Source organism: Artemia sp. Qi Xiang Cuo, chromosome 1 (genome assembly GCF_049724085.1).
Source record: "Artemia sp. Qi Xiang Cuo chromosome 1, ASM4972408v1, whole genome shotgun sequence".
Taxonomy (NCBI): domain Eukaryota; kingdom Metazoa; phylum Arthropoda; class Branchiopoda; order Anostraca; family Artemiidae; genus Artemia; species Artemia sp. Qi Xiang Cuo.
The window spans coordinates 65,899,126-65,961,123 of NC_142794.1; the positions used below are offsets into that span (position 1 = coordinate 65,899,126).

Genomic DNA, 61,998 nt, shown 5'->3' on the forward strand with positions numbered 1-61,998 from the left:
TTCTAGAATTATGCTAAATTAGTGGCATACAAAAGCTTGCTAGTCGAGATCAAATTTTCCCGTTCAAATGAGTTAAGGGAAAACTCACATACATTCAAGGTGTCAATCAAGTGTGGCTTTACCTAAAAAAAAAATTTTCATAAGACGTATAAGTTTAATTTCCCTTGTATTTCCTAAATGACAATTAAAATATATTTATGTTTTGTAGTGAACTCATTGGTGGGTAGAAACCAATTTAATCTAATTCGGGTGTAATAATTCACCACAAGATACAATTTTTTGTTATAAAGTCGTTGGAAATGTGATTGAAAAACATGGGAATCAAATCGAAACGCGTTGTCTAAAACTTGATTGATTTAAGTTTTCTTGAAAGCCAGATCATTACGTGCAAGGAATTGTCTTAGATGACAGTCTTGTTGTACCATAAAATGGATCATTTTCAAATATAACCCTTATAGGTCATCTTAGGACACATTATTCCTATTCAGGGGACGTCTAATTAGGAATTGGGGGATTTGCCCAGTTATTGCCTCAAAATGCGCGAATAATTACGTTTAGTTAGTTTTCTTTTGTGGCAGAGATTGTGCCACATGGCGCAGGTATGATATTATCTAAAATTTCACAGGGGTATGTTCTATGCGTTAGATGATCCTGAGAAGAATTCGTTGATTCGTCTTTTTTGACCTCGCGGTTCCATACGTTATGCCACGGACGTGCTGCCCGACTAAAAGAGGGAGGCTCATAATTTTGATTTGAAGATTACCTATAACATCTTTTGTTCCTTTTCTTTGGGGTTTTATCATGATATTCTTTACTAGGTCAGTCCTATGGGAGCTTGGTTGAAGGAGAAAGTTTGAAAATTTAGCTTCAATCAATCTTTTGATTTAGGGTCTTTGAAACATGTTTCTGAGCAAAGGGCAAGAATACTTTACAGATGTTAAAATCTATACTTGTTCTCCTTTGTTTCAACTTTCGCTATTACATTAGAAATTACCCTTCAGTTATTCATGCTTTGCATAAATGCCCTTTTTTGTTTTATTAGTTTTAGTTAAACTTATATGCTCGTAGTGAATGCGTACTTTTGAATTCTTGAATACCGTGCCTTTGCAAAGCTTAAATTTTGTGAACAGCATGTGGTTTACTATGCTACACTTCCCATTAGGGACTAAGGACTCTATGGGACCCGATGTCGTGATTGGTTTATAAGGTTAGTAAAAATTATTAAATACTGTTTTGTTATATGAGCATTTATGATTAACGTCAATTTTTTTGGAAGAATTTTCTTCTTTTTATATTAGTTGGTTATTTCTTGCATTACTTGATTTTTGAATTATTTTGGTTATTAGTCTGTGTTTTGACAGGCCTATATTGGTATAATTTTGACCTACTCGTCTTAGCGATATGTTGCGCGGTTTGCGTCTTTTATGACAACCCATAGAAATTGAATTACGGTCTTTTTTGCAGTTTCTTGAGAATTTGCCTCAAGAAACTTGAGAATTTTGACTTGCCTTATTTTGTAGGTAATTACAGCGCAGCTTGTTTTTTTAAAGCTCTCGTTATTCTTTTCTTTAAGGCCTACTTCTGAAACAGAATGTATTTGCTGTCGTCAAATAACCATTAGCCTAATTGTACGTTGCTACTTTTTATAGCGCCACAGTGAATGTATGGGTCACCCAAGCGATACACGCTATGTGAACGTGTTCAAATATTGTGGGTATCACAATACTTTAGGAATTAGCTGATTGGTTTTTTGTTTTACCCTTCTGGTAGGCTATTTTAGCAAATTATTTGTCTTATAATATACGACTGATTTCTGGATCGTAAGCGAATAATTTTATTCGAAAATAGCCTCGCATTTGGTTTTACCGGTTGTGATTATCTTCCAATTACAGTTCAAAACCTCTCTAAAGTTAAGAAATTGTCTGACCTAGGAAAAAGTTTTTTTTTGTTATTCTTTTGTTACAGGTTATTCTTTATACTTTAATAGAGCGTTTCATTTGTATGCTTTGACTCACTTTAAGGTAATCTTGGCTGAATTTTTGGCTGCAATTTTTAGGGTGTTTGACGAATATTTTGTCCGTATTTTTACGTATTTTTTTTGATAGCTTGTTTTCATAACTTATGAGTTACACAGCCCTTGGGGTACACTTTGATATGGCAAGTTAATTATTAGTTTTTAGGTGAAAGAGCTATTAATTATAGGTTTCGATTACGTTTGGAATCATGATTATTAATTGTTCTCGTATCAACGCTTTACAAAGGGTTACACGAATTGCATAAGTAATCCTTAACGTTGACCGAAGTGGTATTTGCTTAGTAAGAATGGCACGAAGGGAATTTATTTTTTTTCTTAGTGATTTGTATGGTTTGTTTAAATAATTGAATTTATTTAAAGGCTTAGATGAACTTTTTTTTCTTCTTTTAGTAGGCTTACATGTACAATTTTTTGAACGACTAGTCAGGCATGCTTCTGTTATTTAGATTGACAGAGACCCTATATCTATAATTCGGTTAATTATTGTATCCCTATAGGCAGGTAAATCATGCCTCGCATCGTTATTATTACATGTATATATATAAATGCTTGATCGTTGCATTACTGCTAATTACTTGTTTTTGTAACTACCTGTTTCTCAGTTAGATAATTAATTTGATAACAGCTCGCCTATATATATATTTATTTTTTTTGCGAATGAATATTTTAGATTGTCTGGTATTTTGTAACTTTTACGGTAGGTTTGGGTGTTTGTATTTCCGGTCATCTTTTCTTGTGATAAAATTTGGTACATTGTGGAATTCCATATTTGACTATGTCGTTGGCATGACGTTTTTCGAATAAAATATCCCATAAAATTGATTTCAGAAAAAGTAGAACTTATCCTGAAGAAACTCTCAGTTTCGAACATCCAAATACATACAATCAAGCCTTTGGAGGCTCGACACACCGAAGGCTCCTCCGGATCGGTAGCCAAGTTGAGTATTCAAGCGCCGTTCCGAGTACTTCATTAAAATTAAAATAATTATTGAATTTGGTTTGAGACTATGGATTGATAGACGACCGAACCCAGGACACAGATTTGATCCTTGTGCTCTGAGGTAAATCGTCTCACCAAGCAATCCCTATGATTCCTGGGTTCTCCCACTTCGGGGGCTACCCGCACTTTCTTCTTTATGACTGAATTTGTAATATATTTTCTTTGTGAAGTTGGGGAAATACTATTTTTGGGCTAGGAGAAATAGTTATTATTAGGTAATTCACTATATTTTATCGCTAAACATTATATTCTCAAAAAAAATTTTTTTCTGTTTTTTAACTGGAAAGGGATTTTTTACCTTTTTTGAGTGGTATAATCACTTTATGCATAAGTGAATAATATGATTTGGTAGATATTTACCAAAATATTTACCAAATCATATTATGGACTTACAAATAAAGTGAATATAACCTACCACTCAATGCCTTTTTTATACTCTTTCCAAATTTAATACTCATTTTTGTTGGAAATAAATTTTACCCCCATATACTAATTCAGGGTATATATTTGCACCTTAGGGGGATGGGGGTAAAGTTTAAACTTACCTCCCATTTACATCAGAAATAAAATTGATATTTGATTAATTCTACTGCTCTGTAGGGGTTTCCTCCAGGCCACTCAGTACATCCCCTAGGGATGTCCCTTGAATGTACTCTCTGTAGAACCCATCAGCATATTGACATATCTCATGAGTTACAAAATTCATCCCAGTAATGGTTTAAATTGCATGGTGTCTCAGAATACCATTATAGAAGATTATTTGTTTAGAGGGAAAAGATTAAAGATTTAAGGGAAATGGAAACTTCTTGGTAGGATGTAAAGATATTTTGTATAAAATGTAAAGGCTATGGATGTAAAGGCTTTGAATAGACTGGGATGGAGGAGGAGTATGCATAGCTTTGTTGGCCTCAGGCTGGATGATGCTGTGGTGAGTTATTAGTAGTAGTAGTATATATGTTTTCACTCCTTACTGCATGTGTGTTTACAGGTTCTTGATTTTGTCAGCATTGATTCAAATTATGGGGATTAAGCTGAATAAATAGCAAAATAGGACACATATTTTATTTGTGCTAATATTGTCTTTTTTTTACATTAGGGGAGGTTGGGGGGGGGGGTTAAAAAATAATGAAATGGTCGTAAAAATTTTTTAATTAAAATCTTTATATACATTGTTAAATAATAATTTTTTTTAACATGTTTTCTGCTCAAGAGCCCCAATACATTATATGAGCCCCAATAATGCACCAATACTTGGTACATTAGTACCAAGTAAAAAAAAATAGTGAAAAACCAATTAGATGTAAAAGTTGGCGTTTAAATGAGCCCTAGAATAACCCTACAATATTTCACTGCCCAGCTAGCAACAAAAAAAAAGAGATCTATGCTACCCATGCAGATGTGATGTTCCTTGTTATTCAATTTGTTGACAATAACTTTCCTGTTACGCGTTTTAATAATGGTGTATTTTTGTTTTGCTATGATGCTGTTTTTGAGTGGTTTTTGGCTGTTCAGCATAAATCTCATGGGATTTTTTGTATCTATGTAAGGAATAAACCTACTAAGTTTCATCAAATCATTGGACTTTGATAAATTACAGGCATAGAGGCATATTTACTTCCAGAAAAAAAGAGGAATCTTGCCAAAATTGGAATGTTGCCAAACTTTGCAATTGTACTTCATTGTAGCATCAGCCAGAACTGGACCTCTAACTTTTTGACACAGTTTCATTTGCCAAAGAGAAGATATGTTTCTCATCTGTAAAATAATTCTACTTAAAAACTTTTGTCTCTAAAAACTAAAAACTGATGCAAACTTAAAAATTTGACAAGAGTTTTGTTTGCTTCTAGGGAAAACTTCTGAAAGTTTTCACTAAATATTCTGAGCAAAAACAAATGACCCATTTCATCTTTAACTGGGCAAGGTTTTTGACAAAGTTATATGTGTTTTTTTAAAAAAATTTTTGGGGGGGGGGGGTTGAAAACACGAACAAAAATAGGTTTGTGCTGAGCACAAAAGAATTGGAAGCACTTAATATTTATCAAATCTAAAAAGTTATTTTTAATATTGCACAGACCCTCTTAACACTATCTTTACTTAATTGATGGTAAATCAGTCTCAAGCATGGAATACATTCACGACCTTAAGGGCTAGGCATACATAGCTGATTTGGGGAACCAATTTCAGCAAGGGTATATTCCATGTTGAGTGATTATAATAAATGATGCTAAGAGGCGGGCTTAGTGACGTTTTTTGGTGATTAATCATAATTAATTACTATTAATTTACAATAATCATTAAATACGTTTAATTACATTCCTAAAGCTTTAAAGCCCTAGTACATTCCTTGTCTAGAACATTATTAATTATGATTAATCACCAAAAACTGTCACAAAGCCACGCCTCTTAGCATCATTAATTAGAATCACTCGACGTGGAATACACCCTTGCTGAAATCAGTTCCCAAAATCAGCTATGTGTGCTTAGCCCTTTAGGGTTTGACTTTGGTTATACCCAAAGTATACCCTTTGACTTGGGGTATGACCTTGGGGTTTCATAAACGTTTTTGAAGTGTTGCCTATCGGGTGAATTACCGATTATTAATCTAAGTGCAAATTCTCTAAGTTTAACCTTTATACATTGATTTCAATGAATGTGTCTACTGTAATTCAAATGCTTCAGTGTTGCTCATCAATATGGTGCCCTCTTTATGAGAGCAATGAAGCAAAAGTCAAGAAAGCACAACAAAGGACTGTGAAACTTGAACCTTATCTCAGATATGTACCATACCTTCAGAGAATGCAGAGACTACAGTTGCCTAGTTTTCAGCTTTGATTTGACAGAGCTGACTTAAGAAATGCATTCCGCGTTGTTGAGAATGTTCTAAAGTCACTTCCCCACTTTTAAAAAATATACCCACCATGTCCACAGAAAAAAGTTAGGTCAAAAATCTTTATCCATGTGTATGTGGAAGTCTTGGAGACACAATACTGCTGGAAACAGTTGTAACTGTCACACTACAGTCTTACAGAAGCTGGTGATCCTCTACAGGGTTCCATACTAGGTTTTATCCATACTATGTTCTGTACCAAACATAGTACCCACACACACTTTGACCATACTATGTCAAGAGTTCCTAACGATATTCTTTTAGAGTAATCTTGGCCACATTGACCATTCTTTTGACATGGTTGTTGTAATAAAGTGTGTTTCATCATTGTCTTCAAATGTTGTAATGTTAATTGTGAAAAGTTCTGTAAAGCTTACCACATTTGGTATTGATAAACAAATAAATAGCATTTTAATATTACAAATAACAAAAACTGTTTTTTAGGCTTTGTTTTTATTGCTTGTATTCATTTATCTTTTTTCTGAGGAAGAAAAACTAAATAATTTGTACTATTTTGACTGTGGGTCTTTGTTGGGGTATTCTAACACCTCAAGTATACCACTTTAGAAACCAAGAAATATAATACAATGTTAAGCCACTCTTTAGTTTCAAAAGTTTTAAAATTTTTGTTTGAAAATGTCAAGCATAATTCTCAGAAATCTATATTCCATTTCAGCACAATATTTTTCAGCTCACCTTGTTGATAAGCTCACACTGCCTGTTTTGGAAACCAAGAAATGAACCAGGAAACCAGGAAACCAAGAAATTGAGAATTACAAATTGAAGTACAGAATAAACATCATGAAAAGAGTACGTTAAGAAGTATTGTATATTGAATGTGTAGTTTAGAGATGGTTTATACAGCAGGTGGCATTACTATTATACAGGTTTATTTTCATCATCATTATCATTTATGTATATCCTGACCAGGCATCTACACATGGCAGCAGAAGGTTCTTTGGGTGCCCCTTGCCCAAGTCACTTGGTCCTTGTGACTCCCCACATACTTTTCTGCATTTTTCATGTATCTAAATTATCTGTTTCAAATCTGTCAATATGCCTGATCACCACCTTGTTTATATTTCTAAAATTTACTCCAAAAGTGTCAAAATTACTTGTGTAATTTTTTTATATTAATTTTTTAATTTAATAATTAATAATATTATGTCTATGATAATATTAATGTTATATATAATATACATAATAATAGATAATATGTATAATAATAATATTATAGTTTTTATAATATTTTATAATAATTTTCTTTTTCATATCCCTTGTTGTAAAACTGTAAACTCATTTCAAAAATTTCTTCCCAGGGTATTCTTTAAGTAAATTGTTTTGAGAGTTTTTCTGGCATTTTATTTTATAAATAAAGAGTAGGGGAAGGGACAAGGAAAAGAGTCCTTGGCTATTTGATAATTTGAGCTGATGGAAAATAAGGAGAAGAAACATTAAATACTTTTAGGAGTTGAGATTTTAATCTTGTTTTATTGCTCTGTAGATAATTACAAAAAAATTGCAGATGCTCTTAAATTGTTAGACTAAACCCATACTATTACAAAACCAAAAAAATTGGAAACAACAGATTTTTTTTAGGTTTATTTTTATTACGTGACTTTCATTCAGCCTGAACCATTTCTGTTTCATTTCATTTTTTTTTTGGTTTTTTAATTTAATGAAAATTCAAGTTTTATCTAATTAAAGTAAATTTATTTTTTAATTTATTTTATTTAGCGTAAACAATAGTGACTTTTTGCTATTCTAAAAAAGTTTTAGTACCATTAAGCCTATTTTTGTTCCTTTTGTGCCCATATGGAGTTGGGGAGGGGGGTCTCCTCCAGATAGGTCTAAATAACCCCTTGGTTAAGTTCTTTGTCAAAATTGAAGTATTCCAGTCTGAATTTTTTTCCTAATTCCTAGATACGCCCCCCCCTGAGGTTTAGGAATCTGAGCAATTATTACCTAATCAAATGCCTTTGATTGATATCTGGCATCTTCAGTTGATCTAGTGGGTACAATTTGGCCAGATTGAATAATAAAAGGTTTTGGGTGTACTTCTATGGTACATTTCTAAATTGTACAAAATATAGGGCATTTTGCAAAGATCCAAACATTTTTATGCTGTTGTTTTTTTTTCGTTTTTTTTTAGGGGGTATGATATATTAAATTATAACTCTGTATCATATATTATAATATATATTAATTTTTTTTAACATAAAAATTTATGCTTTATTTGATTGTCTTGCCATAAGTCTTAAAGCCTGGATAAGAGATCTAAATAAACGACAGAAAACTAAAAGCTGGCACCTACTTTCCCAGAAATTCCAGAAAAACCATTTAACTTCTGCTGTTTTGTGCCAAAGTAAGAGATAGTCGGTTTTAATGAAACCTGTATCATTAGAAAGTATGATCTTTCTTTTTATTAACTAAAGCAGAATTTAGTTTTAAAGTTCAGGAAATGGCAATCTCTAAAACTGTTAGAGCATGGCTGCTAGGAAAATGCAAAAGTTCAGTTCAAGGACAATTTCATTTGAGTAATGAGGTAGCTTGGGGCGCTCCCGGGGCCAGGGGCGTACGTAGAAGGGGGGGGGCTACAGCTACCCCAATAACTTCAAATTGAAAAATAAGTATAAAGAATGTATATGTCTAAAAAAGCAGTTAAAAAAAAGTATACGGTTGAAAAAGCTGGAAATAAACAGCCGGAATGACAGAATAAAAGTCAAAAAAGAATAAATTATCCATAATGTCTTGGAAGGGTTTAGCTCTAATCTAAGAAGATTAATGCTGAAGCTTGTTGATGATTTTTGGTGATTACTTATTAATAAAGGTTTCATAGGTATGATAGAATTTGCTGGTAATGTAAGGTTTTGTGAACTGACTGTAAATTCAGCTTCTTCCCGCCACCCTTCATCACAGAATCGGCTGACCCTCCCCCTAGTCAAGAAGCTACGCACGCCCATGCCCTATGCTGATACCCGCTTTGATTTCAGGCTTGCCAACATAGGGGACGTAAATTTTAATTCTTTTTTCGGTAAAATTCTACTTTAGCTATATTACATTATTAATATAGTATTACATTAGTAATATGTGCATTCCCAAAGATACCTACACCTTCAAAGAAAAATCTTAACCTTCTATAGCTGTTTGTGGTCACTTGTTTTTGCTCACTGTTAAGCTGCAATTCATTTTCCTTTTTTGGGGGGGGGGGGCTGGCCACTACAAACAAAAAATTATAACTGCATAAGGAAGCCTTTTTCTTTAAAAATATCTCCTATTGTTGCTTTTTTTTTATATAAAATTGGGTGCGTAAATTTTAAATGACTAAATTTTAACTGTGAGTTTGGATTTTATCTGTCTTAGTAGTTAAATGTTATAACATGTTAATATTTTATGGTAGTTTAAATGTGTTAAATATGTTCTTACAATGAGAGTGGAAGTTGAAATAGCTGAAATAGCATTATTTATGAAATAAACTACAATAGTTAATTATACTATTAAATGAAGGGTGAAATATTTGAAGTTAAAATAGCATAATTAATTAGCAACATATATAGTTCTTAACTGGAGATATTTTTGAAAAATGGCATGAATATCCTGCGTGAAAGAAGCTGGACATACGTGAATATTATTCTTTAATTCATTCTTATTTTAATTTTTGCCCCATTGCTTATTTAAATACTTTTAAATCCCGAATTAAGCCCCTTCAACGTCTTCAAAATAAGCCCTTCGTACATTATAAGCACTCCTTCCGTGGCACTCCCTGATTAATCCCTTTCTAAGAGTCAAAATACATTTTTGAACATATTGCCATTTGATCTCGTCCTTCCAGTCCATAGTGTCCTTTTTAGACTTGAAGAAATTAAATAATTACTACCATTGGCTCTTGATTCTATTAATTTCACGCTAATTTCTTTTGTTCAGAATAAGTATAGTCTAAGACGACGTTCAGCTAAATTGTCTTGCCCTAGAATTTATACTAAACGATCCAGATTGTCTCCAAAAGATTCAGTAATAAAGTTTTGGAACATTCATGAAAGTTATATGGATGCACATTCCTCTATTTCGCTTTATAAAAATAATTTAAAACTATATCTAATTGATAATTATTAATTAATATGAAGTCATGGTTGCCGGTGCTGATGCTAATTTATATTTTGTTTATTATTTGATTCGGAATATGGGCTGTGAGTTGAATATTGTGTCTAATTTTCTTTTTTATGATGTGTAGTTTTATTGTTTATTATTATTCATTTTTTCATTACTTTTATCATATTTTTTTCTTCTAAGGGTCCCGGTTTTCGAGTATAACTCACTTTTGTAGACATTCTCTTTAATTATTTTTCTTTTTGTTGTATAATGTATTATAGTGTTATAGTGAGTATAATCAGTTTGAAAATTAAAAGAACTTGAACTTAACGTTACTCATTGGAATGCTAGAGAACACAATCAAACAATAGAAAATATTGTTCATATTCTTTAAGCACAAACTGTTAAGCATTATGAAAAAATAATGTGCACTATAGATCATACAACTCAGCCATACAGCTAAGTAATGATTGTTTTTCGCTAAAAAATTTATAAGAACTAGCCCAATTAGATAAAAGAGGTATATTTGACAATATATGGTCTTATGTACTGTATTTATATACACGACCATTTATATAAATACGGTACATATTTATATGCATCCGGCGCGTTCATTCGTCCTACGGGCCTGACACCCTCTCTGGGCAATCTGCCCAGATTCATGAGGACTTTAGACTGGACAAACGACGGTCTTACGAGGCCCCTAAACACCGCATCGGTCGAAATTGCCTCCTTGTCGAATGTGCACTGTAGAACATACAACTCAGCCTCCTAATACCGATAAAAAGATCTAGAGTGATACATTTGCAAGCTTTAAAATATGTGCAAATCTTAACGTAAACATGCTGAGAAGTTAAAAAACTATTGCTGCTTTTAGGTACCACGTGCTTGATACTTATGCTAAATACCAAAGTTGTTTATATTCTCATCAGTTTGAGCTGCGTAGAACTGGTTTGGGTAAGATCGAAACAGTGAATAAAGATAAAAGCAAAGAGTCTTGATAAGAATAATGGTGCATGCTGGATTTGTAGGAATCTTAGCCCCTCTGGTTTCTTATAAATAGTTTGTTTGGATTCCACCAAATTGAATAGATGTGTTTCAGTCAAGGATGTTGCTAGGGGAGTGGGTGCCCTTTGAAAAACTTGTATTCCTAAAAAAACTCAAATGTGAGTGTAGAGCTAAGTTTTGACAAAAGACAGCAGACCCCCCCCTCCTCCCATCTCCTAGCTGGCTAATTAAAAAAGCTATTACTGCAGTTTTTGTTTAGTGAAGGTTGCCTAAAGCTAATGAATAATAATATGAAGCGTTTCATCACTGAATTGGTTTGTCTGATGAATGGATAAACATTCATCTTTGTGACAGGAGGGGAAGTTAGACGTACCCTTGTTTTCAATCGGTGTAGCCCCTCAAAGCGAGCCTTTAAAGTGTGTAAAGTAAAGTCGTAAGAAAAGACAACAAATTTGCTATCCCCACTTGGCTGATCCCCTGTAGAAAATGTTCTTGCTAAGTCCATGAAAGGGTAGGGGAAGATTGCCCCCTCTCTTCCTCGCTTTGTCTGAAAAACAATGTATCTGCACCATGGAGATATCAATTTCCTGTTGAAACAAGCAGTTTTTGCAACACTTTCCTAAATAACCTCCCCCCCACCAGCGTGACCCTCTGCGTAGGACATGCTACTAGTCCTGCTAATTACCTTTTTGGCTTTTAAGAAAGATTTGAAGACCTCTCAAGAGAGCTTAAAGAAGAAAATGTTCACTTGGAATATCTAAAACAAAATCTATATCCTAATTGAAACAACCTTAAAGAACTTCAGCTCTTGTAACTGAGAAAATAAATGACCAGATTTAGATGTTATTTTTAATTGAATTAAAAACTAAATGTAAATTAAAATGTTAAAATAACTATGCAAAGCGTTTTTTTGTTTCATCAAAGATAAGCTGTGTAAAGGCAGGGCTGATGAGACATAGCGTGATGTAGAAAACCAGTCTGTAGACATATTAGAAAATAACTGTATTCCTGAGATGTTTATATTAATAAATATAAACCTCTTCCAGATTCACAAGCAAATCTTATAATTTTGTGTCATAGATATTCTCTCAAAACAAAGCTCAGGTTTTCAAAATGACGAAAACGTATTACCAATTTACTGCTTATTATTTTTTTAATCTAATCTGTTTATCTTGAGGTCCAGGAGGTCAATCTGTCCAGGAGATGGCTCACCGATTAAATTTTACTGTTAATTGCTGGTTTATTCAAGACATCTACTTTTAAGGTCTGCAAAAATAGATGGCGATAGTGTTTAAGTAACTAGCTGTAAATTTTCTTGTTTAAAGACACAACGATAGTCTTAGGCGCAATAGCTGGCAAATTACCTTAAATCATCTTTGCCAAAGATGTGTTTTTAGAATTTATTGTTCCAGAGAAGTTCATTTTTATAAAGTTAAATCGGTTAGACAAACGGACAACTAATATTTATATCGATTTTTTGCTTTTAAGTTAACTGACAGCTGAATTTGTATAATCGAGAAAAAAATTTGAAGCTGTAGTCACTTTCACGTCCTATTTTTATTCGGTTTCATGTCCATTTATTTTTTTTCACGTCCTATATTTTTTCGCGTCCTAACCAATGGTCCGTAAAGCGCAGGTATCGATCTCCTGATTCTGCCTTCGGCCGGGAATGAAATCCATGGTTGGGGGAAGTCATCTGCTGCTTCCTGTTTTTTTTTTCATTTATATCCAGGGAGCCATTTGAAACTGGATTTATACCGTACTCCAGGTAATTTTTATAGTAACTTATTTTGTAATATGTAACTATATTATTTTATAATATAGTAACTTATTTAACTTGTTTTAGACGCTGACAGAAACCAATGATGTAAAATTTTCCATCATTGGAGAGCTGAAGCAAATTTTCATGATAGCTATGAAGAAGTGCTATCCAATATTGAACAATTTTAATGTCGAGGTGGTGGTTTCTTCTAATCCAGAAATGGGGGAATATATATGCAGATCTGCGTTTAGGGTTTCAAAGGTATAGTCTGACTTGATTCGGGGTTTTATTTTCTCTTCTTTTTTATGTATTTGTTTTCTTAGATTAATAGCTCATTTATTTATTAAAACTTGCTTCATTACGAAAAATTCCTTTAAAATTCTCTTATGAAGTCATATACAATACCCAACCATTTTAATACCGATGTGCTGACATATTCAAGTGTATTGTTTAACTTGATTTAGGGTTATATTTACTTTTCGTTTTTTTATTTATTTTTTTCCTTTTATTTAGTTGCTCATTGATTATTAACCCTGTGCCTCATTGCCAAGACATTACTTATCAGAGTTTCAAAAGCTAGAATTATTTCTAAAGTTCAAAGGAATTAAAATCAAACATTTTTCATATAAATTTTAAAATTCAGATAAATTATAATCAAAATTCGCACACAACTTCGACATTCACATATCTGGCCGAATAATCGTGTTCGCATGCGAATAATCGTATATATGAGAACCCAGAGTCAAAATGATAACGTTATTAGGGCAATGCTCCACCCTTTTTTCAGTGTTGCCATTTCGAACCGTCAAAACGAAGGAACAAAATTCACTACTTAAATTTGACCTCGTCCGTTGTCGATTTCGCACGGACTTCGTCCATAAAACTGCTAACAGACGTTATCAGTTTCTTGATTCTCAAAGACAACCGCACATTCAAAGGAAATCTACACCTTTCTAACAGAGTTCGAAACGTCCTACCCACAAGAAACACAAAAAGGTTTCCTTTTTTTCTTTTTAATTTGGTGCCCTCTACTACTAAAAACTGCATAACAGTTTATAGATGTCTTTTTCATTAGAAATTCCAGTTCCGTATTTCCCTTCTAAAAATAAAGATATGTGTTGTTTTTTTAAATTTCCACTTAACTAATTCAAGTCATCAGATTATATTTTTATTGTCCTTGGTACTTGAAGATTTTCAAATATTACTTGGGAACGATATGGATAAGGATCAGGTTTTAATTCCTAAGATAAAATCATATGATATTTTCTTCCACATTAACTTTCAGCACGCCAAAACGCACTTACCCAAAAGGACTGTAGTTCTTGCAAATAAATCTAAAAGATTTGGCAGATTTTGCCTGGATTCGAAAATAATGCGAACTTGTTCCCAAATGAACAGTGTTGTTTCATGGCCAATACTGAAACATTGGCCTTACATAGTATGGCCAATTTCATGGCCATACTATTTTGTGTAATCAAGCTAGTCTTATTTCGCATGACAAAGGTATTGTACAGCACTACAGAGAAGCTGTTGAAATTTATAAATACCAACATTTAGGTCTAGCTTTAAACAGAGATTCCGGTGATTTAAGAATAAACAAGTCATATTTCGGTTTTCTCAAAAGAGAAGCCGATACTTTAGTAATCCCTGAAATAAACCTTGAACCACTTTCCCAGTCATTTAATCAAAAACGTGAACAACCCCTTAGGTCTCAAAGGGTGTCTGCAAGAAATGCATTAATTAAAATCCGAAATCAAATCACACGGTTCTCCAACTTATTTAATTGCTGTTTCGTTTGGTTTTTTCGAGTTAATGAATTGTTTCCTTCTCTTTGTCAGTTGTTTGCTAGTATTCGTCGATGGCAGTTCATATTTTTTTTTTGGATTTGTGCAAATAGCAGATATTGGTGAAGAACTCATTTTTATGGTTTTTAGGTAGGTAGTTTTAATTCTTTTAATTTTTGGCTTTTATTGATACATCGTTTTGTTTCGCGCTGAAAAAGAGAGGCGTTTGTCCTCTCGAAATATTCGCTTTGTTTTTTCAGTATCTTCATTTGGCCTATAAAAACCCCATTTTTGCTCGTTTTTCTTTCGTTATGTGATGTCAGGCCAATGTGGTTTAAGAAATTATCTTTGCCATAATAAACCCTCGGACGGCAAGTATTTTCCCCAAACGTCACTCCCCATCCAGATTACGGCCGCCTCGAGCTGTTTCTGAGCACATCCCTGCTTTGTCCCCCATTCGCTGCGTTACTTCCAGATACGAAAGAACTACAGAAAAAATAAATAAACTGTCTCAATAGTTTCTCCCCCCCCCCCCCTCTTTTTTGTTTATTAGCTGATAATACTGCCCAGGTTCTTGCACTCATTTGCTTCCCCCCCCCCTTTGACCAGTTTTTATTGCTTTTAACTCTTTTATTGATTTACTGCAGTTGAATTATTGACATTTTCTTAGTATCCTTTTTAATTTAAATGCATTTATTTCTCGCTCTAAGTTTAGTTTGACCGGTTTTGAAGGCGTTCGGCCTATAACTCTTACTCCTATTTTCTCGAAACTTTACGAAGGATTACTTGCAGATTGGCCAAAGGAAAAAATCCTACCTCTTACTGACTTGAAACAATTTGGGAACCTAAAATCCACCTCTACTTCCCATTACCTCGTTTCTCTTTTTGATCACATCGAGAAAACCCTTGAAAAGCCTAATTCCTGGCTAAATTTAATTTCCATTGACCTTCAGAAAGCATTCGACCTTGTTAACCACAATATTTTCAATGAGAAACTTGTCAACGAGTTCAATATTGAAACTTTACTGGTGAAAATAGTTGCCTCCTTCTTAACAAATAGATCGCAAGTTGTCAAATACCAAAACCATTATTCAAATCCTCTACCTGTCCACAACGGCATACCCCAAGGTACTCTCCTAGGTCCCCTCCTTTTTTCAGTAATGATCAACAGCCTCGCAAAGGAATTTCCTGACCGATGGGAATTTGTTGATGACCTAACGGTTGTTGAAACTTGCTTCAGAAGTTTGATAAGTGACCCTATGAGTATCCTCAATTAAATTGGAGACAAGGCCTTGGACTTATACATGACAGTAAACGCCTCTAAGTCCATGATAATGCCCATTTGTTTCCTCAAATCCTTGCCCTATTTTCTTAATCCTATCCCTCCTGAGATTTCTGTGTCCTCATTTAAACTACTTGGGGTCACAATTTCTTCCAATTTAAAGTGGGATATCCATGTTAATGACATCATCCATAGAGCTAGTGTGTCTATCGCCCTCTTTAAGCTCCCAAATAAATTCAGCGTCCCCCCTTCCCACTCCTTACGAATTTACACGTCTTTTGTCCGCCCGCATCTAGAATATGCTTGTCCAGTTTGGCACCCAGGTATCTCTCGCGAAGAATCGGAAAAAATCGAATCAATTCAAAAAAGGGCCTTGCGAATAATTTTCAAAGAAGTCAAGGTGCCATAATCTCTGCTCCTGAAAAAAGCTAGTCTGAAAACCCTGGAGCAAAGGAGGGTTTCGTTGTGCCTCCGTTTTGCAAAAAATGCCATAATAAACCATCGGACGGCAAGTATTTTCCCCAAACGTCACTCCCCATCCAGATTACGGCCGCCTCGAGCTGTTTCTGAGCCCATCCCTGCTTTGTCCCCCATTCGCTGCGTTACTTCCAGATACGAAATAACTACATAAAAAATAAATAAAATGTCTCAATAGTTTCTTCCCCCCCCCCTCTTTTTTGTTTATTAGCTGATGGTACTGCCCAGGTTCTTGCACTTATTTGCTTGCCCCCCTCCCCTTCTTGTTTTGACCAGTTTTTATTGTTTTTAACTCTTTTATTGATTTACTGCAGTTGAATTATTGACATTTTCTTAGTATCCTTTTTAATTTAAATGCATTTATTTCTTGCTCTAAGTTTAGTTTGACCAGTTTTTAATGCATTTCTGTCTCGCTTTAAGTTTAGTTTGACCAGTTTTTATCTTTTTATTTTTTTAATTGACTTTTTACAGTTTTAATTATTGACTTTTAAATGATTGTTCATTATGGTTTTCTCTATTTTGTTGTTGTTCTTTGCATTTTTAGTGTAACCATTTATATTGTCGACTCCAAAGTCCGAATTCGGCCCTTTATGGGCTTGTGATAGTGATTTTTTTGAAAAAAATATCTTATCGTGACCCTGGTCAATCATTTATTTAGGTTTCCTTCAGTGGTATCTGTTGAATCTACTTTTTATAGGAACCATCAGACTTGTTTTTAGGGATAATATCATTTGGAGAACCATTCGAAATAAAGGTGGAGCGTATTACAGAGCTGTTCTTCAAGTGCTTAGTTCAGAATGTCTCCTCTAGGTAAATTGTAGGTAACCGTACAATAAGTTGAATAAAATAAGCAACTAAATGTTTAAATTAAAATGGGGAAAGCTTTGGTAAGATCAAGATAGTGTAAAAGGGAACTTTTTTTTAGTATTTCGTTTAATTATTTTGAAATATTTTGATTTTTGCTGAATCGTAATTTAGTTTTGCAGCTGGTGTTCAATGGAAACAATATGCCGTCACCATATTTCTTCAATTTGGCCATTTGTGTGAATGATCCTCAGTCTCTTCCCTCTTATTTAGTCACTTAATACTCATGACAAGGTGGTGATAGTGTCATCAGCCTTCTCCATGTAGGATGATCCGCAGGAAGGGCCACTGCGTATGATAGCGGAATTTCAGCCTGGTCCTGGAATTCCTGGAATTTCCCGAGTCCTGTTATTCCACTGAGGCTCCTTTCTTCCTCTTGAACGTTTCCAGTTGCTATTGATTGCGTCAAAGTCATAGAATCAAAGCCGGAGTGTCAGTAGGCAGCTGATGAAGATGTCCGAATCAGCCAAGTGCCCGCTGGGCAGCCTGGTGTGAAGAGAGCAACCTGGAAGTCGTACCTTGCAAGTGGTCATTTCTAACAAAATCTGTCCATTGGATTTCCTCAATTCTTCAGAGCCTCATCCCTCCTCCCTCCCAAAATATGAAAAAATATCCCTCCCGCATGCTTTTCGCCTATGTAATGGATCAAGCGACCTAAAAATTAAATTTTGACATTTTGAATAGTTGAAATCGCACCGCTAGTGTAATGTCTGCAGCTCTTGAAAGTCGTAAGATATCCTTAACATGTATGTTATTGAAGATACGAGTTTTAAAACGCAAGTCTTTAGGGAGCAGGTATGGTGAGGATCAGTGCAATACTGCGACTAGAATTTCATAGGTATTGCTCAACTTGATTCATATTGATTTTTACCATCTAGTTTATTTTTAACTTTTATTATCCTGTTGTATTTATTTTTATCTTTTTGTTTAATCGCTCATTGATTATTAAGGCCGTGATTCATTGCTTTTCGGATATGCGAGATCAAAAGGCGTTTCGAAAGGGCAGAGTATCAGTATGGGCAGAGTATGATACTGATATATGAGAATATAAGTATATGTTCAATCTGACAGTGATAACGACGATGATGAGGACGAATATTTACTTCACTAAAGAGGTCGTTAACTATCTTTGTAATAGTTACAAGACAAAAATGAATTCATAGTTATTTTTCAGTCGTTCCAGCTTTATCTGACTTGATTGATAAAATAAAAAGAGTCCCATATTAAATTTAAAATAATCCCTTTTATATACATCTGTTGTTTATTTGCAGACACTCACAAATTCCACCACCAAGGTATCCCCGCTTGAAGTGGCTAAATCACTAACAGAAAATATCCCGCCCAATGAAATTATTGGGTCACTGTCTACTGCTGGCCTTGGTCTCATCAACATCACCCTTTCTCAAAAGTTTGTGGTCTGTCAAATTACGAGTTTGTTTGTGGAGGGGGTCATTCCGCCGAAAGTTGACAAGAAAAAGGTCGTTATTGACTTTTCCTCTCCCAATATCGCAAAGGAGTTGCACGTAGGCCACTTGAGGTAAGTTTGAACATTGGTAAGTCCATCAAACTTTGGTAAGAAAAAGATTACTATTGAGATATTCTCTCCCAACATCGAAAAGAAGATGCATGCAGGCCCATTTGAGGCAAGTTCGAAAGAGATACCTGGTAACGGTTCAAAGACATACAGATAGTGTATTTAAGAGCCTTAATTCTTCAATTTGTCTTGGACAGAAAATCTTTGAACTAGTCTTGTAAGAAGGGGGGAGAAACTCGCCTTAAGGCTTGGTTGCCCAGAGAAGCGCAGAAGGAAACAGTATGACCATAGATGTACACAGATGTGACCTTTAGAGAAGGGAGCCAAATGCCTGAAAATGGTTCATTTTTGTGCCACAATTTTTCGAACTTACTTGGACTGAAAGTCCCTCGGACTAGTCTTTGGAGGAGGGTAGAAATTCTCTCACTATGTGTGCAGATATGATTATGCCATTCTCACAAAAATAGGATGCTTTGATTAAATTATCAAACTTATATAGCAATCTCGAAACTTGTTTTAATGTACTTAAGGTCTATGCCTCGATATCAAAAACAAAACAAAAATTTCAGTTACGACGACTTTACTGTAAGAGATATAATATAGAAGGTTTAGCTATTAACTCAATAAGTTTGCATAAGTAATGTAGGATGTGAAACTGAATTTCCTTTCCTCAGAGTGTTTTTCAGTTCTGAGCGTCTCCAAAGTTGATCTCAAATTTTTGGAGCTGGTGTCTGGAAACAGGCACCAATCACGTTCTTGAGTTTAAAATTTGTGCTATTCCTAATAGAAAAAAGGTGTTACCCCAGTATCTACCGATTTATTGAATATATCCCCTAAACACCATCCACACTATTTCGCAGTCTTAAAAAGTCTTCCTAAGTTTGTATGTTGGTCCTCGTATTATCCCTTTCGTATATATGATTATTTCTTTTCCTTTTCAGTTTTAACGTTGTTTTTAATTAAATAAAACTTTTTTAAAAATTGAATTTCATGTTTGTTTTTTATTTAATGCTTGATCGTTATTAAAACTATGAACTAAGTTTGTTCACCTTAAAAGTGCGTTATCTGAAATCGTGTTAGGCCAATGTTTATCGATATTCTACTGATTCATGAAATGTACCCCTCAACATCCTCTACATTGCTTCGTAGTCTTGTTCAGTCTGTTCAACCTTCCAAAGTTTGTATGTTAGTCCTCATTATCTCATATACATGATTCTTTTCCTTTTCAAATTTACTGTTGTTTTTTGATTTGAAAAACCCTTCTTTAAATTTGAGAATAGCGACGTTACTAAGAAGTAATTTGATAATCTTTTTTATTGGATGTTATTAAGAAAACAATTGATTGATTGAAATAGTTCATTGCCAGAAATAGTTCATTCATAGTTCATGGACTAATAGAAATCTATCAGACTGATTTCTACCAGTCTCTCTTTTCCTTACTCACTTTAGTCATCACGCCAATCTCATTAAGTCTTCCAAAAGTTGTATGTTGGTCCATCCTTTTCGTATTTATGTTTATTTATTTTTATTTTCAGTTGTAACGCTCTTTATAATTAATAAAATTTGTTTTAATTTTAATTTTAAAATTTATATTAAACCACTGATTATCGAAATTTTATATTCATAAAATCCACCTCCTCATACGCCCCTGAACTACTTTGCAATATTTCACAGTCTCTTCAGTTTCCAAAGATTGTCTGTATCTTGATCCTCTTTTTACCTCTTTCGTATTTATAAGTGTTTCTGATTGTTTTCGGTATTAACTGCTTTTATAATTCAATATAAATTGTTTTTCAATTTAATTTATCCCTTTTTTTATTTAATGTCTGTTTGTTATTAGTAAAAACATTTCTTTCTGTTTAATCTCAAATTCTCCCTATATTTTTTACCAGAAGTAGTTTGGAGATTTGGATCCTCATAGAAGCAAGGAGACCAACGTTTACCAATATTTACCAATTTACCAAAATTTATCGAACATTTACTGATGAGAGGAATATATTCCCTCGTGCACTCTATATCACTTAACAATCTTGTACAGTGTTGGTTTGTTGACAACACTTTGCTCACCCCTCGCACTGATTTTGCAGTACAATCATACTAAAGACCAAACCGTGGGTGTTTTTTGCGCCTTTGTTGAAAGCGACGTATTATGCTTCAAACAAGGCCGTATCCGGGGGGTTAACCGGTTTCAACCCCCCCCCCCCCAAAAAAAAAAAAATTGACCGAGTCGAAAATTATTCTAAAAAATACTGTAAAGACAAATCCTTACCAGAAAAAAATATTCTCCCACACTAAATCCTATTGCATTTTGTGGGTAAGCGGTTCTGATCAGCTTACGCAGGATGTTAGACAAAGTCCACGGGAAAAAATTGGGTAAGCCGAGCAAAAATTCTGGATCCGCTCTTGGCTTCAAGAGCGGATTTATTGGTGCTTTCACAAAATGCCATAAAACCTTTCACATTAGCGTTACGTAAGACTTTGCGTTGCGTTATATAATCTTGTTGAGTAATTTTTTTCAGTAGTGTTGGCAGTTCCAATTAGAATTGATTTGACGTTATATAATTTGACGTTACGTAAGTTTATGTCATATTACGGAATAGTCAACATAGTAGCAGTAAAATGGAACTTCTGGATAAGTAATCAACAAAGTTTGAAGTAAGAAGTACTAAACTTCTCATAGAAAGCCTCTCACGCTTAATTTGAGCTCGAAATTCCAACTCTTTTGCACATTTTTAATTTTGAATAGTTTGCTAATGATGATTGTGATGATTTAGATGATGAATGTGATGGTTTCATAGATTTTGTGCTAGTCTGGTGCGAAAAGGCTTGTTTAAGCTTTAAAGGTTATGCTTAATGTAACATAACTTAATCACGTAGCGTAAAAATACATCCGTATTTTTACCTTATGTCTTATGTCTTAAGCGAAAGGGAAACTTGCGCTAATTGGGAAGAAATTTTTGTATCTCAAAAATTGAACTTAATTGTATTTTTTCTGTTAACTGTTTTGCTAACCCCTTACTCTTTAAAGCAATAAAATAAAAATTTGAGCGATTCAGCAGCCAAATGGATTAAATATACCTCTTTTTTCGTGACATTTATTTTAAAATAACCGAGATAAAAATGTTTCGCTACTATTTTCCAGATTACTGGACTCACCATGTGGCCAGAACGAAATTTGCACTTTACTGAAAAAATACAAATGAATGTGCATGGTCAGTTTAATATACATATACTGATATTTAGTAATCAAAATGTTAATATTATTTAATTTATTAAAGTTATAAAAGTAAAAAAAAATTATATTTTTTTCAGTACAGTGCAAATTTTGTTCTGGCCTTGGGAAGGCATAGGAATTTTGCGCCCAACTCATGTTAATTTCTGCTCGTTTTGTGTTTGACTCGGTTATTTTTTTGCAATTTCTGTACGTTTTGAGTTTAATTTATTTGTCAATGCTGATTTGTGGTAGCTTCACGCTAGGTAGATTATTTGATTTTATTTTTGCTCATTTTTTGTTTAATGGAGTTCTTTACTTTTCTTTGAAAAACTTATCTTGTGGGAAAAGTTTTTTTCGATTAATATCTGTTCGTTTTATATTGACATAGTTTTTTCAGGGAAAAAGAAAATAACACTTTAAATCTTTTCGTTTTTTAAGACTTTATAGTTGGATGTGTTTGGAGAATAGATGGGCGTGAGAGGTGGGTTAGTTGCCTTCAAATCACTTTCGACTATTAAAAAGTGCACTATCCCTTTGAATTTCCAATCGAATGAGCCTGTTTTGAAGTTTCTACGACAACACCTTTTATAAAAAACATTATATGCCCCCAGGGCATAACTTAAGACCCTTGCCCTGAGGGTTCTGGGGGATTGTCCTCAAAAACATATTTTTTGATCTGGAAATCAACTACGCTGAACAAAATGGCTATCTAAAATATTGATTGGATGTGTTTGGAGAAAATATGGGCGTGAGAGGGGGGTTAGTTGCCTTCAAATCACTTTCGACTATTGAAAAGGGCACTAGCCCTTTGAATTTCCAATCGAATGAGCCCTTTTTCAAGTTTCTACGACAAAGATTTCAATACAACCTTATATAACCCCACGGCATAACCTGTAATCCTTGCCCTGAAGACTGTGAGGGGAGTCTCCTGCTCAAAGGTATAATTTCCTGAACTTGAACTGCGTGGAACAAAATGGCTATCTCAAAATCTCTATTGGATGTGTTTGGAGAAATGGTGGGCGTAGAATGGGTGTTGGTTGCCTTCCAATCACTTTAGACTATTAAAAAGGGTACTAGCCAATTCAATTTCCAATTGAATGAGCCCTTTTTGAAGTTTCTACAACAGCGCGTTATATGAAAACCTTATGTGCCCCCTGGGCATAATTTACAACCCTTGCCCTGAGTGCTGGGGGGGGTTGGCATCCTCACAGACCAGAGGTCTATAAACTGTAGTTACGTTTAATAAAATATCTATCACACAGTTATTAATCCATATGTTAGGGGGAAAGATGGTGACGAGAGGCATTTGGATTGACATTATAACACTTTTAACAATTAAAAGGTACACAGGCCCATTAAATGTTCAATTGATAAAGCCGTTCTAAAAGTTTTCGTAGCAACACCTTCTATAAAAAAAAACCTTATATGCCCCCAGGGCATAACTTACAACCCTTGCCCTAAGGGCTATTGGGGACTGTCCTCAAAAACATAATTTCTATCTGGAAATTAACTACGCTGAACAAAATGGCTATCTCAAAATTTTGAATGAATTGTTTCGGGAAATGGTGGGCTTGGAAGGGGTGTTAGTTAACGTCGAATCGCTTTCGACTATTAAAAAGGGCATAAGCCACTCCAATTTCCAATTGAATGAGTGCTTTTCGAAGTTTCTACAACAACTTCCTTGATACGAAGTGCCTTGCTCTAAAGGAAAAAAAATAAATAAATAATACGTTGTGCCAACATCGTTTTTATATGCCCCCTGGGCATAACTTAAAACCCTTGCCCTGAGGACTGTGGGGGAGTGTCCTTCTTTTTACTTAGTCCCCGTTTCTTGTCTCGTTCTCGAGTGTCCCCGTTCTTTACTTAGGCAGTGCGATCGCGCTGCCTATTAAAGGGGTCTAAGGGGCTCAAAGGGGTTATCATCCTAAAAGACCTAATTTCCAGAACGTTCAACTACGTTGAACAAAATGGATATCTCAAGATTTTGATTGGATGTGTATTGGAAAATGGTGGGCGTGAGAGGGGCGTTAGTCGCTATCCAATCGCTTTCAACTATTAAAAAAGGCACTAGCCCTTTCAATTTCCAATTGAATGAGCTCTTTTGAAGTTTCTACGACAGCACTTTCAATAAAAACTGTATATGCCCCAGGGCATAACTTACAACCCTTGCACTGAGGGCTCTGAGGGTGTTATCATCCTAAAAGACCTAATTTCCAGAACTTTCAACTATGTTGAAAAAAACAGATATTTCAAAATTTTAATTCGATGTGTTTGCGAAAATGGTGGGCGTGAGAGGGGAGCTAGTTGCTATCCAATCACTTTCAACTATTAAAAAAGGCTAGCCCTTTCAATTTCCAATTAAAAGGGCTGTGGGGGGAGGGGTTGTCATCCTTAAAGACCTAATTTCCAAAACTTTCAACTACGTTGAATAAAATGCCTATCTAAAAATGTTGATTGGATGTGTTTAGGGAAAGATGGGCGGGAGAGGGGGGTTAGTTGCCCTCAAATCTCTTTTGACTATTAAAATGGGTACTAGCCCTTTGAATTTCAAATCGAATGAGCCCTTTTTCATGTTTCTACGACAAAGATTTCAATAAGAACCTTATAAGCCCCAGGGCATAACTTACAACCTTTGCCCTAAGGGGGTTGTCCTCAAAATCATAATTTCTATCTGGAAATCAACTGCGCTGAACAAAATGGCTATCTCAAAGTTTTGATTGGATGTGTTTTGGGAAATGGTGGGCATGGAAGGGGTGTTAGTCAACTTCCAATCACTTTCGACTAATAAAAAGGCACAAGCCACTCCAATTTGCAATTGAATGACCGTTTTACGAAGTTTCTACAACAACTTCTTTGATACGAATTGCCCTGCTCTAAAGGAAAAAATTAATAAATAATACATTGTGCCAACATCGTTCTTATGTGCCTCCAGGGCATAACTTGAAACCCTTGCCCTGAAGACTGTGGGGAAGTGTCCTCCTCTTTACTTAGTCCCCGTTTCTTATCTCGTTCTCGAGTGTCCCCTTTCTTTACTTAAACTTTCTATATAAACCTTATATGCCCCAAGGGCATAACTTACAACCCTTACACTGAAGGCTCTGAGGGGGTTATAATCCTAAAAGACCTAATTTCCAGAACGTTGAACAAAATGGATATCTCAAAATTTTGATTGGATGTGTTTTGGAAAATGGTTGGCGTGAGAGGGGCGTTAGTCGCTATTCAATCACTTTCAACTATTAAAAAAGGCACTAACCCTTTCAATTTCCAATTGAATGAGCCCTTGTGAAGTTTCTACAACAGTACTTTCAATAAAAACTTTATATACCCCAGGGCATAACTTACAACCCTTACACTGAGGGCTCTGAGGGGGCTATCATCCTAAAAGACCTAATTTCCAGAACTTTCAACTACGTTGAACATAATGTATATCTCAAAATTTGAATTCGATTTGTTTGCGAAAATAGTGGGCGTGAGAGGGGCGTCAGTCGCTATCCAATCACTTTCAATTATTAAAAAAGGCACTAGCCCTTTCAATTTCCAATTGAAGGAGCCCTTTTGAAGTTCTACAACAACGCTTTCAATAAAAACTTTATATGCCCCCAGGGCATAACTTACAACAAGGGTGGTAGTATATTCTGAGTAAACATCCCTAGACAAAGAGGAGGATTTTGTTTACGAAATCCTGGATAGGCCCTTGATGGTCACCCTATCTCGTCAATTATAAGCTTTTTAGTTTACGTGGCCAAACTATTCAGAATTGAAGGGGGGTCTTGCCATAACTTGTAGAGCTTGACTTGTAGAGAGGTCAGGAAAGGGCAGTCCCTAAAAGTCTCTAGCATACCTGCTCGGAAACGTTAAAATTCAGCTCAAAGGAGTATTATCTGAGCCCTTTGGCAGCTTCAGGAGTCTCCTGTAGTGCTACCCCCTTTTATTTAAAACCTTGCCGTCACAGGAGACGTAAGATTCCTTTGTCTTTTCAATCAAATATCAACGTCAAATTACAGATTAAAAATAGCTCACTATGGTTGAAAACCAATTATGGTTGAAAACCTATGGTTGAAAACGCCTTTATTGAAAACCTTGCCGACACAGGAGACGTAAGATTTCTTTGTCTTTTCAATCAAATATCAACGTCAAATTACAGATTAACAATAGCTCGCTATGGTTGAAAACCTATTATGGTTGAAAACCTATGGTTGAAAACGCATTTATTGAAAACCTTGCCGACACAGGAGACGTAAGATTTCTTTTTCTTTTCAATCAAATATCAACGTCAAATCACAGATTAACAATAGATCGCTATGGTGCTTAGTCCCCAGGGAGATTCTCAAATGGACCCTTTGTCTTTGAGACGATCAGCCGAAACCTGAGGCTCGCTAAATGGTTTTAAGGTATCGAATCCCTTTAAGCTATTAGATTAATCTAGAAACTGTTTAAAAATAAATTATTGTCTTCTTTTTCGTTCAGTGTTTATTGAGACTAGCTGTAACTGGAGTAAACTTATTCCATTAATGAGTTTTAAAATCTAATCCCCGTAACATGCCCATCCGTTAAATTCATTTTTTTATATATTATTTTCAAATAGTTTATTATTTTCTTTTTTCAGTCCATATCAAAAGAGTGTAGCCGAACTAAGCTTATTGTATTAATTACTTTTAAGTTTAATGTATTGTCTGTTACGAGTACAACCATTGTAAGAAATATGTTCAACTGTTAAATTTATTTTTAAAGTTATTAAAAAATAAATTTAAATTAAACGATTAAAACTGATCTAAGCTCATTGTATTAATGACTTAAAATCTAATATGTTTAAAATTGATATTCAGGATAAAGCTGCTGTTTTGCGGCACTTTTTTGTGGAGCAGACTATTATTACTAATAGTGTAGTTGAGCAGTTGTCCAAGATTACTTATTCGACAAGCCCGTTTACTTATCCTTAGCGTTTCACGTGACCCAAATGACGTCAGAGGTTAGTAAAATTACTACTTGAAACGGTCTGAGTGGTAGTGGTTACACCTGCTAAATTTTGCTACAAATTTTTGTTCCAATTGCCAGGTAATATTTGTCGTACTTTGATAGCCAAAACTTCATCGGTCAATATTATCTAAATTAATTGTTTAAATAATTGAAAAAATAATAAATTGTTTGTTTAATTAATTAAACAATTAATTTGTCTATAAAAAAAACTGCGGATAAAATTTAATGAAAAGATCCATTGCTAGTTTTAATGTAGCATTTGGTTTTATACACCAATCATCTGGTCAGAAGTTTTTGTAATTTTTGCAATATGAAGTTTGAATTTTCGATTTTTTTTATTTGTTAATATACTCTGGAGTTAAATGTATCATTATCTGGTGTTTGAAACATTGAAAAAAAACAATGGTTTTTGGTATATTGAGTATGTTGCTTGGTGTTTAATTATGAAGAACAATATTTAGTGGTGTTTTCAATGTTGGTGTTGGAGTTTTCAACGATTTTTGGCATTTTCAATGTTGGTGTTTTCAATTTGCTTGTGGTTGGTGTAGAAGTTAGTACGATTACTACTTGAAACGGTCTGGGTTAATGGTATTGGCTACGCCTTCTAAATTTTGCTACAGATGTTATAATTGCCAGGTAATATATTTCGTACTTTGATAGCCCAAACTTCATTCATCAATATCATTTGAATTAATCTTAGTTGTTCAATTAATTGAATAATTAATTTTTCTATTAAACAAACTGCGGAGAAAATTCGATGAAAAGATCCATTGCTAGTTTTAATGTAGCATTTGATTTAATACAACAATCATCTGGTCAGAAATTTTTACAATATGAAGTTTGAATTTTCGAATGAAAATTCTGTTTTTTTCAGAATTTGTTTTTCCGAAAAAACGGAATGAATTTCCGTTTTTTTTTCATTCTCTTGAGTAAAGCCTATCATTTTCTGGTGTTTGAAACCAGTGTTATCAGTGTGTTGTTAGTTGGTGTTTAAGCATGAAGAATAATCTTCAGTTGTGTTTTCAATGTTGGTAGTTGGTGTTTATGCATAAAGAATTATGTTCAGTGGTGTTTTCGGTGTTGGAGTTTTCAACGATTTTTGGTGTTTTCAATGTTGAGGTCTTCAATGTGCCGGTAGTTGGTGTTTAAGCATGAAGAATAAACTTCAGTGGTGTTTTCAATGTTGGTAGTTGGTGTTTATGCATAAAGAATAATGTTCAGTGGTGTTTTCGGTGTTGGAGTTTTCAACGATTTTTGGTGTTTTCAATGTTGAGGTCTTCAATGTGCCGGTAGTTGATGTTTAAGCATGAAGAATAATCTTCAGTGCATTTTATTATGGACTTGGTCATATTGGCTTTTATGAAAGATTAATTGGGGGTCAATGTTGCAAGTTTGTGTGTCATTCTCTGGTGGGAATATTCATTTTTAGGAATTTTTTTTTTGTGATGAACTTGCTTGATAAGAAAAATTATAAAGTCGATTAAAATTGAACTTACTTACTAAAGGTCAAAATTATGAAATAAACTTTTGAATAAATGCCAATGTGAGAAGTCAACGCTCTTCCATCACATTAATAAACGAAAAAATTTATTCATTTTTTTCAAATGTAGTCCTAGTTGTATTAAAAAAGCTTAAATCTAGTGTTGTTGTTTTCTCTCTCTCTCTCTTTCTCTCTCCCCTTCTCTCTCTCCTTCTCTCTCCTTCTCTCTCTCTCTCTATCTCTCTCTCTCTCTCTCTCTCTCTCTCTCTCTCTCTCTCTCTCTCTCTCTCTCTCTCTTCTGTTCCCAATGTGCAGGTGAAGTACTTGGACTTTATTAATACATATACATTTTCTTTTAGATTTTTAGCTGTTTTAATTAAAATTTTATCCGTTATTATATTTGAGCTTTATTTTAATTATAATTTCAATTGGAACTTCATTTAATTGTTAACCGAAGGCAGTATTGTCTAAAAATTATTGTCTTTGGCTTTTTTTTTTGTATTCTGTTCTTTTCTTCTTTTTGTTTCCTTATTTTTTAGTTTAGTTTTTTTTTTTAATAATGAGAAATTGCTTCTAAAACAGTCATAAAATTAATTTATTCCAACAATCTTTCATCCTGTAACTTGTGTATATAATTTGCCTTCATTTAGGCATAGAACGCTCTGCTAAGCTGTTTACTAAGAAGTGTAACAGGACTTTGTCTCCTGAAGAATTTGAGCAAGCCAAGACGTCATTTGCCTATGGTTGCATTAAGTACACGGAGTTGTCAAGAGATAGGAAGGCAGATTATATGTATTCAGTTGACAAGGTAATATTGTTGATATTCGTCATCAAGTGCTTCCTAAAGCTATTGACATTTTTCAGCAAAAATCTCGACCGTTTAGCTCAAGTAAACTAATAAACTTTAAATGCAGCTGTTGGCCAGTCGGCAATTCTCTCACCACTCATCCCAGAAGATTAGGAATGTATATATCGTGCTCAATTTGGGTACAATATGGACATTTTTGGAGAAACAAGCTTCAAAGCCCCTTGCCACTTCCCTCTCACAGATAACTCCGCACGCTTCCCTTCTTAGAAGAATTGTGTCTGGCAGCATTAGTGCTTTTGCTTCCGATTCTGGAAAACTTTTCACATGATTCGTGCAGTAATGATTCGGATTACGCTTAAAGATTCTTTGAAAATAAGGGCTCATTTAGATGTATTTTCTTCACACGAGAAAATAGATTTTTTTTAAGTATCTATTAGGCTACTGCCCCCTCACACCCCGATTAAAGGTTACATAATTTTCCTTCGGTAGCATTTTGGGTCTATTTAGGTCAAAATTGTCACAAATGGCACACCAGGTTAAAATCGGTATTTTTTTATGGCGCGATTTTGTTTGTAACTTTTAACTCCATGGTTTTCTGACATATTAAATTCGTTGGTCTGATTTTTATCAAGTTCGCATATATGTTTGAGATGTGATTAGCTTGGAAGTGGTTTCTTTTAGTGTTTATGCTGTGTAATCAATTTAGAGTTTCAATTTCTATTTACAAAAAAGGCTTACCATAGGCAGCGCAGAAGCGCTGCCTTAGTAAAGAACTATGTTGGCACAATGGGTTTTTTTTTTTTGGTTTGTTTGTCTTAGACCAGGGTACTTCGTATCGAAGGAGTTGTCGTAGAAACTTCATACAGGGCTCGTTTGTTTGGAAATTGGAATGGCTATTGCCTTTTTTAATAGTCGAAAGCGATTGGAAGGCAACTAGCCTCCCTCCCCGCCCCCCATTTCCCTAAACATATCCGATCAAAATTTTTAAGATTTCCAACGTAGTTGAAAGGTCAGGATACTATGTCTTTGAGGATGACAACTCCCCCACAGCCCTCAAAGTAAAGGTTGTAAGTTATGCCCTGGGGTATATTAGGTTTTTTATTGAAAGTGTTGTCGTAGAAACTTCAAAAGGGGCTCATTCGATTATAAATTCAGTGGGCTAGTGCCATTTTTAATAGTCGAAAGTGAACAGAGAACAAATGCTCCCCCCCACACCCTTCATTTCCCCAAACACTTCTGATCAAAATTTTAACATAGCTATTTCGTTCGACGTAGTTGAAAGGTCTGGAAATTATGTATATGAGGATGACACCCCCCCCCCACAGCCCTCAGAACAAGGGATGTAAGCTTTGCCCTTAGGGGATATAAGTGTTTTTTTTTTAATGTTGTCGTAGAAACTTCAAAAAGGGTTTATTCGATTGGCAATTGAGAGGACTAGAACCATTTTATTAGTTGAAAGTGATTGGAGGGCAAATGCCCCCCACGCCCATCTTTTCCCCAAACACTTCCCATCAAAATTTGAGATAACCATTTTGTTCAACGTAGTTGAAAGGTCCGGAAATTATGTCTGAGTATGACAAAGTCCATCCAGCCCTCAGGGTAAAGGTTTTAATTATGCCCCAGGGCATATATTGTTTTAATAGAAAGCGTAGCCAGATAAACTTCGAAGGGGGCTCATTGTATTAGTAATCAAAAGCTCTAGTTCCCTCTTTAAGAGTCAAAGTGATCAGAGGGCAGCTACCCCTCCCCCCCCCCACACTCACACACACACGTCATATTTTACCAAAATGTATCTATTAAAAATGATAAGATAGTCATTTTATTCAGAATAGTCTAATTATCATATAACAAGGCTTTTGGAGTTGAAATTAACCCAAAGAGCCTGGTGGTAAGGGTTGTAAGTTATGCCCCGGGGCCATATAAGGTTTTTATGGAAGGGGTGGTTGTATAAACTTTAGAGGTGGCTCATTTGGTGGAAATCGGAATTTCAAGGAATTTCTTTCCTGGTGAAAGGGCTTTAAGTTATTTCCTGGGGGTATATAAGGTTTTTATGGTATGTGTGGTCGTATTGAATTCAGATGGGTCTCATTTGATTTTAAACTGGAAGATATAGTACCCTTTTTAAGAGTCAAAATGATTTGAGAGAAACACGTTACTTCTACTACAACTACTGCTGCTTCTACTGCTACCACAAGTAATATTGCTACTACAACTACTATCAGTAAAATTACTACTTCTGTAGCGAGTACTACTAAGGCTGATGATTTTGAAGAAAAAAAAATTCTGACGAAACGTTGAGGAGAAATACTAACTAAATCTAAAACATACTATGTGTATATAGATTGCTGATAAGGGCGTATCAGCAATAGTTTTGGGACGGCTTATCATATCAAGAGGAAGCTTGTAGGGGCATCATGAGTGGGATGTTCAGTTGAACAAAAGGCAAAATGTACCTGTTACTACTGCTATTAATACTGCTGCTACTTCTGTTGCTACTAATAATTATACACCATTATTGCTACTACTACTACCAGTACTACTATGATACTAGTGCAATTAAGGCTACACGTATGAAAGTGAAAATTTGACAGAATATCGAGAGGGAATTCGAACTAAATCAAAACACACTATGCACATGCAGATTATCAAAAATTCGTTTGTCAAGAATTGATTTGGCCATTAAGTTGAAACTTTTGACGGATGCTCAAAGGGAAAGATCAATTGACCAAAAGGCAATATGTGCACTACTACTAATAATAATGCTTCTGCAACATGTACTAGTTCTACTAGTAAAGTGCAAATTATGTTCTGGGCTTGGGAAGGCATAGGGTTTTGAGCCCTATTCCTGTTAATTTCTGCTTGTTTTGTGTTTGACTCGGTTTTTTATTGTAACTTCTGTTTTTTGGAAGAAACAGAAAAAAATAAACAGGGCTTGAATGAAACAGAACAGAAAAAGAACAGGTCAATCAAAAACAGAAGACTTGTGTCTGTTTCTATTCTGTTTTTCGATAAAAATAGCTGTTTTCGTTCAAAAATCAGCTGTTTTTTTGTGTTTTTTTTAACACTTAAAGCTTAAAGAAAGAAAAGTTTAGGGGATAAGTTGTCTCAAAGATAATATTAGTATCATTGGTTCAAGTTTTAAAGCTTATCATAGAAAGTGCAATAGCGCTGCCTAAGTAAAGAGCCATATGGGCACAATATATTATTTATTTTTTTATTTTTTTCCTTTGGTTTTAGACCAGAGCACTTCACATAGAAGGAGTTGTCATAGAAACTTTTAAAAGGGCTCATTCAGTTGGAAATTAAAAGGTTTAATGTCGTTTTTAATTGTTCGAAGCAATTGGAGGGGAACCAGCCCCCCCCCTCCTCAACAACCATCATTTCTCTAAACACATCCAATCAAGATTTTGAGATACCTGTTTTGTTCGGCGTAGTTGAAAGGTCAGGGGGTTTTGTTTTGGGGATGACAGCACCGCCCTTGTAGCACGGGTTGTAAGTTATGCTCTGGGGGCATATAAGGTTTTTAAAGAAAGGATGGTCATATAAACTTTGAAGGGGGCTTATTGGATTTGGAATCAGAAGTTCTAGTGCCATTTTTAAGAGTCAAAGTGATAAAAGAGTAGCTATCCCCCCTCCCACACACACATACGTCGTATTTTTCCCAAACGTATCTGATAGAAATTTTGAGGTAGCCATTTGTTCAAAATATAGTCAAAAGATGATATAACAAGGCCTTTGGGCTCAACACCCCCTTCCAGAGTCTGGGGGCAAGGATTGTAAGTTATGCCCAGGGGTATGTAAGGTTTTTAAGGACCGGGTGGTAATGAAAACTTCGGATCGGAGGGGGCTTATTTGATAAGAAGTCGGAAGTTCTAGTGTTCTTTTTAAGAGTCAAAAGTAAATGGAGGGTAACTATCCCCCACAAGCCTACCATTCCCCAAGACACGTCCGATGAAAAATTTTAAGAGAGCTATTTTGTTCAGAATTATTGAAAGATCCAGTGCTTATGTTTTTGGGGATGTTTTTGGGGAAGTCCTCAAATCTAGGTAATTTGTTCATTGTTTACATATAGTATATATTATTGAGAAAGGTATGTTTTTTGTACTTTACTTTCTAAAAAGACGAAAAGAATTCAGGTGAACTTTCAGAGAATATTAAGGAGAGTGTTAAACTAAATCAAAACACGTTATGTGTATACACATTGTCAAAAGGGCGTAATTCAGGAATGACTGAGCAAATTAATTTGGAACTTCCAGGAAATGATAAGGGAGATGATCAAAAAGGCAATATTTGGATGCTACCACGACTACTACAACTACCATAACTACTACTGCTAGCACTACTACTGCCACACTAATCTTTTTACAATATTGAGGGGAAACTTGAACTAAATCAAAAGACGCTATGTGCTTGTATATTGTCAAAAGAGCGTATCTCAAGAATTGATTTGGGTATTAAGTTGGAACTTTCAGAGAATGCTTAAAGGGAAGATCATCTGACCAAAAGGCAATATGTGAACGCTACTACTAACACTACTATCACTGCTATTATTATTATTAATTTTACTGCTACTGCTACTACTTCAACTACTACTTCTATTGGAACTATTTGTAAAGTTAAGAGCATTGAGGGGAAAATTTGAAGAAGCATACGAACATACAAGTTATCAAAAGGACATATCTGAAATGCCATATCAATTGCTAATTGTATTAAGTTGAAACTTTTAGGACTTGATGAGAGCGATGTTCAATTGACCAAAAATGCAATATGTTAATACTACTGCTGCTAGTACTACTACCGCTATTCAATACTATTATTATTATTAATACTACTACTCGTAAAGCCAATGCTACTTCTGTGACTACTATTACAACTAAGCCTAATGGTATGAAAGTAGAAGTTTCAAGGACTTTTAGGGGGGGAGATGAAATAAATCAAAACACAAAATCTGTTTGCAGGTTGTCAAAATGGTGTGTAGCAGCAATATCTTAGCAACAATTTGGTGTGTGAAGTTGAAACTAACAGGGCTTGTTGTGGGGGGATGTTGAACTAACCACGAGGAAATATTTGCATCCTAATGCTACTCCTTCTACTCATACTACTACTACTGAAGCTATTATTAATATTTCTACTACTACTACATCCACTGAAGTTAAGACTACTAGCTACTACTATTAACTCTACTGCTCCTACTAAAAATCTGCTGATATTAAAACTAAGGGCACTTAGTTGAAATACTTTGAATGTAATCAAACTGTATTGACCTAAATCAAAGCAAACTTTGGCCTCACAGGGTGCCTAAAAAAAAAAATTACCAAACAGTGTCAGTTTAATACGCATATAGATTACTGATATTTATTACTTAAAGTTTAATAATTTTTTATTTATAAAAGTAAACAGTGGAAACAATTGGAACGTATTCTGTTATCAGTAAAATGCAAAGTGCATTCTGGTCTTGAGGAGGCATTGGGACTGTCGGCCCCATTCAGGTTAATTTTTGCTCGTGTTGAGTTTGAATCGGATATTTATTGTAATTTTTTTTCGCTCCGGGTTCCATTTATTTATTGACTGTGATAAATGGTAGGTTTACGCTTGGAAAATTATTTATATTTATTACTGCGCATTTTGAGTTTAATGGAGCTCTTTACTTTTCTTTGAAAAACTTGTTTTGTGGAAAAAGTATCTAAAATTAATAACTTAAAAACATGCACGTTTCTAGTGTTTTGGAAGAGCAAGGTATTGAGGAGATGGAAACTCCTTCATATACGGAATAATTTCTGTTCGTTTTGAGTGTAAATGTTGTTCCATACTTTCAGTTGAAAAAAACTTACGGTTTTTTTTTTAATTTCTGATCCTTTTTTTAAAAATGCCGCTATGTCTGGCTTACCTTTCACAAAGTCTCTCCCCTCCCGGAAAACTCCTCCGTGGACAGTTCCACCGACGTTAAATACACCATGCCCCGTTAAAATTCCTTTTGGGTGACTTTATCTTCCATGATACCTCTTTGAGTTTTCCAAGTTATCGATGGGTGATTAGCCCCCCCCCCGCGCACGTGGGGGGGGGGCTGATCACTCATCATTTCTGAAAACACAACCAATCAAAATTTTGAGATAGCCATTTTGTTCAACGTAGTTTAAAGGTCCAGCAAATATGTCTTTGAGGATGACAACTCCCCACATCCGTCAGGGCAAGGGATGTAAACTATGCCCTGGGGACCTACAAGGTTTTTATAGAAAGGGTGGTAGTATAAACTTTGGAGGGGACTCATCGGTTGGGAAATTCGGAGTTTTGGTTGCGTTTTTAAGAGTCAACGTGATCGTGAATCAACTAGCCCCCCCCCCCTCACTTTCTATTTTCCCAAAATGCATCCGATGAAAATTTTGATAAAGCCATTTTATTCAAAATAGTCTAAAGATCGTATTATAATGCCTTTGGGGTTTAAACAACCCCTAAGAACTGAGGACCCCGGAGGAACATAATGTATTTATTAAAGTTTGTTTGTACATTAAAAGTCGAAAGTGATGGCGGGCAATCAACTCCCCCCCCTGTCACGCTCTTTTTTCAAACGCATTTGATCAAAATTATGAGATGACCATCTTGTTCAAAATACTCCAAATGACATATAAAAATGTTTCCAGGGTCAACGCAACCTGCTAGATCCCTGAGGCAAAGGTTGTAAATGATGGCGAGGAGCCAAATAAGTTTCTTGTGAAATGGTTGTTCATATAAACTTCGAATGGGAAATAGGATTAGAAATTAGAAGCTATAGTGCCTTTTTCAAGAGCCACAAGTGATATAATGGCACTAAGGCTCCCCCCCCTCCCCCTGCATTCATAATTTACTGGGAAATACATCCAATCAAAATTTTTAAACACCTATTTTCTGCGGCATTTTCAAAAGGTCCTGAAGTTATGCTTTTGGAGTTGTCGACCCCCATAACCCTCAGGACAAGGGCTCTAAGTTGGGCAATTCGTTCACTGTTTACACTTCGCATATGTTTCTAACTTTCCATAAATATTATTGTTACTATCCAAAAATACAGGGGACATTCAGGTGAGCCTTTCAGAGAATGTTGAATGGAGTGTTGAACTAAATCATGGAACGTCATGTGTATACGGGTTGTCAAAAGGGCTTAACTCCGGACTGACTGAGTGTATTAATTTGGAACTGTCAGGGACTGACACGAAGGATGACCAAATGACCAAAAAGATCATATATTCATGCTACTACTACTACTGCTACAACTACCACCCCTTCTACTGTTACCACTGTTACTACCACACCACTATATTTAAAGATTTAAGGTAAATTTGAACTAAATAAAAAGACACTACGTGCAGACACATTATCAAAAAAGTGAATCTCAAGCATGGATTTCGGTAATAAGTTGGAACTTTCAGAGAATGCTTAAAAGGGAGGACCAATTGACCAAAAGGCAATATGCAAACGCTACTACTAATATTGCTACCGCTACCACTCCTACATTTATTGCTACTACTACTTCTATAACAACTATTTGTATGGTTAAGAGGATTAAGATGAAAATATCAAAAATATATGAACATACAGGTTATCAAAAGGACACATCAGTAATGTCATAGCAACAGCTAATTGTATTAAGTTGGAACTTGCAGAACTTGATGAGAGGGATGTTCAACGGACTGAAAGACAATAATTTAATACTACTCCTGCTACCCGCACTAGTGCTCTTACTATTAATACTGATACAGTTTTTGTCATTTGGCAAACCGTAAGTCTATTCATTCCTGAAATCTCTAATTTTTAAAGATTATACTTTTGTTTGTTTCTAAATTATGGCATCTTTTGATCACTACCATATTTTACTCAGTGTTGCCACGTTAAACCATGAAGTAAGTAAGCGAACCTAATTAGTTATATTTGGCAATGCTTTTCGTTCGTAAAAATTCAAACGTTGACAATATGTGAATTCCCACAGATAACTCCACCTTCAAAGCAAAGTTACACCTTCTTAACCTATTGGGTACCATATTTTTCAGCTTTTTGATGATTTATCACCCGCGTTTCTTTTGTTTCCGCGTTGCGTTTCTATTCCAGAAAAATGTATAATAGCATATAGAAGTCTTTAACTAATAGATTTCATTTTTACTGTCCTTGGTACTTTGTGGTATATGGTGTTAACCATATGGTTAATCTTTTGTTGGTCGTTATGGCTCATGGCTACTATCCAAAACTGTATAACTGCATATAGAAGTCTTTTTAACCAACAGATTTCATTTTTACTGTCCTTGGTACTGGTGTACGGCGTAAACCATACGGTTTACATGGTTTATACGGTTACAGATGTATATAGTTGTGTAAGTTTCCACTTAACCAATTAAAACAATCAGGTTTCATTTTTGCTACCCCTTGTATTCTAAGGAAGTTCGAAATGACAAAATTTTGTCTAATACACTTTTGATTATTTCAGATGCTTGGTGACACCAAGCAATCAACAACAACTGAAAGAGAAAAGGTTTTTTACATGTTGAAACTCTACACTCGAATTAAAAGTTTTGCTACACATGCCATTGTTGAGAAAAATCAATTGCTCAACTATGCTAAAGAAGGAAGATTGAAAATTGAGCCAAAAGAAATCGGCTAAGGTATGTAGTCTTTTTTTCTTCTTTTTTTTGTTTGTCAGTGTGTGTGAATTCTAATTTTTTACATTAGATACCAGGATATCGTTTCAATAAATAAATCATCGTTAACTCTAGTGTTTATGTTGAACTAATATCAAACAATGTTAAATTAATGTTTAAAAATGCTTATTGTTAATACTAAATTAAAGTTCATGGCAATTTCTTTCTAAATACTATTAATTATCTTTTTCTTAAAAAAAAACGGATATCTGACAATAAAATGGGAAATTTTTTTAGAATATCGATTTTTTTCTATGTGTTTGTTTCATATGATAATATGTGTCTTTTGTGTTCGTTGAATTTTCTAAACGATTTGGAGAATGCAAGGCGGTAAGTGTGACCATGAAGTCGAACGTTCACGGTTCAGGTTCCAAATATCATTAAGGAACCGATCGTAAACACTTGGCTGTACTGTCAAGGAAATGATCAAGTGAATTCCGTTGCTTATCACTTCTGAGGATGCCCGTGGAAACGTGCGAAAACATCATAAGTAACCTGTCCCTATCTCATAGGAGTGATAAAACCACAGTATCGCTATCTACGTAGTTTAAGTTTCTATTAATGTTGTCAATTAGCCTTTTCTTCTTTTTTTTTGAACAAAACCCCTCGGGTGAAAGTTACAATATAGTCTGCTTTTTTTATAAAATAGCAATTATGCGCAACCACCGCGCCAACAATCTATCCGGTGCGTAATTGGATGAATTTTATTTAAAGTTGCAAAGAAGTAAGGGAATAAAGTTGTATTTAATAGTTTCTTACATGCTTGTAATAATAGTTAATAACGTTAATTAAATGCATATTTTGTATTAAGTTACATTTTACTTATCGTCAGAACAATGGCGGTTTACTCCTTATTCTCATTATACGGATTTGATGGAAAATTTTATGTTAAAAATACCCTTTTTATATCTAGACGACCGTGCAGGTTTGGACTGGCTGGGTTTCAAGAAAAAAAATAAATGAAGTTTTGTTAAAAGAAATAAACAAATAACAGCAAACCTAAAGTTTATAAACTTGTGTGGGTAAATATCACCCTTTACAAAGCCCTATATACACACTCAATACCAGCCATCTATATGCCCCATTTTCATTGTTCTATTAGGTAGAGGCTTAATTAAATCTATCTATTTACGCCCTTACGCCCAGCTTATTTACGCCTAACCGCCCAGTTTATTTATATCCAGACGCCCAGGCTACATTATAGCCACACTAGTAGAAAAAATCTGAATTAAGCTTGACTACAGTGCCAATTTTGTATTTCCCAGTTCGTAATTTGTCCTGTTTAACAATGCTCAAATTTCTAGCGTAATTTTTGTAATTTTAAGTCTCTACTACTTTTAACTACTCACGGCAGCATCAAGCCTTCTGAGGCCAACACAGCTATGTGCGCTCTTTCTCCTTCCTAATCTATTTAAGATTGTCTCTAAATTTATTTTAGCTCCCAAGAAGTTCCAATTTCCTTTAAATGCTATCTTACGACCTCCTCCCATCCCATTCGGAGACGACTTGTTTTCCGTTTAGTCCTAGGGGGTGGCCGTAAAGGACCACATTTACAATCTGGCATCGTTCATCCACAAAACGTATCCTAGCCATCTCAACCTTTGTCTCATTATAATCCTAGAAAGTGGGACAGAACCACATTTTTCGTTAAACTTATCGTTGATAGACTGTCAGTCAGACTTGTACTATCCATTGTCAATTCTTCTGGAAAATATTTAGCAAATCTTTCTGTCTTCCAAAGCGCCTGCGTTTTTAGAACCATACTTAACCACTATCATCAGTGTAGTTTCCAATATTGTAATCTTCGTTCGTACCTTCTCCTTCCAAATTTGTTTGCTTGTTGTTTGGCATGAAACTTGTTGATGCTTGAGAAGATGTTAAAGCTGATATAAGCTTTATGAACCAACTTCTAGCCATTGCAATTTTCCAATTCTGTATCACTAGTACGACGTTAAAATCTGTAGTCAATTCCTCTGGAAAACATCTAAAAAACTATCCTGCCTTCCAAAGTGTCCGTGTTATAAGGACCATACTTGACCGCTGTCATCAGTGTAGCTTCCAATATTATAATGTTGGTTCACAGACTTATGTTCCTCTTAGAGAATTTTTCAAATTGGAAAAGTGGCTTTTGCAGATGGTGAAGAGGCTGAACCAACACAAACTTCAAAACTTCGCACCTCTATGAAAAATGTTATGAGGAATGCAAGCTTGGGGGGTGCTCCAAGGGATCCAAGTTTGTTTAGAAGGGTTTAGTGGTCCCCATTGTCGTGCGCCCCTTCAGAATCATGGAGAGATGCACCTAGGACATTATTTTTTTGAGAATGATTCATTTATTGCATTTGTTAGCAAAATGAAATCATCTGTTGAGGAATGGTGTTTCCTGAATCAAGTTTGAGTGTGAGGGATCATATTGTTGTTTTCAACAAACCAGAGGAGTCTGTGATACATCATTTTCTCCGTTATTTTCCCCATCACAGGAGTAATCATTATGGGCCTATAGGACTCAGGGTTCTCTTTGGGTTTATTTTTCTTTAGGATTGGTAGGAGGGATTAACATTTCTATATATTGGTGAACAGAGAAGATGCCCAAGCGTGATTATAACAATTTAGCAGTTCTTGTTTGCATGAAGGGGTGATATTCTTTATCCATGTAGAGTGTATATTGTAATAGCTGCCGCTAGTTTTGGTCCTAATATGATGTATTGCATTATTCATTTCTTGGATTGAAAATGGACTACTTATATACTCGGATCCTTGGTGTGGTTGGTAACTTGAGTTCATAGGAATTGGGGACATTTTGCTTCGATTATTTGATGTTAGCTTATTAACAAAAAGAGTTGCAAATAGCTTAGCTTTTTCATTATCATTGTCATAATGGGTATTATTATGTATAAGCTCATACAGGAGTGGTTGGGGGAAGTCTTTTCCCCACAGATGTGGCTTATGACTTTATGTATAATTGGCTCATGTGTTTCTCTGGAGAGATTATTTGCAAAATTATTCCAGTAATTATATTTATCATCTATTATAGTCCTTTTTAGGTTAGATTCTGCTTGTAATTTTTTTAAATATGCAGTAGGTGATGGTTTTTTTATGAATTCTGTCCTAGCTGCCTTTTTTATTCTCCATTTATTTTGGCACTCATTTGTCCACCATGCTTTAGGAATATGTTTAGGGTAGGATATTCTTAGGTGTTGTCCTGGGGATAGCATGATTAGCTGTATTTATTAATAAAGATGTCAATACTTCAGCTAGTGTGTCAACTGTTGTGTTTGAAATATATGAATTTTGGATGAAACTTGTGATTTCATCATTTAGCTTATTTTGGAACATAGACCAATTTGCTTTAGTGTTTGATATATTTGGAGGTATGTGGTAGAGTTTCTGCAGGTTCATTTAGGGAGCACATTATAACAAAGTGGTCAGTACATAGACTATCAATTTTATTTATATAAATTTTTTTCCAAATATTTAATGACACAATTTGTTGGTCAATTTTGGAGAATCTGCCACTTTTGGGGTTGAAATAAGTATTCAGGTTTAGAGGGGTAGCAACAGCTAATTCGTTATTATTTGAAGTCATATACTCAATCAATTTACCAGCTTTATTTGCTGGTTTATTCCCCCACAAAAGGCTGTGGGCATTGAAATCTCCACAAATAATGATATTTTTTAACATATTAGAATTAATAATATAATTAAAGAAATCCATGGCATCTGTAGTTTGGCCATTAGGGTTATAAAAGCTTATTATGTAAGTTTTTATATTATTCAGCCAAACACTGATACCAATTGCATCAACATCATTAGCAAAATCTGGAAAATTGATGCCACAGAATTTTATATTATTTTTAACTAATAGAGCATCACCACCTCCTTTTCTCTCTGATGATCTATCCTTTCTCAGGATAGTAAATCCCAGAGACTTAATTTGTTGATTTTGGGTTAAATGAGTTTCCTGGAGGCAAGCAATATCAATGGAACTATTATTCATAAAAGATATTAGTTCATTTAGCTTATTTTCTGTGAGTGATCTTATGTTCCACTGGAGTGTTGATATGTGTTGTGTTGTTGATTTATTTTTCATATGACTGTGTATCAATGTTCAGCTTTGTTAAAAGCAAAGCAAGATTTTTATTTTTGCTTGAATGAGCATATCATCGGGGATGTAGATTTTTGCCAATTCTGCAATGATTTTTGTTTTCTGTAGTTGATGTATGTTCATGGCCTGAACTGCATTACTTTTTAGAATGAATAAGCATATATTTGGGGATTGCATGTTTGGTTGTGCATCCTGTTTGTCAGTTAAGGAAATAATTCCTGGTAGTGTTTCTGGTTTGTTTCTTCTTGGGAGGGGGGGGCAGGCTGACCTCATCTCACCGGACAAGGAGGCTTGTTGACTTGGTGATTCCTTCTGATAGGGATGTGAGCTAGGGGTCTTAGAAGATGGTGTTTTATGCGGGGTACTCAATGCATTGGGGGCGTTCGACTTGGGGGTTTTGGTTGGTTTCATTACGGGCTTTATTTGGTAAAATTATCCTACTAGTTAGTGATGCGCCCCTTTCTATTTTGCGATTATTCTTTTGTATATTTTTCCTTATCAGTTTTGCTCCATTTTTATAGTAGCCTTTTCATATATTTTTTTAGGAAATTTTGAAGTTTTATGATGTAATTCAGAAGATAACAGAGGATCTCCTTTTGCAACCACTCTGTGAATATGTCTATAATATTGCAACTGTTGCATCTGAAGTTTGTAATTATTGGAATTACGTTGAAAAGGACAGTCAAACAGGTAATATCCTCTACTGTAGTGCCTTTGTAATTCGGGTTGAATAATTTTTTTTAGTAAGTAATAACCTGTAATACTCTATAAAACCAAATCTGTGTTTATCTATCCATCTGTCTATCCTTCCAGTGATAGGCAGCTAAACTAATCAAGGTGGAAACAATATTCTCCATATTTATTATAAACACTCATAAACTTAATCATAAATGTTATTTCTCATGAGTATTCTTTGCAGAATAACTTTGAAATATGAGAGTTCAAAATTTACTTGGGAAAAAAAAACTGGATATGGCAACTTCAAAATAGTATATATGTGTGTTTGTATGTTTGTTTATTTTTGGGCAGTCGGGAGCGGGGATATTGGGGATGGCAAAGCTCCTTTTGGCCTTAGGATTAACTCAGTCTAGCGAATCCGCTAAATTGAACTCAATTAGCAATGAAGTTGTGAGTTTTTTCGTTGGATCAAATTGCCGCTGTTGACAATATCTCCATGCATTTAAATATCTACATTTCAGCACAGCCATGTATAACTTGTAAAGACCTACATTGTGGACTGGACTTTTATTTAATGGATCAAAGAGTGGAATTCCTTACTATGAACAGCTCGAAAAATAAATTATCCACTAACCGTACTGTCAACATTGACGATACCATGATTAAACCCCGCGATTCACGCGTGTGCCGTCTTCCCTTTTGCAGCCACATTGAGGAGCACACTGTCTGCTGTAATTTAACAGTTCTATTCCTGTCTTTCGGCGCTACATACGGATCAGCTTTTGCCAACAGGGTGCTTTTAACCCTTTCTTACTTTCTCGATTGTATAATGGTCGCTCTGGGTTTCTTTCGAAAAATTTTCGCGATACTGAAAAAGAAAGCCACGCGAAGCTTATTCTACGGATATGCCGAGTTCCTGTTGTCTACCCCGGTCGCACCGAAATAGAAGTACAGTGTTAAGGATTCTTTCCCATCTGTTGAAACAAGGCTCGCTAAATGTAAAACTGATGTAATCAATGCTAATCACCCCTGGACTATCGGGATTTATTGCATTTTCCTGAAGTCTATATTTTTTTTATTCTTTGCTTACATATTCTCTTAAATTTTTTATTTATTTTTTTTGACAAGTTTTTAAATCAATAATAAAAAATAGTAGGTTTAATAGTCTATAATAAGAGTAGTTTATAGGCCTAGGTGTTACTAGGAGTAAACGTTTTGAGGGAAGACTTCATCGTCGTCTGTGGATAAACTGGATAAGGTTTCTTAGCCTAAACAAATAACGAACATTATTGAACAGTTGTGGCATGTCAGGAATATCCGCAGAAGGAGAAGTAGGCTTGGAGGGTAGGAAAAGACAAGAACACTGCAGGAGTAGGAGATACACTTAATGCATACAGGTCAGCCCATGGCTGCGTCTCTTGGTGTTTACTTCAAGGGCTAGCAGGTACAGGGAGCGGAATATTACCTTGAGGTGGAGTTTCATGGGTGGGAGGATAAGGTGAGTGAGTTATTTCAATAAGGGGTAACTTTATTTTATACATTGGAGAAAGAAGGACGTATTTGGGGAATTTTAGGTCTTGTAGCTTGTAGTTGTTTGCATTCCATATTGCTGTCTACTGTTTGAGGACGTATGTAGAGGAGCTTTAGGAATTGTGGGAGAGAATTTTTGGGATTAGAGTATAAGATAAGGAATTAATGCTTGCAGTTTAAAAGAGTGATTGCCAGTCGGATGTTAAGAACATAGGGAGGTATAACTGTGTGACAATCCATCAGAGGGAGAGGTTTTTGGAGAGTGGAGGATCGACAGAATAAGAAAAGATTATTTTGAAAAAGATAAGGAAACGTATAATGGGGGCAGAATTATTGTTTTGTTGTGATTGATAATTTTTTTTGGTTTTTCTGTTCTTTTTTATTGTAATATATACATAAATATATATACATTTTTCGTTTATTTGTTTTTTTCAATTTATTCTTTTAGTTTTTTTGTAATTTATTCATTCTTTTTGATTAATTTTCTTTTGTCTCGTTTAAGACGGATATTGAGCGTTATAGCCGAAACATTCATAAATAAGGATCTGATTGACATTGTTTTGGTAGACTAAAACGATCAGCTAAAGAAAAAGCAAGCGTTATTAAAAAGCTTGTGTTTTTAAATAACAAAGACAGTGAAAATAAAATCTGATTTTTTCAATTTATTGAGTAGAAACTAACACAAGCAAGTATATCTCAAAAATTGGGAAAAATCAGGAATTGAACTTTTTATTAAAAGACCACCGTACGCAGTTGTGCCGTTTGTGTTAGAAGGGGATGCCAAATTCAAAGAGAAAGAAATGTGGATAAAAAATCAGCGAAAAGTAAGCTCATATGGTTCAACTTTTCAACCCCGGCGAAAATTGTAGTTTTCAGGTATGGGGAGGGGAGGTTTTTATTATGGTGTGAAGAATATAATTTTTTTGTTGTTGTAAGAGAAATATCCTTCAGACCAGTCTTGAGAGGGATAACTACCCCCCCCTCCCTCCCCATTTAATGTTTGTAACAAACAAAAATGCTATAGGTACATTAATGCGTTCTGCTAGAACATACTTCTACTTTAGTATCCACAAACAAAATGTAGATTAAAAGATAGCAATTGAGCAATTTCATAGGCAGTGCAATCGCGCTGGCTAAGTAAAGAACAATGTTGGCAGATTTTTTTTTTTTTTTTTTTTTTTTTTTTGCAATTAAAAATAATGTTCTTGCCTTGGGGAGGCATGAGGGTTTTGAGCCCTACTCATGTTAATTTCTGCTCGTTTTGAGTTTGGCTAGGTTATTTATTGTAATTTCTGTTCGTTTTGGGTTTCATTTATTTATCGATGCGGATTTTTGGTAGTTTCACGTTTGGTAGATTATTTGATTCATTTTTGCTCATTTTTAGTTTAATGGAGTTCTTCACTTTTCTTTGAAAAACGTATTTTGTGGGAAAAGTTTTTTTTTACATAATTTTAGGAAGCACTGATGGAAAGTTTTTATTCTTTCCGTTGTTTCCCCGGATTTTTGCAGAAAAAATGTCTTCTTTTCTTTTCTAATGTTTCCTTTTTTACATTTTAGAGGTGATCCAAGTCAACATGGATAGAATGCTGCTATGTGAAGTGACAGCCAATATTTTGGCAAAGTGTTTTGATATCCTAGGCTTGAAACCTGTGAATATATTTTAATGCATGGATGAGGAATTGCTAAATGTGTGGCCAAATGTTTCGACACTTTGAGGTCTAACATTTTTGTGAGATCTGATAAAATTATAAGCATTTACACAACTTTCCTCTGTCGGATTAGTATGTATACGAATTCCTCCCATGGTGATTTGCATGGGTGGGTTGGGGCTCTTTATTCCACTAAATTATGTTCAAGTCCAAACGGCTTTCTATTACTGCAAAAAAAAAAAAAAAAAAAAAAAAAAAAAAAAAAAAAAAAAAAAAAAAACCTCCTTTTGTCTGCACTTAATCATTTTGATGTATTTTAGGCCAAATGATTGGAAAATAGTACTATCACTTGTTGATCAAGCTTCGCCTAAGTAGAGTGATACTTTAAGGTCAGAGTGCCTGCCCAAGTGAAGCTTGGGCTTAAAATAAGCTCAAGTTCTATTCAGTTTTACCTGGGATAAATGGTTTACAATTCATAGCCAAAGACATATTTATTTGCACACTCGATATAGCGCTAAGTAGCACTAAAACTGATCTGTTTACAAGCTACATAAAAAATTGCACAAACACGAATTACAATTACTTTGTGCTTTTCAACATCCCCGTGAAAAAGGGATCAAAAGAATGCTGATACCCTGTTGAGCCGCAGTAACCTGGTTCCAACTTGTCCTATCTTCTGGTGAGGTTGTTCAGGTTTGCGTTTGGGAGGGGGGGGTAAACCTGTTTTTAAGCTTCTTGAAATGTATTGTCAAAGTTTGATTGTAAGTTTTTTGGCGGTGGTCGTGGAGTGACTTAAGTCCCAGCAACTAAAGGGCCTTTTTGTAGGAGGTATAGCTAAGCTTTCTTCAATCGTAATTTTACAATCATGTATTTGTATGGCCTCAGTATCTTGGCTTAGCCCGGAGGGTAACTAGACCCATGGGCCCCAAACAGGACACGCGTATTCTAGTACAGGTAGGACGTAAGTCTTTATTACCTTTGTCATAATTCACCGCATTTATTATAAGTCATCATTACTTCCCACGTGTGTCTGCATCCATGATGTCTATCCAGAATCTAGAAGTTTTTTATGTCCTTATTTTGTTGCATGCTCATGCGTATTCTGAGTTCCTAAGGGTAACAACATATTTAATTTAAAATCTTCGCTCTCTAGCTTTTGCTCTGTTTTCAACAAAGGGACATCTTGGCATACGATCAACAACTGGCAACCAAGTAAAGGATGTCTCAAAAGAATGCCGTATTTGATTCTACTATGATACGACTTTATGATTATACAACAGAAGCATTAACCTGGAAAACAAAAGCATGTATCAAACATAACCTCAGTCAGGGGCGTCGTTTGGGAGGGGCAAGGGGGAGCAGTTGCTCCCCCAGTATTGTGGAGAAGAAATTATTATGTAGCCCATGCTCCTTGAATATCCGAAAGTAGACCCCTCCCCCCCCCAATGAAAATGTATATTCGCCCTTGACTTCAGTTATGAGCGATAACAAACATGCAAAAACAATGTTGCCAACAGGAAATGATTTCAATTCTGGCGTTCTTTTTTAGACACCCCTTAGTGCGCTATTTCTACGCGGCAATGTAGCAAGTAAGTATTTTGCCCTGCGTGGAGCAAAACCTGAAAGGAAAAACTTTTAAAGCACTAATTCACGAGATTAAGTAGCACAAGGCTGCTACAAGTAAATGCAAATGACGTACTAACCAGTCTCTCAGAGAATGAATCAACAAGGCTGCAAAGAAGTCTGTTTAATTGACTGTATATCAAACTAAAATCTAAACTAAAAATATGGTTCGATCCCCTTTTCTATGGCTATAAGGAAAGCAGAATTGTCAATTTGGGGGGAGGGGTGTCAATTGCCCATCTACGATTTGAGATACACCTCTTTTGGTGTTTTCTTTAAACAACCGCAAAAATCTCCGTTCCCCCTAGATTAAAAAAAAAAAAAAACATACTATTGTATCTTCTTTCAAAATTCATGCAAAGATCCTCCCTTTCGCCTCCCCTACAGTTTCGTGAATTGACTCCGTTGAAGGAAATAATGATCACAATGGCTAGGCCACATCTTATAGATGAAGGAAGATAAATTGTGCTTTTTGGCCATGCATTTGGAACCAAACGGATGGTAGGTTATTCCCGAACAGCTTATAACAAAGAAAAAAGGGAAGCGGTTATTACAAAGGACTTAATGACACTTAATGGGAGTGGGTAAAGAAAGAAGCTTTGAATAGGCTGGGGTGGAGAAGTGTGCGTTCCTGTTTGTCACTCTAGTGGCTCCGTGCTGCAATGAGTTGTCAATGAGCTAGTAATAACTATAGTTAACGAAAACTAAAGAAGTTAACCAAAAACCACATAACGTGTTTTTATTTAGTTTAACACTCTCCTTAATATTCTCTGAAAGTTCACCTGAATTCTTTTCGTCTTTTTAGGAAGTAAAGTACAAAAAACATACCTTTCTCAATAATATATACTATATGTAAACAATGAACAAATTACCCAGATTTGAGGACTCCCCCAAAAACATCCCCAAAAACATTAGCACTTGATCTTTCAATAATTCTGAACAAAATAGCTCTCTTAAAATTTTTCATCGGACGTGTCTTGGGGAATGGTAGGCTTGGGGGGGGGATAGTTACCCTCCATTTACTTTTGACTCTTAAAAAGAACACTAGAACTTCCGACTTCCAATCAAATAAGCCCCCTCCGATCCGAAGTTTTCATTACCCCCCGGTCCTTAAAAACCTTACATACCCCTTGGCATAACTTACAATCCTTGCCCCCAGACTCTGGGGGGGGGGGAGGGGGGGGTGCTGAGCCCAAAGGCCTTGTTATATTATCTTTTGACTATATTTTGAACAAATGGCTACCTCAAAATTTCTATCAGATACGTTTGGGGAAAATACGACGTGTGTGTGTGTGGGAGGGGGGATAGCTACTCTTTTATCACTTTGACTCTCAAAAATGGCACTAGAACTTCTGATTTCAAATCCAATGAGCCCCCTTCAAAGTTTATATGACCATCCTTTCTTTAAAAACCTTATATGCCCCCAGAGCATAACTTACAACCCGTGCTACAAGGGCGGTGCTGTCATCCCCAAAACAAAACCCCCTGACCTTTCAACTACGCCGAACAAAACAGGTATCTCAAAATCTTGATTGGATGTGTTTAGAAAAATTGTGGTTGTGGAGGAGGGGGGGGGGCGGGTTCCCCTCCAATTGCTTCGAACCATTAAAAACGACATTAAACCTTTTAATTTCCAACTGAATGAGCCCTTTTAAAAGTTTCTATGACAACTCCTTCTATGTGAAGTGCTCTGGTCTAAAACCAAAGGAAACTCAAATTTAAAAAGCCTAATTATCCACGGGGGGGGCATCTTTCAGGTGCGTTTTCCCCAGAAGTGGGGGGTGTCAACGCCTAGAACCATTTTATTAGTTAATCTTTTTTCCTTTTCAAATTATCCAAAACTTTCGGCCTTTTCAAGACAAGATATCTTGTCCAAGACAAGATTTGATATCTCCTCGAAGCTTGTCCTTTACCTGCTGGTTTGACAAGTGTCAATCCCCTGTATTATTACCTCTGAAGACGAATGTTTTTTTATTATTATACCGGCCTACCGGGTATTTACTATTGACGGGTGATACTATTCAAGTTTTTGGGCTGTGACGTTGTCATCTGAAAGGCTGTGACGTTGTCGTCCCAATGAAACAGGCACATTGGCCTTAAGTAAAACTCTAAGCTATGACTCTAAGCTAAAACTATAAACTCTTAACTGTAACTAAAATAAACTAGAACTCAACTCTAACTAAACCTCTAAGCTAAGAATCTAAGGTAAAACTCAAAACTCTTAACTAAAAATAAACTAAATTAGAACTCTAACTAAACTCTAAGCTAAAACTCGAAACTCTTATCTAAAACTTAAACAAACTACAACTTTAAGTAAAATTCTAAGCTATGACTCTAAGCTAAAACTCTAAATTCTGAACTGTAACTAAACTAAACTAGAACTCTGAATAAAACTCTAAGCTAAGACTCTAAGCTAAAACTCTAAACTAAAACTAAACCAAACTAAAACTCTAAGCTAAGTATCTAAGGTAAAACTTCAAACTCTTACCTATTACTAAGTTGTGGGTGAAAAGGATGGGTACTTCAATTTGTAAAATGGGCTTAGAACGGTCACTAAGAAAAGGAACTTGTTCTGAAATGACTTTTGAAAAGTATTCCTTGGTGTTGGGCATTCAAAAAGCTGTAAAGTTGTGGGTGAAAAGGATGGGTACTTCAACTTGTAAAATGGGTTTAGGATGGACTTTAAGAAAATAACTTGTTCTGAAAAGATATAATAAAGCCATAAAAAAGTATTGAAAAATGGGGACTCAGGGGCCTTTGGGGGCCCGGGGAGGGCCTTTAGGGGTCTAGGGGGCCCTTGAGGGCCGGGGGCCCTTTGAGAGCCCGGGGAACCTTTGGGGACCGGGGGTTTCCTTTGGGGTTGGGGTAGGGGGATCGGATCCCTTTGGGGTTGGGGTAGGGACCTCTCGACACTCTTCAAATGGAACTTGTGTATTATAACGACCACAGAGTTTCATCCTCAAATCCTCTTCTTAATCCTCTTCTAAAATGTCTCTAACTATTTCGCCGATATAATTCCCTAAAATGTCTAAAACGCTTTCGCCCAAATAACCCCTAAACGTAATTTCTGCGTGTTCCTTTTGTTTTTGGCATTCCTGTGCTTTCACATTTGAAATTACTGGGAAACCCTTTCCCGCGCTAATCTCTTCATCTCTAAGATATTTCTTGGAGAATTGTTTCCGGGGCGAAGTTTATTAATATCTTTGGAGTTCGACCAGTAGAAATGATTCCGGGGCGAAGTTTATTAATGTCTTCGGTCTATTCCTGGAGGATTGTTCCTGGGCGGAGTTTTAATGTCTGACAGATGATGTCACGGTTGATTGATTTGTCAAGAAAATGGACAACGACAAAACAAGATCTTGAAAATTCGCCCCTAGCGTGCACTTGGCCAAAACAATAACAACGACAAAACAAGATCTTGAAAGAAGTGTCATTGAAGCTGTCCCCGTTAGACTCAATAATCCAGAAAACATCCATCAAAGTGAGAAAAATCCTGTTTTTCCATTCTCAGTGACAAAAACCATAAAACAGACATAAATTACTGTTGACATCCAAGAAAAACAATAAATAAATTGACCAACACTCATAACCGTCCAAGAAACATCAATCAATGTGAGAAAAATCCTGTTTTTTCAAGTGAGAAAAATTTTGTTTTTTCATTCTCAGTGAGAAAAACCATAAATCACGTGGTGGGCGTGGGACCTCCTGACCCCTTTCTACTCCCTTTCATATACGGAATAATTTCTGTCTGTTTTAAGTTTTAATGTCACTCCTTACTTTCAGTTAAAAAAAACTTTTTAACTGCACATTTTTTTTATTTAATTTCTTAAGATTTTTGCCCTAATGCAGCTTTGATTTTGGCACACCGTACACGAACAATTAAAACAAAATTTGTATATTAATTTTTGTTTTTTTTTGGCTAAATGGCTTTCTCGAAATTTTGATCTGATTTAAATTACGAATTAACTTACGTAAAGAACTTCTATATTCGTATATTTTTATTACATATATTATGGGGTTCATCCCCTAGTTAATACCTCACTTTTTACGCTAAAGTTCAAATTTTTGTCCATTTCTTTGAGAATGACCCCTTAATCACAGAGGCTGTTAATTAGAATTAATAGCTCTGATGAAAGAACAAAAAAACTTTAGTTTAAAGAGCGAGGTAATGTATCAAGGAGGAGGGAAACCCAGGGGCAAATCTCCAGCATTTTTTTTTGGGGGGGGGGCAGTCAACGGGCATGGGATATATAATAATTTTTTTCTTCAAATTATTGGGGGAGGGAACTGCCTCCACCTGGCCCCCCTCAAACTAAGCCCTGGGTAAACTCCCTTTATATAAAAGTAATCTATGTTCGTATCGAGTTATAACGTCAATCCTTGCTTTCAGTTGAAAAAATTTATTTTTTAAATTTAATTTCTGATCGTTTTCAAAAAATGCTGGTAAATGTGGCTCTCCATCCATGATAAAATTATCTCCTCTTACAGTAAAATCAACCGTAGAAGGTTCTTTCCCTTAAAAAATACCCCCCCCCCGCGGCTCATTGGTTTACAATCACTTTCGGCTTATAAAAAAAGTAATTGAGCTCTCAATTTCTGGTCTAATGAGAACCCTCTGAAGCTTTTGCGAATACAAGGCGAAGGTGTGGATGAGGAAGGGACAGTCCCTTCCTATACGGAATAAATTCTGTTCATTTTGGGGTTTAATGTTACTCTTTACTTTCTTAGCAACAGCGTAAACAAGAAATATTCCCAGAAATAATAAGGGAGTAGATTTCAATTTGACATTTTTTTTTATTTGTTTCTGTTGCACCCCCCTCCTCCCAAAAAAAATATTCACTGTCATTTTCATTTAATTTGGATAAATCGGCTACAGCTTTACCACCACCACCCTCCCAGGATTTTGAAGAAATTACGGCACTGTTAAAAATCTATTGCACCCCCTACCCCCACCCAAAAAAAAATCCTGGATCCACGCGCGTACATAGGCTAACCTAACCTATGATTTTGGTATTTCTGTGCAATAATGTGGAATTTGGTAACATGTGTGTATGTTTGTGTGTTTGTGTGTGTGTGTGTGTGTTTGTGTGTGTGTTCTGACTCTTGCATGAGAAAACTTTACAATTTAGTAAATTGTCAAACGATGTCAAAATGTAACCTCTTAGTATAACTGAGGTATTGGACCTGTCATCTATGCCGAACAAAAAAAAATAACTAGTTGAAGATGTGTTTAAATTCTTCATCAACATAAAATCAAAAACATGAAAATTAAAAATGTAAATACATGAAAATTAAAAATGAAATAATAGCCTTCTTAACAATTTAATGTCGATAAAAAGTGGAAATTGGTTTTTTCAGTATTGTCTGCGAATGATTAAAGATGGTGACTGACAAAAAAACATTTTGAAACTAAAGAAAACCTTAAAATTTAGAAAATTATCGAACAATATCGAAATATAATCTCTTAGTTTAATTAAGGTATTGCACCTTTCATATATGCCAAACAAAAAAAATAACTAGTTGAAGTTGTGTTTAAATTCTTCATCAATATAAAATCAAAAACATGAAAATTAAAAATTTAAATGCGTATTTCAAAGAAATAATAGCCTTCTTAACAATTTGATGTCGATAAACAGTAGAAATTGGTTTTCTTCAGTATTGTTTGTGAATTATTGAGGATGGTGAATGACAAAAAAAACATTTTTAAACTAAAGTAAACCTAGAAATTTTGAAAATTTTCAAACAATATCGAAATTTAATCTCTTGGTTTAGCTGATGTATTGGACCTTTCGTCTATGCCAAACAAAAAAAAATTAAGTAGTTGAAGTTTTGTTTAAATTCTTCATCAACATAAAATCAAAAACATAAAAATTAAAAATGTAAATATGTATTTCAAAGAAATAATAGACTTCTTAATAATTTAATGTCGATAAACTATGGAAATTGGTTTTTTTCAGTATTTTTTGTGAATGATTAAAGATGATGACTGACAAAAAAAACATTTTGAAACTAAAGAAATCCTTGAAATTTAGTAAATTGTCAAACAATATCAAAATGTAATCTCTTAGTTTAATTGAGGTATTGGACCTTTCATCTATGCCAAACAAAAAAAATAACTAGTTGAAGTTGTGTTTAAATTCTTCATCAATATAAAATCAAAAACATGAAAATTAAAAATGTAAATGCATATTTCAATGAAATAATAGCCTTCTTAACAATTTAATGTCGATAAACAGTGGAAATTGGTTTTCTTCAGTATTGTTTGTGAATGATTAAAGATGGTGACTGACAAAAAAAACATTTTTAAACTAAAGAAAACCTTAAAATTTAGTAAATTGTCAAACGATGTCAAAATGTAATCTCTTATTTTAACTGAGGTATTGGACCTTTCATCTGTGCCGAACAAAAAAAAAAAACTGTTTGAAGTTGGTCTTAAATTCTTCATAAATATAAAATAAAAAACAAGAAAATTTAAAATGTAAATGCATATTTCAAAGAAATAATAGACTTCTTAATAATTTAATGTCGATAAACAGTGGAAATTGGTTTTCTTCAGTATTGTTTGTGAATGATTAAAGATGGTGACTGACAAAAAAAACATTTGGAAACTAAATAAAACTTTAAAATTTAGTAAATTGTCAAACAATATCAAAATGTAATCTCTTAGTTTAACTGAGGTATTGGACCTTTCATATATGCCAAACAAAAAAAATAACTAGTTGAAGTTGTGTTTAAATTCTTCATCAATATAAAATCAAAAACATGAAAATTAAAAATTTAAATGCGTATTTCAATTAAATAATAGCCTTCTTAACAATTTGATGTCGATAAACATTGGAAATTGGTTTTCTTCAGTATTATTTGTGAATTATTGAGGATGGTGAATGACAAAAAAAAACATTTTGAAACTAAAGAAAACCTAAAAATTTTGAAAATTGTCAAACAATATCGAAATGTAATCTCTTAGTTTAACCGAGGTATTGGACCTTTCATCTATGCCGAACAAAAAAAAATAACTAGTTGAAGTTGTGTTTAAATTCTTCATCAATATAAAATCAAAAACATGAAAATTAAAAATGTAAATGCGTATTTCAATGAAATAATAGCCTTCTTAACAATTTGATGTCGATAAACAGTGTAAATTGGTTTTCTTCAGTATTATTTGTGAATTATTGAGGATGGCGACTGACAAAAAAAACATTTTGAAACTAAAGAAAACCTTAAAATTTAGAAAATTGTCAAACAATATCGAAATGTAATATCTTAGTTTAAATGAGGTATTGGACCTTTCATCCATGCCGAACAAAAAAAATTACTAGTTGAAGCTGTGTTTAAATTCTTCATCAACATAAAATCAAAAACATGAAAATTAAAATTGTAAATGCGTATTTAAAAGAAATAATAACCTTTTTGATAATTTAATTTCTGTAAACAGTAAAAATCGGTGTTCCTCAGTAATTTTTGTGAATTATTGAATATAATTTGTGTCATAAACATTTTGAAGCTAAGGAAAACAATAACATTTATTTAAATTCAATAAGATGAAGAAATGTAACAAAGTGGCATAACAGAGGTTCTGGAACGTATGTCCAAGCCGAACAAAAAAAATTGCTAGTTAATGCTTTGCTTGAATTTTACCAAGGCACAAAGGCGGAACCCTAAAAATAAGAATGGCAATGGTTTCTTCAAAAGACCTAAAAGCATTGTTAATAACTTGATGTCAGTAAGCTGTGAAAATTGGTTTTCTTCAGTATTGTTTGTGAATTATTAAGGATGGTGAATGAAAAAAAAAACATTTTGAAACTAAAAAAACCTAGAAATTTAGAAAATTGTCAAACAAGATCAAAATGTAACCTCTTAGTTTAACTGATGTAGTGGACCTTTCATCTATGCCGAGCAAAAAAAAATAACTATTTGAAGCTGTGCTTAAATTCTTAATCAATGTAAAATCAAAAACATAAAAAGTAAAAATGTAAATGCGTATTTCAAAGAACTAACAGCCTTCTTAATAATTTAATGTCGATAAACAGTGGAATTTGGTTTTCTTCAGTATTTTCTGTTAATGATTAAAGATGGTGACTGACAAAAAAACATTTTGAAACTAAAGAAAATCTTAAAATTTAGAAAATTATCGATCAATATCGAAATGTAATCTCTTAGTTTAATTGAGGTATTGCACCTTTCATCTATACCAAACAAAAAAAATAACTAGTTGAAGCTGTGTTTAAATTCTTAATCAAGATAAAATCAAACACATGAAAATTAAAAATGTAAATGCGTATTTAAAAGACTATACAGCCATCTTCGTAATTTTTTGTCGGTGAACAGAGGAATGTTGTTTTCTTCGGCGTTGTTTGTGACTGGCTAAATGTGGTGTGGGACAAAAACATAGTGAAGATAAAGAAAACTTTAAAATCTTTTGAATAGAAAAAAGCTGACCAAACTAACCCACGTGGCTTTAAAGAGGACCAGAGACCTTAGACTACTCCGAACAAAAAAAAATTAATAAAATAAGCTAGTCTTCTTTTTTTAGTGAATGTATAATCAAAAACATAAAAATTAAAAATGTAAATGCGTATTTCAAAGAAATAATAGCCTTCTTAACAATTTAATGTCGATAAACTGTGGAAATTGGTTTTCTTCAGTATTGTTTGTGAATGATTAAAGATGGTGACTGACAAAAAAAAAACATTTTGAAACTAAAGAAACCCTTAAAATTTAGTAAATTGTCAAACAATATCAAAATGTAATCTCTTAGTTTAATTGAGGTATTGGACCTTTCATCTATGCCAAACAAAAAAAATAACTAGTTGAAGCTGTGTTTAAATTCTTCATCAATATAAAATCAAAAACATGAAAATAAAAATTGTAAATGCGTATTTAAAAGAAAGTTCTGCTTACTCAGTTCCTTTATGCCAGTAAACAGAGGGATTTTGTTTTTTTCATTATTGTTTCTGACTGGTAAAATGTGGCGACTGACAAAAAAAACACTTCGAAGCTAAAGAAAACCTTGAAATCCTTTGAATAGACTAAAAACAAACAAATGATACCAATAGGTTGTAAAAAGATTCTGGACCTAATGGTCATAACGAACAAAAAAAATAACGAGTGAAAGCTTTACGTGATTACCTCATCAATACTAAATCAAAAACCATTATATACGAAATTTAAATCTATATTTCAAAGAAATAATAGCCTTCTTAATAATTTAATGACGATAAACAGTGGAATTTGGTTTTCTTCAGTATTTTTTGTGAATGATTAAAGATGGTGACTGACAAAAAAACATTTTGAAACTAAAGAAAACCTTAAAATTTAGTAAACTGTCAAACAAGATCAAAATGTAATCTCTTAGTTTAACTGAGGTATTGGACCTTTCATCTATGCCAAACAAAAAAAATAACTAGTTTCAGCTGTACTTAAATTTTTCCTGAATATAAAATCAAAAACATGAAAATTAAAAAGGTAAATGTGTATTTCAAAGAAATAGTAAACATCTTTATAATTTGATCTCAATAAACTGTGGAAATTGGTTTTTTCAGTATTGTTTGTGACTGACTAAAGATGGACTGACAAAAAAAACATTTTGAAACTAAAGAAAACCTTAAAATTTAGTAAATTGTCAAACAAGATCAAAATGTAACCTCTTAGTTTAATTGAGGTATTGGACCTTTCATCTATGCCAAACAAAAAAAATAACTAGTTGAAGCTGTGTTTAAATTCTTCATCAATATAAAATCAAACACATGAAAATTAAAAATGTAAATGCGTATTTCAAAGAAATAATAGCCTTCTTAATAATTTAATGTCGGTAAACAGTGGAAATTGGTTTTCTTCAGTATTGTTTGTGAATGATTAAAGATGGTGTCTGACAAAAACATTTTGAAACTAAAGAAAACATTAAAATTTAGTAAATTGTCAAACGATGTCAAAATTAAACCTATTATTTTAACTGAGGTATAGGACCTTTCATATACGCCGAACAAAAAAAAAATAACTAATTGATTCTTTGCTGGAATTTTTCATCAATATTAAATAGGAACCATGAAAATTAGAATGGTTAAGGTATATTTAAAAGAAATAACAGTCATCTTTATAACTTGATGTCAGTAAACTGTGTAAATTGGTTTTTTCAGTATTGTTTGTGAATGATTAAAGATGGTGACTGACAAAAAAAAACATTTCGAAACTAAAGAAATCCTTAAAATTTAGTAAATTGTCAAACAATATCAAAATGTAATCTCTTAGTTTAACTGAGGTATTGGACCTTTCATTTATGCCGAACAAAAAAAATAACTAGTTGAAGTTGTGTTTAAATTCTTCATCAATATAAAATCAAAAACATGAAAATTAAAAATGTAAATGCGTATTTCAAAGAAATAATAGCCTTCTTAATAATTTAATGTCGATAAACAGCGGAAATTGGTTTTCTTCAGTATTGTTTGTGAATGATTAAAGATGGTGACTGACAAAAAACATTTTGAAACTAAAGAAAACCTGAAAATTTAGTAAATTGTCAAACAATGACAAAATGTAACAAATTAGCCTAACCGAGTAATTAGACATTTTGTCTGCATCGAACAAACGAAAATAACTAAGTTATTCTGTGCTTAAAGTCCTAAACAACAAAAAATCGAAAACGCGAAAATTAAAAATGTTATTGCGTTTAAACAAGTAGTACCAGCCATCTTAATAACTTGATCTCAGTAAACTGTGGAAATTGGTTTTTTCAGTATTGTTTGTGAATTATTAAAGATGGCGACTGACAAAAAAAACATTTTGAAACTAAAGAAAACCTTAAAATTTAGTAAATTGTCAAACAATATCAAAATGTAACCTCTTAGTTTAATTGAGGTATTGGACCTTTCATCTATGCCAAACAAAAAAAATAACTAGTTGAAGCTGTGTTTAAATTCTTCATCAATATAAAATCAAAAACATGAAAATTAAAAATGTAAATGCATATTTCAATGAAATAATAGCCTTCTTAACAATTTAATGTCGATAAACAGTGGAAATTTGTTTTCCTCAGTATTGTTTGTGAATGATTAAAGATGGTGACTGACAAAAAAAACATTTTTAAACTAAAGAAAACCTTAAAATATAGTAAATTGTCAAACAATATCAAAATGTAATCTCTTAGTTTAACTAAGGTATTGGACCTTTCATCTATACCAAACAAAAAAAAGAAGTAGTTGAAGTTGTGTTTAAATTCTTCATCAATATAAAATCAAAAACATGAAAATTAGAAATATAAAGGTGTATTCCAAAGAACTAATAACCATCTTAATAATTTAATGTCTGTAAACAATGGAAATTGGTTTTTTCAGTATTATTTGTGAATTATTAAAGATGGCGTCTGACAAAAAAAAACATTTTGAAACTAAAGAAAACCTTAAAATTTAGTAAATTGTCAAACAATATCAAAATGTAACCTCTTAGTTTAATTGAGGTATTGGACCTTTCATCTATGCCAAACAAAAAAAATAACTAGTTGAAGCTGTGTTTAAATTCTTCATCAATATAAAATCAAAAACATGAAAATTAAAAATGTAAATGCATATTTCAATGAAATAATAGCCTTCTTAACAATTTAATGTCGATAAACAGTGGAAATTGGTTTTTTCAGTATTGTTTGTGAATGATTAAAGATGGTGACTGACAAAAAAACATTTTGAAACTAAAGAAAACCTTAAAATTTAGTAAACTGTCAAACAAGATCAAAATGTAACCTCTTAGTTTAATTGAGGTATTGGACCTTTCATCTATGCCGAACAAAAAAAAAATAACTAGTTGAAGCTGTGTTTAAATTCTTCATCAATATAAAATCAAACACATGAAAATACAAAATGTAAATGCATATTTCAATTAAATAATAGCCTTCTTAACAATTTAATGTCGATAAACAGTGGAAATTGGTTTTCCTCAATATTGTTTGTGAAAAAAAAACTCCTGCTTCCCTTAAAAAATTCACGTAATCCTTTAACCCTGTCTATCTTTAACCTTAGAGAGCTTCCGAAAACATTGAAATATGTTAAAAATATAGAATTTTGACCATAAAAAAAAAGAATAAAAACAAAAAAAACGCGTACATAGGCTAACCTAACATATGGTTTTGGTATTTAAGTGCAATAATGTGGAATTTGGTAACATGTGTGTATGTGTTGTATGTATTCTTATATTCTTATTCATGATTTCAGGCAAGTAAAATCACGAAATACCAAAGTTAACTTCTCAAATAATAAACCCCAGGAACCTAACACCCACGAAAATCTAAAAAACTAGGTCTGAAAACCCAAACAGCTAATTAACTATTCTAATTCATGATTTCAGGCACGTCAAACCACGAAATACTAAAGTTAACTTCTCAAATAATAAACTCCAGTAAACAAACCCCCACTAAAATCTAAAAAAACCTAGGTCTGAAAACCCTAAACAGTTAATTAACTATTCTAATTCATGATTTCAGGCACGTAAAACCACAAAATACTAAAGTTAACTTGTCAAATAATAAACCCCAGGAGTCAAACACACACAAAAACCTAAAAAACCTAGGTCTGAAAATCCCCAAACAGCCAATTAAATATTCTAATTCATGATTTCAGGCAAGTCAAACCACGAACTACTAAAGTCAACTTCTCAAATAATAAACCCGAGGAACCTAACACCCACGAAAACCTAAAAAACTAGGTCTGAAAACCCAAACAGCTAATTAACTATTCTAATTCATGATTTCAGGTACGTCAAATCACGAAATACTAAAGTTAACTTCTCAAATAATAAACCCCGGGAACGAAACACCCACGAAAATCCAGAAAACCTAGATCTGAAAACCCAAACAGTTAATTAACTATTCTAATTCATGATTTCAGGCATGTCAAACCACGAGATACTAAAGTTAACTTCTCAAATAATAAACTCCAGGAAACAAACACCCACGAAAATCTAAGAAACCTAGGTCTGAAAATCCCCAAACAGCCAATTAAATATTCTAATTCATGATTTCAGGCACGTAAAACCACAAAATACTAAAGTTAACTTCTCAAATAATAAACCCTAGGAGTCAAACACACACGAAAACCTACAAAACTTAGGTCTGAAAATCCCCAAACAGCCAATTAAATATTCTAATTCATGATTTCAGGCAAGTCGAACCACGAAATACTAAAGTTAACTTCTCAAATAATAAACCGCAGGAACCTAACACCCACGAAAATCTAAAAAACTAGGTCTGAAAACCCAAACAGCTAATTAACTATTCTAATTCATGATTTCAGGCACGTCAAATCACGAAATACTAAAGTTAACTTCTCAAATAATAAACCCCAGGAACCAAACACCCACGAAAATCTAAAAAACGTAGGTCGGAAAACTCAAACAGTTAATTAACTATTCTAATTCATGATTTCAGGCACGTAAAACCACGAAACACTAAAGTTAACTTCTCAAATAATAAACCCCAGGAGTCAAACATACACGAAAACCTAAAAAAACTAGGTCTAAAAATCCCCAAACAGCCAATTAAATATTCTAATTCATGATTTCAGGCTAGTCAAACCACGATATACTAAAGTAAACTTCCCAAATAATAAACCCCATGAACCAAACACCCACGAAAATCTAGAAAAAACATAGGTCTGAAAACCCAAACAGCCAATTAACTATTCTAATTCATGATTTCAGGCACGTCAAACCACGAGATACTAAAGTTAACTTCTCAAATAATAAACTCCAGGAAACAAATACCCACAAAAATCTAAAAAACCTAGGTCTGAAGACCCTAAACAGCTAATTAACTATTCTAATTCATGATTTCAGGCACGTAAAACCACAAAATACTAAAGTTAACTTCTCAAAAAATAAACCCCAGGAGTCAAACACACACGAAAACCTAAAAAACCTAGGTCTGAAAATCCCCAAACAGCCAATTAAATATTCTTATTCATGATTTCAGGCAAGTAAAATTACGAAATAACAAAGTTAAATTTTCAATTAATAAACCCCAGTTACCTAACACCCACGAAAATGTAAAAAACTAGGTCTGAAAACCCAAACAGCTAATTAACTATTTTAATTCATGATTTCAGGCACGTCAAATCACGAAATACTAAAGTTAACTTCTCAAATAATAAACTCCAGGAAACAAACGCCCACGAAAATCTAAAAAACCTAGGTCTGAAAACCCTAAACAGCTAATTAACTATTCTAATTAATGATTTCAGGCACGTAAAACCACAAAATACTAATGTTAACTTCTCAAATAATAAACCCCAGGAATCAAACACACACGAAAACCTACAAAACCTAGGTCTGAAAATCCACAAACAGCCAATTAATCATTCTAATTCATGATTTTAGGCAAGTCAAACTATGAAATACTAAAGTTAACTTCTCAAATAATAAACCCCAGGAATCTAACACCCACGAAAATCTAAAAAACTAGGTCTGAAAACCCAAACAGCTAATTAATTATTCTAATTCATGATTTCTCTCTTTGAAAAGGTGTAGAGCTTCTATAGAATCCAAACTATCATATCTACGGAATCGTTCGTTTG

General features: G+C 34.2%; 1 protein-coding gene and 1 long non-coding RNA gene across 2 annotated transcripts; both read left to right on the plus strand.

Moving 5' to 3' along the window:
- Positions 1-860: 860 nt before the first annotated feature.
- LOC148956610 (uncharacterized) lies at positions 861-6,821 on the plus strand. The gene is made up of 2 exons (XR_016142368.1): positions 861-1,207; positions 6,599-6,821. It is a non-coding gene; the product is annotated as an uncharacterized LOC148956610 (long non-coding RNA).
- Positions 6,822-9,305: 2,484 nt separating this feature from the next.
- Positions 9,306-38,724, plus strand: LOC148956611 (arginine--tRNA ligase, cytoplasmic-like). The gene is made up of 4 exons (XM_089086069.1): positions 9,306-13,042; positions 18,460-18,725; positions 29,044-29,201; positions 37,651-38,724. Exons 1-3 carry the CDS (start codon positions 12,926-12,928, stop codon positions 29,060-29,062), a joined length of 402 nt encoding a protein of 133 aa, XP_088942195.1. The 5' UTR covers positions 9,306-12,925; the 3' UTR covers positions 29,063-29,201; positions 37,651-38,724.
- Positions 38,725-61,998: the final 23,274 nt, after the last annotated feature.

Excerpts from the sequence above, each read along its gene's own strand:
- LOC148956611 (XM_089086069.1), top strand. The coding sequence starts at position 12,926 with ATGATAGCTATGAAGAAGTGCTATCCAATATTGAACAATTTTAATGTC. Across the intron at positions 13,043-18,459 it reads CTGCGTTTAGGGTTTCAAAG|ACACTCACAAATTCCACCAC; the intron begins GTATAGTCTGAC and ends GTTTATTTGCAG.